At 45.0% G+C, this 72089-nt stretch overlaps 1 pseudogene across 1 annotated transcript; it reads left to right on the top strand.

Moving 5' to 3' along the window:
- Nucleotides 1-45731: 45731 nt before the first annotated feature.
- Nucleotides 45732-53909, top strand: LOC123122540 (disease resistance protein RGA2-like; annotated as a pseudogene). The gene is made up of 5 exons (XR_006460255.1): nt 45732-48167; nt 48885-48959; nt 49350-49720; nt 50440-53297; nt 53457-53909. The product of XR_006460255.1 is annotated as a disease resistance protein RGA2-like (transcript).
- The last annotated feature ends 18180 nt before the right edge of the window (nt 53910-72089 follow it).

Raw genomic sequence — 72089 nt, 5'->3', positions numbered from 1 at the left:
GCGTTATTCAATGACACGCAGGTCATGCAAAATAATAAAGACAACTCCTATGGCTCCTGCCGGTTGTCATACTCATCGACATGCAAGTCGTGATTCCTATTACAAGAATATGATCAATCTCATACATCACATATATCATTCATCACATCTTCTGGCCATATCACATCACATAACACATGCTGCAAAAACAAGTTAGACGTCCTCTAATTGTTGTTGCAAGTTTTTACGTGGTTTGTAGGTTTCTAGCAAGAACGTTTCTTACCTACGTATGACCACAACGTGATTTGCCAATTTCTATTTACCCTTCATAAGGACCCTTTTCATCGAATCCGTTCCGACTAAAGTAGGAGAGACAGACACCCGCTAGCCACCTTATGCAACTAGTGCATGTCAGTCGGTGGAACCTGTCTCACGTAAGCGTACGTGTAAGGTCGGTCCGGGCCGCTTCATCCTACAATGCCGCCGAAACAAGAAAACGACTAGTAGCGGCAAGAAGAATTGGCAAACTCAACGCCCACAACTGCTTTGTGTTCTACTCGTGCATAGTAACTACGCATAGGCCTGGCTCATGATGCCACTGTTGGGAATCGTAGCATAATTTTAAAATTTTCCTACGCTCACCAAGATGCATCTATGGAGTATACTAGCAACGAGGGGAAAGGAGTGCATCTACATACCCTTGTAGATCGCGAGCGGAAGCGTTCCAATGAACGTGGATGACGGAGTCGTACTCGCCGTGATCCAAATCACCGATGACCGAGTGCCGAACGGACGGCACCTCCGCGTTCAACACACGTACGGTGCAGCGACGTCTCCTCCTTCTTGATCCAGCAAGGGGAAGGAGAGGTTGATGGAGATCCAGCAGCACGACGGCGTGGTGGTGGACGTAGCGGGTCTCGGCAGGGCTTCGCCGAGCTTCTGCGAGAGGAGAGGTGTAGCAGGGGAGGAGGGAGGCGCCCAAGGCTGAGATGTTGCTGCCCTCCCTCCCCCCCCTTTATATAGGCCCCCTGGGGGGGCGCCGGCCCTGGAGATGGATCTCAAGGGGGGCGGCGGCCAAAGGGGGGAAGGGGTGGCTTGCCCCCAAGCCAAAGGGGGGCGCCCCCACCCTAGGGTTCCCAACCCTAGGCGCAGGGGGAGGCCCAAGGGGGCGCCCCAGCCCACTAAGGGCTGGTTCCCTTCCACTTTCAGCCCATGGGGCCCTCCGGGATAGGTGGCCCCACCCGGTGGACCCCCGGGACCCTTCCGGTGGTCCCGGTACAATACCGGTAACCCCCGAAACTTTCCCGGTGGCCGAAACTGGACTTCCTATATATAATTCTTCACCTCCGGACCATTCCGGAACTCCTCGTGACGTCCGGGATCTCATCCGGGACTCCGAACAACTTTCGGGTTTCCGCATACATATATCTCTACAACCCTAGCGTCACCGAACCTTAAGTGTGTAGACCCTACGGGTTCGGGAGACATGCAGACATGACCGAGACGCCTCTCCGGTCAATAACCAACAGCGGGATCTGGATACCCATGTTGGCTCCCACATGTTCCACGATGATCTCATCGGATGAACCACGATGTCGAGGATTCAATCAATCCCGTATGCAATTCCCTTTGTCAATCGGTATGTTACTTGCCCGAGATTCGATCGTCGGTATCCCAATACCTTGTTCAATCTCGTTACCGGCAAGTCTCTTTACTCGTACCGCAATGCATGATCCCGTGACTAACGCCTTAGTCACATTGAGCTCATTATGATGATGCATTACCGAGTGGGCCCAGAGATACCTCTCCGTCACACGGAGTGACAAATCCCAGTCTCGATCCGTGCCAACCCAACAGACACTTTCGGAGATACCCGTAGTGCACCTTTATAGTCACCCAGTTACGTTGTGACGTTTGGCACACCCAAAGCACTCCTACGGTATCCGGGAGTTGCACGATCTCATGGTCTAAGGAAAAGATACTTGACATTGGAAAAGCTCTAGCAAACGAAACTACACGATCTTTTATGCTATGCTTAGGATTGGGTCTTGTCCATCACATCATTCTCCTAATGATGTGATCCCGTTATCAATGACATCCAATGTCCATAGTCAGGAAACCATGACTATCTGTTGATCAACGAGCTAGTCAACTAGAGGCTTACTAGGGACACGTTGTGGTCTATGTATTCACACATGTATTACGATTTCCGGACAATACAATTATAGCATGAACAATAGACGATTATCATGAACAAAGAAATATAATAATAACCATTTATTATTGCCTCTAGGGCATATTTCCAACAGTCTCCCACTTGCACTAGAGTCAATAATCTAGTTACATTGTGATGAATCGAACACCCATTGCGTCCTGGTGTTGATCATGTTTTGCCCTAGGGAGAGGTTTAGTCAACGGATCTGCTACATTCAGGTCCGTATGTACTTTACAAATATCTATGTCTCCATTTTGAACACTTTCACGAATGGAGTTGAAGCGACGCTTGATATGCCTGGTCTTCCTGTGAAACCTGGGCTCCTTCGCAAGGGCAATAGCTCCAGTGTTGTCACAGAAGAGAGTCATCGGGCCCGACGCATTGGGAATCACCCCTAGGTCGGTAATGAACTCCTTCATCCAGACTGCTTCCTGTGCTGCCTCCGAGGCTGCCATGTACTCCGCTTCACATGTAGATCCCGCCACGACGCTTTGCTTGCAACTGCACCAGCTTACTGCTCCTCCATTCAAAATATACACGTATCCGGTTTGTGACTTCGAGTCATCCAGATCTGTGTCGAAGCTAGCGTCGACGTAACCCTTTACGACGAGCTCTTCGTCACCTCCATAAACGAGAAACATATCCTTAGTCCTTTTCAGGTACTTCAGGATATTCTTGACCGCTGTCCAGTGTTCCATGCCGGGATTACTTTGGTACCTTCCTACCAAACTTACGGCAAGGTTTACATCAGGTCTGGTACACAGCATGGCATACATAATAGACCCTATGGCCGAGGCATAGGGGATGACACTCATCTTTTCTATATCTTCTGCCGTGGTCGGGCATTGAGCCGTGCTCAATTGCACACCTTGCAATACAGGCAAGAACCCCTTCTTGGACTGATCCATATTGAACTTCTTCAATATCTTGTCAAGGTATGTACTCTGTGAAAGACCAATGAGGCGTCTTGATCTATCTATAGATCTTGATGCCTAATATATAAGCAGCTTCTCCAAGGTCCTTCATTGAAAAACACTTATTCAAATAGGCCTTTATACTTTCCAAGAATTCTATATCATTTCCCATCAATAATATGTCATCCACATATAATATGAGAAATGCTACAGAGCTCCCACTCACTTTCTTGTAAACACAGGCTTCTCCATAAGTCTGTGTAAACCCAAACGCTTTGATCATCTCATCAAAGCGAATGTTCCAACTCCGAGATGCTTGCACCAGCCCATAGATTGAGCGCTGGAGCTTGCATACTTTGTTAGCATTCTTAGGATCGACAAAACCTTCCGGCTGCATCATATACAACTCTTCCTTAAGGAAGCCATTAAGGAATGCCGTTTTGACGTCCATCTGCCATATCTCATAATCATAGTATGCGGCAATTGCTAACATGATTCGGACGGACTTCAGCTTCGCTACGGGTGAGAAAGTCTCATCGTAGTCAACCCCTTGAACTTGTCGATAACCCTTAGCGACAAGTCGAGCTTTGTAGATGGTCACATTACCATCCGCGTCCGTCTTCTTCTTAAAGATCCATTTGTTTTCTATGGCTCGCCGCTCATCGGGCAAGTCAGTCAAAGTCCATACTTTGTTTTCATACATGGATTCTATCTCGGATTTCATGGCTTCTAGCCATTTGTCGGAATCCGGGCCCGCCATCGCTTCTTCATAGTTCGAAGGTTCACCGTTGTCTAACAACATGATTTCCAGGACAGGGTTGCCGTACCACTCTGGTGCGGAACGTGTCCTTGTGGACCTACGAAGTTCAGTAACTTGATCCGAAGCTTCATGATCATCATCATTAACTTCCTCCCCAGTCGGTGTAGGCACCACAGGAACATTTTCCCGCGCTGCGCTACTTTCCGGTTCGGAAGGGGTGACTATCACCTCATCAAGTTCCACTTTCCTCCCACTCAATTCTTTCGAGAGAAACTCCTTCTCCAGAAAGGACCCGTTCTTGGCAACGAAGATCTTGCCTTCGGATCTGAGGTAGAAGGTATACCCAATAGTTTCCTTAGGGTATCCTATGAAGACGCATTTTTCCGACTTGGGTTCGAGCTTTTCAGGTTGAAGTTTCTTGACATAAGCATCGCATCCCCAAACTTTTAGAAACGACAGCTTAGGTTTCTTCCCAAACCATAATTCATACGGTGTCGTCTCAACGGATTTCGACGGAGCCCTATTTAAAGTGAATGCGGCAGTCTCTAAAGCATAGCCCCAAAATGAGAGCGGTAAATCGGTAAGAGACATCATAGATCGCACCATATCCAATAGAGTGCGATTACGACGTTCGGACACACCATTTCTCTGAGGTGTTCCAGGCGGCGTGAGTTGTGAAACTATTCCACATTTCCTTAAGTGTGCACCAAACTCGTGACTTAAATATTCTCCACCACGATCTGATCGTAAGAATTTTATTCTCCTGTCACGTTGATTCTCAACCTCACTCTGAAATTCCTTGAACTTTTCAAAGGTTTCAGACTTGTGTTTCATTAGGTAGACATACCCATATCTACTTAAATCATCAGTGAGAGTGAGAACATAACGATATCCTCCGCGAGCCTCAACACTCATTGGACCGCACACATCGGTATGTATGATTTCCAATAAGTTGGTTGCTCGCTCCATTGTTCCGGAGAACGGAGTCTTGGTCATCTTACCCATGAGGCATGGTTCGCACGTGTCAAATGATTCGTAATCAAGAGACTCCAAAAGTCCATCTGCATGGAGCTTCTTCATGCGCTTGACACCAATGTGACCAAGGCGGCAGTGCCACAAGTATGTGGGACTATCGTTATCAACTTTACATCTTTTGGTATTCACACTATGAACATGTGTAACATCACGTTCGAGATTCATCAAAAATAAACCATTGACCAGCGGGGCATGACCATAAAACATATCTCTCAAATAAATAGAACAACCATTATTCTCGGATTTAAATGAGTAGCCATCTCGAATTAAACGAGATCCAGATACAATGTTCATGCTCAAAGCTGGTACTAAATAACAATTATTGAGGTTTAAAACTAATCCCGTGGGTAGATGCAGAGGTAGCGTGCCGACGGCGATCACATCGACCATGGAACCATTCCCGACGCGCATCGTCACCTCGTCCTTTGCCAGTCTCCGTCTATTCCGTAGTTCCTGTTTTGAGTTACAAATATGAGCAACCGCACCGGTATCAAATACCCAGGAGCTACTACGAGTACTGGTAAGGTACACATCAATTACATGTATATCACATATACCTTTGGTGTTGCCGGCCTTCTTCTTGTCCGCTAAGTATTTGGGGCAGTTCCGCTTCCAGTGACCACTTCCCTTGCAATAAAAGCACTCAGTTTCAGGCTTGGGTCCATTCTTCGACTTCTTCCCAGCAACTGGCTTAGCGGGCGCGGCAACTCCCTTGCCGTCCTTCTTGAAGTTCTTCTTACCCTTGCCCTTCTTGAACTTAGTGGTTTTATTCACCATCAACACTTGATGTTCTTTTCTGATCTCTACCTCAGCTGATTTCAGCATTGAATATACCTCAGGAATGGTCTTTTCCATCCCCTGCATATTGAAGTTCATCACAAAGCTCTTGTAGCTTGGTGGAAGCGACTGGAGGATTCTGTCAATGACCGCGTCATCCGGGAGATTGACTCCCAGCTGAGACAAGCGGTTATGCAACCCAGACATTCTGAGTATGTGCTCACTAACAGAACTGTTCTCCTCCATTTTACAGCTGAAGAACTTGTCAGAGACATCATATCTCTTGACCCGGGCATGAGCTTGGAAAACCAATTTCAGCTCCTCGAACATCTCATATGCTCCATGTTTCTCAAAACGCTTTTGGAGACCCGGTTCTAGGCTGTAAAGCATGCCGCACTGAACGAGGGAGTAATCATCAGCACGCTGCTGCCAAGCGTTCATAACGTCTTGGTTTTGTGGGATTGGTGCTTCACCTAGCGGTGCTTCTAGGACATAATCTTTCTTGGCTACTATGAGGATGATCCTCAGGTTCCGGACCCAGTCCGTATAGTTGCTGCCATCATCTTTCAGCTTGGTTTTCTCTAGGAACGCGTTGAAATTGAGGACAACGTTGGCCATTTGATCTACAAGACATAGTGTAAAGATTTTAGACTAAGTTCATGATAATTAAGTTCATCTAATCAAATTATTTAATGAACTCCCACTCAGATAGACATCCCTCTAGTCATCTAAGTGAAACATGATCCGAGTTAACTAGGCCGTGTCCGATCATCACGTGAGACGGACTAGTCAAGATCGGTGAACATCTCCATGTTGATCGTATCTTCTATACGACTCATGCTCGACCTTTCGGTCCTCCGTGTTCCGAGGCCATGTCTGTACATGCTAGGCTCTTCAAGTCAACCTAAGTGTATTGCGTATGTTCCGAGGCCATGTCTGTACATGCTAGGCTCGTCAACACCCGTTGTATTCGAACGTTAGAATCTATCACACCCGATCATCACATGGTGCTTCGAAACAACGAACCTTCGCAACGGTGCACAGTTAGGGTGAACACTTTCTTGAAATTATTATAAGGGATCATCTTACTTACTACCGTCGTTCTAAGCAAATAAGATGCAAAAACATGATAAACATCACATGCAATCAAAAAGTGACATGATATGGCCAATATCATTATGCTCCTTTGATCTCCATCTTCGGGGCACCATGATCATCTTCGTCACCGGCATGACACCATGATCTCCATCATCATGATCTCCATCATTGTGTCTTCATGAAGTCGTCACGCCAACGATTACTTCTACTTCTATGGCTAACGCGTTTAGCAACAAAGTAAAGTAATTTACATGGCGTTATTCAATGACACGCAGGTCATGCAAAATAATAAAGACAACTCCTATGGCTCCTGCCGGTTGTCATACTCATCGACATGCAAGTCGTGATTCCTATTACAAGAATATGATCAATCTCATACATCACATATATCATTCATCACATCTTCTGGCCATATCACATCACATAACACATGCTGCAAAAACAAGTTAGACGTCCTCTAATTGTCGTTGCAAGTTTTTACGTGGTTTGTAGGTTTCTAGCAAGAACGTTTCTTACCTACGTATGACCACAACGTGATTTGCCAATTTCTATTTACCCTTCATAAGGACCCTTTTCATCGAATCCGTTCCGACTAAAGTAGGAGAGACAGACACCCGCTAGCCACCTTATGCAACTAGTGCATGTCAATCGGTGGAACCTGTCTCACGTAAGCGTACGTGTAAGGTCGGTCCGGGCCGCTTCATCCTACAATGCCGCCGAAACAAGAAAACACTAGTAGCGGCAAGAAGAATTGGCAAACTCAACGCCCACAACTGCTTTGTGTTCTACTCGTGCATAGTAACTACGCATAGGCCTGGCTCATGATGCCACTGTTGGGAATCGTAGCATAATTTTAAAATTTTCCTACGCTCACCAAGATGCATCTATGGAGTATACTAGCAACGAGTGGAAAGGAGTGCATCTACATACCCTTGTAGATCGCGAGCGGAAGCGTTCCAATGAACGTGGATGACGGAGTCGTACTCGCCGTGATCCAAATCACCGATGACCGAGTGCCGAACGGACGGCACCTCCGCGTTCAACACACGTACGGTGCAGCGACGTCTCCTCCTTCTTGATCCAGCAAGGGGAAGGAGAGGTTGATGGAGATCCAGCAGCACGACGGCGTGGTGGTGGACGTAGCGGGTCTCGGCAGGGCTTCGCCGAGCTTCTGCGAGAGGGAGAGGTGTAGCAGGGGAGGAGGGAGGCGCCCAAGGCTGAGATGTTGCTGCCCTCCCTCCCCCCCCCTTTATATAGGCCCCCTGGGGGAGCGCCGGCCCTGGAGATGGGATCTCAGGGGGGCGGCGGCCAAAGGGGGGAAGGGGGTGGCTTGCCCCACAAGCCAAAGGGGGGCGCCCCCCAACCCTAGGGTTCCCAACCCTAGGCGCAGGGGGAGGCCCAAGGGGGCCGCCCCAGCCCACTAAGGGCTGGTTCCCTTCCACTTTCAGCCATGGGGCCCTCCGGGATAGGTGGCCCCACCCGGTGGACCCCCGGGACCCTTCCGGTGGTCCCGGTACAATACCGGTAACCCCCGAAACTTTCCCGGTGGCCGAAACTGGACTTCCCATATATAATTCTTCACCTCCGGACCATTCCGGAACTCCTCGTGACGTCCGGGATCTCATCCGGGACTCCGAACAACTTTCGGGTTTCCGCATACATATATCTCTACAACCCTAGCGTCACCGAACCTTAAGTGTGTAGAGCCTATGGGTTCGGGAGACATGCAGACATGACCGAGACGCCTCTCCGGTCAATAACCAACAGCGGGATCTGGATACCCATGTTGGCTCCCACATGTTCCACGATGATCTCATCGGATGAACCACGATGTCGAGGATTCAGTCAATCCCATATGCAATTCCCTTTGTCAATCGGTATGTTACTTGCCCGAGATTCGATCGTCGGTATCCCAATACCTTGTTCAATCTCGTTACCGGCAAGTCTCTTTACTCGTACCGCAATGCATGATCCCGTGACTAACGCCTTAGTCACATTGAGCTCATTATGATGATGCATTACCGAGTGGGCCCAGAGATACCTCTCCGTCACACGGAGTGACAAATCCCAGTCTCGATCCGTGCCAACCCAACAGACACTTTCGGAGATACCCGTAGTGCACCTTTATAGTCACCCAGTTACGTTGTGACGTTTGGCACACCCAAAGCACTCCTACGGTATCCGGGAGTTGCACGATCTCATGGTCTAAGGAAAAGATACTTGACACTGGAAAAGCTCTAGCAAATGAAACTACACGATCTTTTATGCTATGCTTAGGATTGGGTCTTGTCCATCACATCATTCTCCTAATGATGTGATCCCGTTATCAATGACATGCAATGTCCATAGTCAGGAAACCATGACTATCTGTTGATCAACGAGCTAGTCAACTAGAGGCTTACTAGGGACACGTTGTAGTCTATGTATTCACACATGTATTACGATTTCCGGACAATACAATTATAGCATGAACAATAGACGATCATCATGAACAAAGAAATATAATAATAACCATTTATTATTGCCTCTAGGGCATATTTCCAACAGATACATGGTTAGGGGAGACGCCACTAGCCATACAATACCCCACCCTATATAATATTGTGCAATCATAAGGAGGATTACGTGGGCACAGTTTTTCAATCGATACCCTTGAATATTCAGTACAGGCGATCGTTGGTTGGGGAGCGTTGGAATTCCTGAATGCTCTTGGTACGGAGATTGATAGATGTTAAGTTATCCGACCAACCTGATTCGTTGCAATGGAAGTTGGCGAGAAACAGAGTGTTTACGGTAAAGTCTTTTTATATGGATCTAATTAATTCTGGCCCAATCCCGAGATCGATACATATTTGGAGGGTTAAGGTTCGCTTGCGAATTGAAAAATTTATGTGGTTTGTCCACAAGCAAGTGATCCTCACCAAATATAATTTACTAAAGCAACAGTGGGTAGGCAGTACAGGATGTTCTTTTGTGATTATGATGAAACAATACAACACCTATTCATAAATTGCCCTCTCACGAAATTACTTTGACGCACGATTCATATAGCCCTTAACATTACTCCTCCAGTTAGCATTGAATCGTTATTTGGGACGTGGTTAACTGGAGTTGATCATACTACTGCGTCTAGCATTCGGATTGGGATATGTGCGCTTATTTGGGCTATATGAAAAAAATAGAAAAAGAGGAAGACCCCCGGCCTCTGCATCTGGGGGATACATGCAGCACTTTATTAATTATTCACAAAAGACCGTACAAATAAATACAACAGTAAGTATGAAGCCACCATCTAGGCAATATCTGTCGCTGCTCCTATCCAATTTATGAAGGGAAGCTGATAGTCCGGGCCTAATACCACAAACCTCGTAGCCAAGCCTAACATCTAAGACCTAAGGCCCCAACCAAGCCACTTGCCAGGTATGGGGCACATATCGATTCGGCGCGCTCTCAAAGTTTGTTGCCGCCAACTGCCACCACTCCATCTTCAGAGTTGTACTGACGCATCATCATTGTCCGGTCTAGCTCCGTTGACACCACCACGGCGCCCAACGTCACCACCTCCCTACGCACGAACTGCTTAGCACGTTGCGGTCGCCGCCGATACACCTTAGCACCATGCCGCCAAGTACCATCAGCCGACACAGCTAGAAGTCTCTGGAAGATCTGTCGTGCGTAACACCTGCCGACCAGGCATGACAAAGCGTAGCACCTGTCGGGCAGGCATGATTTGACATCTCCACCGAAGGTCCGTGCAAGACGAAGCCGCTCCACCTCCTACCTCTGACTTGGATCGCTGCTCCACAAACGATGCTCCCAAGAGAGAAATGACACCGCAGTGTCATCATCGTCTGATCTGGAAAACCAGATCATAGGGTTTCCCCCGGAGCTGCACGAGTGGGTCGACAGTATTTACAGAATGACGCCTTCATCAAGGTAACGACGTAGAACGCCGCCATCGTCTGCCATCGGCTCGTTTTTCACCGGCAACTATATCTCACCGACTCGCAGCCGGGACTAGATTACAAATCTTGAGATCCGATCATCCAGCCTCAGGTCGACCACCTCCGACGTAGGAGATGACCACCACCGTCATAATCCTCATGATGCGATGCAGACCCGGAGTGCTTCAGCGAGCCGTCGCCCAGTCCGATGAGATGCAGCAGTTTGAGGACATAACGGCAGCCGCCCGCCTAGACCCGAAGGTCCTAGATCAAGCCGGGACGCACCCCGGCCGCCGTTGCCACTATCTTGTACGACTCCCGTCGGCTGCAGCCAAGGCCCTCGCAGCGCCCCGGCCGCCGCTGCCCGCCATCCTCATCGGAGGGAGGTCCAAATCGCGCCGCCGCCGCCTTAGATCTCGGAACACCAGAGGAGGTCCGCCGCCGCGCCATGGGGCCTTCGCCCAGCGACGTTGCCGGCGGCGGCGGAGGGAGGGGGATGCACGAGAAGTCGAGAGGAGGTCTGGAGGTGGCCGCCCGGTGCGGCCCAGCAGCGGTCGCACGGGTTCAGGAGGAGGGGTCCAAAGGGCTATATGGAATTGCAGGAACGATATGATTTTTAACAGACAACATATTTTAACATTCTTGCAGGTCATTTTCAGAGCTATAGCATGGATCCATACGTGGTCCTTACTCACTCCTACGGACTCCAGGGAGCCATTGGTTACTGGGTGCAACCAGTGGGAGATGGTAGCACGTGCTATATTTAACCGGTTTGGATGGCGGTCGCATAACAGGATAGGAGTCTACGGAGTTTGTCCTTTGTTGTTATACCGGTTGTGATATTGAGCCTCTTTATATTTCTCTTTGCTCCGCTTGTGAGTTGTAATAATTTTATAACTTTATGATACTTTGAGACTTTTTAATAAGATGAATGCATGCATCCTTCAGATGCAGAGGCCAGGGGCAAACCTCCTTTTCAAAAAAAAAATGTCTCGGATGTACACAGTTACTAGAGTGAGAATTAGGGCTTGTAGATACAGACAAGTACATGCGAGTTGGGTGTTTGGTGAAATCCCCAAAAGCTTTGCGTAGTTCAAAAATTTATAGTTTGCTTTTTCTGTGACAGATCAGCATATGAAGAGTGATTAGTTTGATGGATCTATTGCTTAGTGACTTCACATTTTAAGTGTGCAAATAGATGATTGATTAGAACGATCTCCTGCTGGATTTATCATTTTTTAATTAATTTTGGAGGTTGATGGCATGATTAAAAGGGCCACGGTTGCCAATGAGATCAGTCCATGTTGTAAAATCTGAGTCATTTTTTTTGGAAAAGGAGGATCACCCCGGCTTCTGCATCAGAACGATGCATACAACCATATATTATCAATAAAACAAAATCGAGTGGCCGAACAACCTCGACCCGAAATAAAGAGGAAAACATACCTTGGGGTCGTATACCTCGCGACAGTAACTCCCCCAGATAGCCACTAACCCTATGTTACAAGACACATCAGAAACGAAAAATACACAACTCATAGGCTACACCTTCAAGAAGGAATCGCCGCATCGTACGCCGATGATGGCGAGTCCACCACAAGATTGGACTCCAGATTCTCATCCCCAAAGCCAAGCTTCAATCCAGCACCTTCAGCAAGGACACGATGTAGGCGCGCATCAACATAGCCCGATCAGAGATCATGAGTGCATCCCTTATCCGTCTACCAACGCCTCGATAGCTAGAAACCCTTGAAAAAGACAACGAAAGACAAAGACGTCCATACCGCCTGCCTCCCACTACTGTCGCACCACCTTCGATCCAACAGTAAGAAGCTAAACATGACACCTCCACCAGAGCCACCGTGCATCACCTGCCGGTAGCAAGAATGGCTTGACGTCTCCGTATAAGACGTTGTGTGTAGCATCCACTGGTAGTGCATCCATCGGTGCCTTCACCTGCCGGGGACAGGCACTGCTCAACAACTCCGAAAGAGGCGCATGTGTCACCTGCCGAGCCACATCGAACTCGATCTGTTGATGGAGGGGACATCCCATACAACCAGCATCCTCAGAAAGGCCGTTGCCACCTCGAGATCTAGACTCTGAGTCACCCACACAACCCTGGAGTCCGCCGCCGTCGATGAAGAAGGGTTGCCGTGCCGATTCCGGGCACTACAGGGAGCACCCACCATCGCGACAGCCGCTATCATGGCGCATACAATGACAACAGCCGCCGCGATCCGGCATCCAGCGTCTTCGGCGCTGCAGGAAGCTCCGGCCGCCCCGCGCGTCCTGCAACATCTCGGGAGCGGGATCCCAAGATCCGCCGGCACCGACACCGCCACAAGAACCCACCACCTGTCCCGTCATCCCCGGCGGAGGAGATGCCGGCACCGCCACGATCGAAGCCGCAACTGCGGGGATCCATCACCGTCGATTGGCCACATCCACTACCGACGCGCCCTCCCTATGAAGCCACCTGAGCAGCACCAAACCGCCGGGAAAGACGAAGTCCATATTAGATCTCGCGTCATCAATCCCTCCAGACCGTGGGGCTGTAGCCTAGATCCCTGCCCGTCCCCATCACCGGCGCTCGCCTCTGGGGACGACGAGGTGGAAGAGAGGGGGGAGGTGGCGGCGGCCGGGGGGCTCCCCCCCCCCCCCCCCCCCCGATCGCCCTGGAGGGAGCGAGCGAGGGGGTAAGGGAGCTGCGTCAAGTCCGAGTCAGATGAAACGGTACTTGTAAAACTGCAATAAAGTGAAATGCTAATTACTAGTATAATTTGTGGCATTAAAGCTCAGTTAGAGTCAACAGTGCTCTGCATTTTGTATTAGAAATAGCAGATTCCCTTTTTGTGTAGATTTGGATGAGATGGTGTATTGGTATGCTTGAGCAAATAAGGGCCATAGTTTTGTTGCATTGGGTTAACTAGTTGTGTTTAATAAAACCACTATTGCATTTTGTTTAGAAAATAATTATAGAAAGGGTTTGCAATGGGTGAATTCTCCCATTTTTTTATGAATGAGAACTAGCTTATCGGATGGACTAGACCTGGAATCATATCTGGACTAACCTGTATCTGATGAAACATAGTTTGTGGAATCAAGTCAATCAACAATTATGCTTTGTCGTGATTAGCTATAAGTGAGATGTCTCTAAAGTCTAATATGCAATGGAATTGCTTTTTATTTTCACGTCTAAAGTCTGATACTTCTGACATGTAACTACTAGGCTAAATTAGGATATTTTTTCCTAAATAGGAATAACAAATGCTTGCCGCCAACATGTAGGTAAACGATTGTTTTGTGAGGTCGGACACAATCAACAGTTCTATTTCATCACACCCTAAAAGACGCGAAGAAGGTCGGAAAAGGGCCGCCAGGTGAAACTGAGGTAACCATCACGCTAGTGATGGGTACCGAGGGGGGTGGCACTCCGGCGCGGTGGAATGGGGTGGCATCGGGGTGCGGACACTGGAGAAGAATTGGGGTGGCAAACGACAGCGCCAGGAGAAGTGGAGAGCAAGCCTAGCTCGAATCGATACCGAACAAAAAAGGTTTTATATTTTGAATGGACAAATTTTCTCATGGGGGGCGATATTCTCGGTTACCAATGTTACCGAGAAATACCGAACATATTTCAGACGAAATTTAAAATTTAATTTTGAAATCAAATTCTTTTAAACTCGACATAGAAAAGACTTAATTCTTGCCGGCTGATTTTTAACTAATTGGGGAGCTGCTCGATTAATTAATAATTAACTAATTGGGGAACTGGCCGGAGTGGCTTGAACGGGATTTTGGTGGGAACTCTCGGCCGGCTATGCGAACAAGAAAACGCTCGGCTGGCCAACCGCTCAGGCTGGTCCGCCCTCCGCCGGCTGGGTATATACAAATAATTTCCCGATTTTTCTTAGGTGAGCGCGTGAGACGCCTATACCGCAGCAGGTCACTTTCCTGGGCCTCTCCGCAAAAGCGCCGGCAGGCAATGTCGTGGTCGCCTCCTTCCCTAATCCACCTGCTACCTTCCACATATCCAATCATCCCAGGCAAACCCGTCGCCAATCGAATCGTTGACTTCTAATTGCCTTCGCTAGATCTAGAGGCCACACCGCGGCTAACCCTCCAGGCGCGCGCTGGAGCTCCTTCTTTCAGCGGCCAAACACGGCATCGCCTTACAGCGGAGAAGCCGATCGAGGTTGTCTTGTTGCCAGCGGTGCGGAGACTGGAGAGAGGTATGTCTTCTGCTGCTACTGATGCATGTCATGTGTTCTTCAGGAATGACCCGCTTGTTCTAACGCTTGTAGTCGGTCAGTCAGTTAGTTACTGGCTGGCGTTGGCATCCTCTCTTCTCTCTTTGGATAGCTATATGGCCTGGCTTCGGTTCAACCTATTAGATCTAACGTATTGGAGGTTTGTAGCAGCTCCTGCTCTGACAGTGTGACAAACGAGCTGTATTGGTGCTTTGTAAAAAAAAAGGAATAAATAGTGGAAAGAGGATGTTTGTCTTGGCCCCTCAGGGCATCTCCAACAGCTGTAAGATAGGTATTGGTAAATTTGCCACCTAGGACATAGTGATGATGTGGCATGTAATAAATATGGAGAGAGAGCAAAGTTGTATGTAGAATAACTAACAACGTATGCACAAGCTCCAAGGTGAAATAAAGAGCAATCACATTTATTTTCTCGTCATCCATTGGATAGCTTAGATACAACTCATTGGAGTAGTTGTATGATAGCTTATTGGTTGATGACATGAACATTTTACCAACAAAACTACCATACTATTTATTGGAGATGCCCTCATAGGTACAGGAATCTCCAATCGTTGTGCATCAAATCGCACACTAAATATGCTAAATATGCATGAACACGTCCGGACGTGTCTGCGAAAAACAGATAGGAAGGCCACCATCTAACACGGTTAATCAAGTGTCCACTTCTTGTCTAATGAAGAGAGGAGAGAGGTGAGCGGCAGAGAAAAAGTTGGTTTGTGGCGAGGTCCAAGGCTTGTGCATAGTGTGCTCGGACTACACCAAACCTTATTCATGTTTGCCTTCGGTTTTCGCAACGTTCAAACAATCGGACTGCTGCACATATGTTTGATGTACCACATTAGATAGCAAGAAGTCTTGGACCACGAGGACGAGACATTAGAAAAGCACGCCGATATCCACCACACGCGTGGCATAATAGGCATTAATCCATACACCGTGTGGCATAAGCGGGGGGCAGCCCACACGGGTTGTGTGTGGACGAATAGTAGAATTGCCCACACGTGTGGGCGTAGCTACTTCGTGCCACACGCCCAACAAGTACTATTCATCCCCACCCCGCTGGTGTTGCACGAAGAAAATATGCCCACACGTCCTGGCGCAGCTACAATAGGTATCCGCGGCATGACGATTTAGTTGCCATCCGGGATGGCAGATGTAGTTACCCAGGATGGCAAATATGATTGTAAAAGCATGACAACTCTCTCTGTTTTGGTTAACTATAGTTACCATGTCTAATTTATGGTAGTTGCCGCGTGTAATTAAACCATAGTTGTCATGTGTGATTAACTACTTGCCACGTATGGTCAAACAATAGTTGCCATGTGTGTTTACCTACTTGCCACATGTGGTTAATCACAGTTGCCATGTATGTTTACCTGATTGCCACGTACGCGCAACTGCAGTTGCCGTCTAGCAAACGAATCATAGTTGCCATGTGTGTTTACCTAGTTGCCATGTACACGCAACTGCAGTTGCCATCCAACAACGTATGGCTATCATGTGGGCGAAAAGCAGTTCACCACTCGCGCGTGGACTAGGTGGTGGCTGTGTGGGCAAAAGCTAGTTCGCCCACACAGCGCATCTGGCAACTGCGTGCTGTGGGGCATGTGGGCGACCTCTCCGACGCCCACACACCGGCCTTGTCCTACTTGGCACGCGAAAACTGCATCTGTGTGTCAAGATTCGTGCAAATTTAACTAGACGGTGATTCAGGCGTGTGGGCGAGTTGCAATGTTGCCACACGTGTGGGCGTTAGTTTTTCCGTTAAAAAACGCTCCGAGAGTAGCAAAATATTGTACTACCATATTTTTGGTTACCTTGGACTGATGCGGCCGCCGCTTAATACCCGTGTCCATGCCGCGGCCGCCGTGGAGTACGCCGAGGCTAGCTTTTTTCTTTTCTTTTTTGAGAATAGTGTGCCCCCCTAGCTGCCCGCTCCTCCGCAATCCTGTGGCACCCCGGGCTCAGCAGATGCGTCCTGCATATTAGCCCAAAGATCTATATCTTCTTGTATATAGTGCAGATTTGGCATCAAACACAACTTCAATATATTACAACACATAGGGTACATAAGTCCAAGGTTTTGCATTATGAATGAACAAATTTTCTTGTGGGGAGGTGAGATTCTCGGTCACTGCAGTTACCAAGAAATACCGAACAAATTTCAGGCGAAATTTGTAATTCAATTTTGAATTCAATTTTTTAACTAGATATAGAGAAGACTTCAAGAACTATTGACCAGGAAAGTGCTGCTAGCTAAGTGGTACGTTGTGTCTTGGTGTGCTAAGTTATATATGGCCATGAGTTTGACTTTTGTTGGTTCCTTGTTTTTTTCATCGACGTATTCTGAAAATATATATATCTATACCTATATTAATTATAATCTTTATCTTTATCATTATCTAAGTATAAAGTACGGAGTGCTTCTGCCCGTTCACCGTCATCTAAATTACCCTCGAAGTTGGCATGAATTACCCCACCAATGCCAACCCATAAGTGGCAAAACAATTCACTTTCTCTTTGATTTCAGGTTGGCGTAAGATAGAACTGCCTCGCGCAAATTCCATCTTAGTATATGGACTGCACATTGTTGCAATTTCTGTCCGGGTATTTTCTTTTTAACCTTCTTTTTTTGGCAGCTTCAGTTACTTTTCAAAATATTTATATCTTTCAAACCTTAACTCTAAATTTAGAATTATATATACGCAAATAGATCAGAAAAATGTGTAGATTCCAAATATAATATTATCTTTCATGTTAATCATGTCTAAAATTATGTTTATGTTGCACCCTCAATTAATTATTTCCTTTATATGAGGTATTTTAAAAATGTATATTTCCTTAGGCATGTACTTAATGATTGATTGTTTTCGTTGGAGATATCTAATATGTTTGCAACCAAATTAAGTCTTGATTTGAATTACAGTTGCAAACACATATATCAACAAGGTAGAAATAATACCACGTGACACATGTGGTAAGCAATTTAAACTAATCAAAAAAACAAGGCAGAAATAGTGCTCTTATGCACATGTTATCATTGAGTACTAAAGCGTACTTTACTATTTTCAGTCTAATGCACTATTTGTTGGGTATGACTGAGGAGGAACACAGCAAAGACATGAATTGATACCGATACCGCCAACCAGGTAGATATTTTTGTTGTCTAACAAACTGGACACAACTGCAGTACACTTCAAAAATCGTCTCACTTTTATGTTTATTCACAACATCACTTATCATGTTGTTTCTGGTATGGCACCATGAAAGATTTCAAATAATTTGTTGGTGTAGTCGGGTGTGTCTATGAGGAGCGATTTTTTCTCCTGTTGCAACGCACGGGCATGTTTGCTAGTAATAATAAAGCAAGGAGTGCTTCTAGCGGTCAGTCACACAATTTTGCCGAAAACCCCCTGCATTTTCTGTGAGTTAGCCCGCAGTACACACTTAAGTCACAACCGAACCGTTATATTGCATTTTTTCAGAACCACCCTGACTTTTGTGACGCCCCCGTTTCAATCGTACACTAATCATACACACAAACATGTACGAACAAGATCAGATACTCATGGGAAGATATCACAACACAACTCTAAAAACAAATTAAGTCATACAAGCTTCATATTACAAGCCAGGGGCCTCGAGAGCTCGAATGCAAATGCTCGATCATAAATGAGTCAGCGGAAGCAACAATATCTAAGTACAGACATAAGTTAAACAAGGTGTCATAAGATGGCTAGCACAAACATAGATACAGATCGAAGAGGCACAGACCTCCTGCTTGGGATCCTCCTAAACTACTCATGGCCGTCGGCAGCCTGCACGTAGTAGTAGGCACCCTCGGGGTAGAAGAAGTCGTCGGCGGTAGCATCTGGCTCCTGCACTCCACCATCTGATCGCAGCAACCGGGTATAGGGGGAAGAGGGAGCAAAGCAATCGTGAGTACTCATCCAAAGTACTCGCAAGATTGACATCAGATGTATACTTCATATGCATTGGTATCAATGAAAGGGGTAGTATCTGTGGACTAAACTGCAGATGCCAGAATAAGAGGGGGAAAGCTAGTCCTAGCGAAGACTATGCTTCTGGCAGCCTCCACCTTGAAGCATATAGAAGAGTGTAGCTGGTGTATCAACAAGTCACAATGTATAACATAATCCTAACCGACGATCCTCTCCTCGTCACCCTGTGAGAGAGAGATCACCGGGTTGTCTCTGGACCTTATCAGGGTGTGTTTTATTAAGTATCCGATTCTAGTTGTTAGAGGTCGGAATACAACTCCAAGCGTCCTGTTACCGTGGACACGGCTATTCGAATAGATAAACTTCCCTGCAGGGATACACCACATTGCCCAACAAGCTCGATTACTCTTGCCGGACACACTTTCCTAGGTCATGCCCAGCCTCAGAAGATCAAGACGTCGCAGCCCTACGTAGGCTCAACAAAGAAGCCAGCTGTTGGGGAACGTAGTAATTTCAAAAAAAATCCTACGCACACGCAAGAGCATGGTGATGCATAGCAACAAGAGGCGAGAGTGTGTCCACGTACCCTCGTAGACCGAAAGCGGAAGCGTTAGCACAACGCGGTTGATGTAGTCGTACGTCTTCACTATCCGACAGATCCAAGTACCGAACGTACGGCACCTCCGAGTTCAGCACACGTTCAGCTCGATCCGATCCAGCAGAGCTTCACGGGAGAGTTCCGTCAGCACGACGGCGTGATGATGGTGATGATGTTGCTACCGACGCAGGGTTTCGCCTAAGCACCGCTACGATATGATCGAGGTGGAATATGGTGGAGGGGGGCACCGCACACGGCTGGGAGAGATCAACAGATCAACTTCTGTTTCTTGGGGTGCCCCCTGCCCCCGTATATAAAGGAGCAAGGGAGGAGGAGGCCGGCCCTAGGAGGGGCGCGCCAAGGGAGTAGGATTCCTACTCCTAGTAGGAGTAGGTTTCCTTCTTTCCTAGTCGAACTAGGGGAAGGGGAAAGGAGGGGAGGGGATAAGGAAGGGAGAGGGGGGCCGCGCCCCAAACCCCTTGTCCAATTCGGACTGGGCTTGGGAGGGGCGCGCGCCACCTCCTGGCTGCTGCCTCTCCTTCCCACTAAGGCTCATTAAGGCCTAATACTTCTTCCCCGTATTCCTGTAACTTCCCGGTACTCCGAAAAATACCCGAATCACTCGGAACCTTTCCGATGTCTGAATATAGTCGTTCAATATATCGATCTTTACGTCTCGACCATTTCGAGACTCCTCGTCATGTCCCCGATCTCATCCGGGACTCCGAACTACCTTCGGTACATCAATACACATAAACTCATAATACAAATCGTCACCGAACGTTAAGCGTGCAGACCCTACGGGTTCGAGAACTATGTAGACATGACCGAGACACGTCTCCGGTCAATAACCAATAGCGGAACCTGGATGCTCATATTGGCTCCTACATATTCTACGAAGATCTTTATCGGTCAAACCGCATAACAACATACGTTGTTCCCTTTGTCATTGGTATGTTACTTGCCCGAGATTTGATCGTCGGTATCTCAATACCTAGTTCAATCTCGTTACTGGCAAGTCTCTTTACTCGTTCCGTAATACCTCATCTCGCAACTAACTCATTAGTTACAATGCTTGCAAGGCTTATAGTGATCTGCATTACCGAGAGGGCCCAAAGATACCTCTCCGACAATCGGAGTGACAAATCCTAATCTCGAAATACGCCAACTCAACAAGTACCTTTGGAGACACCTGTAGAGCACCTTTATAATCACCCAGTTACGTTGTGACGTTTGGTAGCACACAAAGTGTTCCTCCGGTAAACGGGAGTTGCATAATCTCATAGTCACAGGAACGTGTATAAGTCATGAAGAAAGCAATAGCAACATACTAAACGATCAAGTGCTAAGCTAACGGAATGGGTCAAGGCAATCACATCATTCTCCTAATGATGTGATCCCGTTAATCAAATGGCAACTCATGTCTATGGTTAGGAAACTCAACCATCTTTGATTAACGAGCTAGTCAAGTAGAGGCATACTAGTGACACTATGTTTGTCAATGTATTCACACATGTATTATGTTTCCGGTTAATACAATTCTAGCATGAATAATAAACATTTATCATGAAATAAGGAAATAAATAATAACTTTATTATTTCCTCTAGGGCATATTTCCTTCAGTCTCCCACTTGCACTAGAGTCAATAATCTAGTTCACATCGCCATGAGATTTAACACCAATAGTTCACATCACCATGTGATTAACACCCATAGTCATGTGACCAAGACTCAAAAGATTTACTAGAGTCAGTAATCTAGTTCACATTGCCATGTGATTAACACCCAAAGAGTACTAAGGTGTGATCATGTTTTGCTTGTGAGAGAAATATAGTCAACGGGTCTGCCATATTCAGATCCGTATGTATTATGCAAATTTCTATGTCAACAATGCTCTGCACGGAGCTACTCTAGCTAATTGCTCCCACTTTCAATATGTATCTAAATCGAGACTTAGAGTCATCCAGATCTGTGTCAAAGCTTGCATTGATGTAACTCTTTACGACAAACCTTTTGTCACCTCCATAATCGAGAAACATATCCTTATTCCACTAAGGATAATTTTGACCGCTGTCCAATGATCTACTCCTAGATCACTATTGTACTCCCTTGTCAAACTCAGTGTAGGGTATACAATACATCTGGTACACAGCATGGCATACTTTATAGAACCTATGGCTGAGGCATAGGGAATGACTTTCATTCTCTTTTTATCTTCTGTTGTGGTCGGGCTTTGAGTCTTACTCAACTTCACACCTTTGCAACACAGGCAAAAACTCTTTCTTTGACTGCTCCATTTTGAACTACTTCGAAAAAATTGTCAAGGTATGTACTCATTGAAAAAACTTATCAAGCGTCTTGATCTATCTATAGATCTTGATGCTCAATATGTAAGCAGCCTCACCGAGGTCTTTCATTGAAAAACTCCTTTCAAATACTCCTTTATGCTTTCCAGAAAATTCTACATTATTTCCAATAAATAACATGTCATTCACATATACTTATTAGAAATGTTGTAGTGCTCTCACTCACTTTCTTGTAAATACAGGCTTCACCGCAAGTCTGTATAAAACTATATGCTTTGATCAACTTTATCAAAACGTATATTCCAACTCCGAGATGCTTGCACCAGTCCATAGATGGAGCGCTGGAGCTTGCATATTTTGTTAGCACCTTTAGGATCGACAAAACCTTATGGTTGCATCATATACAACTCTTCTTTAAGAAATTCATTAAGGAATATAGTTTTGACATCCATTTGCCAGATTTCATAAAATGTGGCAATTTGCTAACATGATTCGGACAGACTTAAGCATCGTTACGAGTGACAAAATCTCATGGTAGTCAACACTTTGAACTTTGTCAAAACCATTTTCGACAAGTCTAGCTTTGTAGATAGTAACACTACTATCAACGTCCGTCTTCCTCTTGAAGATCCATTTATTTTCTATGGCTTGCCGGTCATCGGGCAAGTCAACCAAAGTCCACACTTTGTTCACATACATGGATCCTATCTCAGATTTCATGGCCTCAAACCATCTCGCGGAATCTGGGCTCATCATCGCTTCCTCATAGTTCGTAGGTTCATCATGGTCAAGTAACATACCTCTAGAACAGAATTAGCGTACCACTCTGGTGCGGATCTCACTCTGGTTTACCTACGAGGTTCGGTAGTAACTTGATCTTTACATGATCATCATTAGCTTCCTCACTAATTGGTGTAGAAGTCACAGGAACATATTTCTGTGATGAACTAGTTTCCAATAAGGGAGCAGGTACAGTTACCTCATCAAGTTCTACTTTCCTCCCACTCACTTCTTCGAGAGAAACTCCTTCTCTAGAAAGGATCCATTCTTAGCAACAAATATTTTGCCTTCGGATCTGTGATAGAAGGTGTACCCAATTTTCTTCTTTGGGTATCCTATGAAGACACATTTCTCCGATTTGGGTTTGAGCTTATCAGTATGAAACTTTTTCACATAAGCATCGCAACCCCAATTTTTAAGAAACGACAGCTTTGGTTTCTTGCCAAACCATAGTTCATACGGTGTCGCCTCAACGGATTTAGATGGTGCCCTATTTAACGTGAATGCAGCTGTCTCTAATGCATAATCCCAAAACGATAGTGGTAAATCGGTAAGAGACATCATAGATTGCACCATACCTAATAAAGTATGATTACGATGTTCGGACACACCATTACGTTGTGGTGTTCCAGGTGGCGTGAGTTGCGAAACTATTCCGCAATGTTTCAAATGAAGACCAAACTCGTAACTCAAATATTCTCCTCTACGATCAGATCGTAGAAACTTTATTTTCTTGTTACGACGATTTTCCACTTCACTATGAAATTCTTTGAACTTTTCAAATGTTTCAGACTTATGTTTCATCAAGTAGATATACCCATATCTGCGCAAATCATCTGTGAAGGTCAGAAAACAATGATACCCGCCGTGAGCCTCAACACTCATTGAACCGCATACATCGGTATGTATTATTTCCAACAAGTCAGTGGCTCGCTCCATTGTTCCGGAGAACGGAGTCTTAGTCATCTTGCCCATGAGGCATGGTACGCAAGCATCAAGTGATTCATAATCAAGTGATTCCAATAGTCCATCAGCATGGAGTTTCTTCATGAGCTTTACACCAATATGACCTCAACACTAGTGCCACAAATAAGTTGCACTATCATTATTAACTTTGCATCTTTTGGCTTCAATATTATGAATATGTTTATCACTACAATCAAGATCCAACAAACCATTTTCATTGGGTGTATGACCATAGAAAGTTTTATTCATGTAAACAGAATAACAATTATTCTCTAATTTAAATGAATAACCGTATTGCAATAAACATGATCAAATCATATTCATGCTCAACGCAAACACCAAATAACATTTATTTAGGTTCAACACTAATCCCAAAAGTATAGGGAGTGTGCGATGATGATCATATCAATCTTGGAACTGCTTCCAACACACATCGTCACTTCATCCTTAACTAGTTTATGTTCATTCTGCAACTCCCGTTTCGAGTTACTACTCTTAGCAACTGAACTAGTATCAAATACCGCGGGGTTGCTATAAACACTAGTAAAGTACACATCAATAACATGTATATCAAATATACCTTTGTTCACTTTGCCATCCTTCTTATCCGCCAAATACTTGGGGCAGTTCCGCTTCCAGTGACTAGTCCCTTTGTAGTAGAAGCACTTAGTCTCAGGATTAGGTCCAGACTTGGGCTTCTTCACTTGAGCAGCAACTTGCTTGCCGTTCTTCTTGAAGTTCCCCTTCTTCCCTTTGCCCTTTTCTTGAAACTAGTGGTCTTGTTAACCATCAACACTTGATGCTTTTCTTGATTTCTACCTTCGTCGATTTCAGCATCACGAAGAGCTTGGGAATCGTTTCCGTTATCCCTTGCATACTATAGTTCATCACGAAGTTCTAGTAACTTGGTGATGGTGACTAGAGAATTCTGTCAATCACTATTTTATCTGGAAGATTAACTCCCACTTGATTCAAGCGATTGTAGTACCCAGACAATCTGAGCACATGCTCACTGCTTGAGCTATTCTCCTCCATCTATTAACTATAGAACTTGTTGGAGACTTCATATCTCTCAACTCGGGTATTTGCTTGAAATATTAACTTTAACTCCTGGAACATCTCATATGGTCCATGACGTTCAAAACGTCTTTGAAGTCCCGATTCTAAGCCGTTAAGTATGGTGCACTAAACTATCAAGTAGTCATCATATTGCGCTAGCCAAACGTTCATAACGTCTGCATCTGCTCCTGTAATAGGTCTGTCACCTAGCGGTGCATCAAGGACATAATTCTTCTGTGCAGCAATGAGGAAAATCCTCAGATCATGGAGCTAGTCCGCATCTTTGCTACTAACATATTTCAACTTATTTTTCTCTAGGAACATATCAAAATAAAACAGGGGAGCTAAACGCGAGCCATTGATCTACAACATAGATATGCTAATACTACCAGGACTAAGTTCATGATAAATTAAAGTTCAATTAATCATATTACTTAAGAACTCCCACTTAGATAGACATCCCTCTAATCATCTAAGTGATCACGTGATCCAAATCAACTAAACCATGTTCGATCATCACGTGAGATGGAGTAGTTTTCAATGGTGAACATCACTATGTTGATCATATCTACTATATGATTCACGTTCGACCTTTCGGTCTCAGTGTTTCGAGGCCATATCTGCATATGCTAGGCTCGTCAAGTTTAACCTGAGTATTCCGCCTATGCAACTGTTTTGCACCCATTGTATTTGAATGTAGAGCTTATCACACCCGATCATCACGTGGTGTCTCAGCACGAAGAACTTTCGCAATGGTGCATACTCAGGGAGAACACTTATACCTTGAAATTTAGTGAGAGATCATCTTATAATGCTACCGTTGATCTAAGCAAAATAAGATGCATAAAAGATAAACATCACATGCAATCAATATAAGTGATATGATATGGCATCATCATCTTGTGCTTGTGATCTCCATCTCCGAAGCACCGTCATGATCACCATCGTCACCGGCGCGACACCTTGATCTCCATCGTAGCATCGTTGTTGTCTCGCCAACTATTGCTTCTACGACTATCGCTACCGCTTAGTGATAAAGTAAAGCAATTACAGGGCGATTGCATTGCATACAATAAAGCGAGAACCATATGGCTCCTGCCAGTTGCCGATAACTCGGTTACAAAACATGATCATCTCATACAATAAAATATAGCATCATGCCTTGACCATATCACATCACAACATGCCCTGCAAAAACAAGTTAGACGTCCTCTACTATGTTGTTGCAAGTTTTATGTGGCTGCTACGGGCTGAGCAAGAACCTATCTTACTTACGCATCAAAACCACAACGATAGTTCGTCAAGTTAGTGTTGTTTTAACCTTCTCAAGGACCGGGCGTAGCCACACTCGGTTCAACTATAGTTGGAGAAACTGACACCCGCCAGCCATCTATGTGCAAAGCACGTCGGTAGAACCAGTCTCGCGTAAGCGTACGCGTAATGTCGGTCTGGGCCGCTTCATCCAACAATACCGCTGAACCAAAGTATGACATGCTGGTAAGCAGTATGACTTGTATCGCCCACAACTCACTTGTGTTCTACTCGTGCATATAACATCTACGCATAAAACCAGGCTCGGATGCCACTGTTGGGGAACGTAGTAATTTCAAAAAAATTCCTACACACATGCAAGATCATGGTGATGCATAGCAACGAGAGGGGAGAGTGTGTCCACGTACGCTTGTAGACCGAAAGCGGAAGCGTTAGCACAACGCTGTTGATGTAGTCGTACGTCTTCACGATCCGACCGATCCAAGTAACGAACGTACGGCACCTCCGAGTTCAGCACACGTTCAGCTCGATGACGTCCCGCGAACTCCGATCCAGCAAAGCTTCACGGGAGAGTTCCGTCAGCACGACGGCGTGATGACGGTGATGATGTTGCTACCGACGCAGGGCTTCGCCTAAGCACCGCTACGATATGATCGAGGTGGAATATGGTGGAGGGGGGCACAGCACATGGCCGAGAGAGATTAACAGATCAACTTCTGTTTCTTGGGGTGCCCCCTGCCCCCGTATATAAAGGAGCAAGGGAGGAGGAGGCCGGCCCTAGGAGGGGCGCGCCAAGGGAGTAGGATTCCTGCTCCTAGTAGGAGTAGGTTTCCTCCTTTCCTAGTCCAACTAGGAGAAGGGGGGAAAGGAGGGGAGGGGAGAAGGAAGGGAGAGGGGGGCCGCGCCCCAAACCGCTTGTCCCATTCGGACTGGGCTTGGGAGGGGCGTGCGCCACCTCCTGGCTGCTGCCTCTCCTTCGCACTAAGGCCCATTAAGGCCCAATACTTCTTCCCCGTATTCCCGTAACTCCCAGGTACTCCGAAAAATACCCGAATCATTCGGAACCTTTCCGATGTCCGAATATAGTCGTACAATATATCAATCTTTACGTCTCGACCATTTCGAGACTCCTCGTCATGTCCCCGATCTCATCCGGGACTCCGAACTACCTTCGGTACATCAATACACATAAACTCATAATACAAATCGTCACCGAACGTTAAGCGTGCGGACCCTACGGGTTCGAGAACTATGTAGACATGACCGAGACACGTCTCCGGTCAATAACCAATAGCGGAACTTGGATGCTCATATTGGCTCCTACATATTCTACGAAGATCTTTATCGGTCAAACCGCATAACAACATACGTTGTTCCCTTTGTCATCGGTATGCTACTTGCCCAAGATTTGATCGTCGGTATCTCAATACCTAGTTCAGTCTAGTTACTGGCAAGTCTCTTTACCCGTTCCGTAATACATCATCTCGCAACTAACTCATTAGTTACAATGATTGCAAGGCTCAGAGATACCTCGCCGACAATCGGAGTGACAAATCCTAATCTCGAAATACGCCAACTCAACAAGTACCTTCGGAGACACCTGTAGAGCACCTTTATAATCACCCAGTTACGTTGTGACGTTTGGTAGCACACAAAGTGTTCCTCCGGTAAACGGGAGTTGCATAATCTCATAGTCATAGGAACATGTATAAGTCATGAAGAAAGCAATAGCAACATACTAAACGATCAAGTGCTAAGCTAACGGAATGGGTCAAGGCATCCCGTTAATCAAATGAAAACTCATGTCTATGGTTAGGAAACTCAACCATCTTTGATTAACGAGCTAGTCAAGTAGAGGCATACTAGTGACACTATGTTTGTCTATGTATTCACACATGTATTATGTTTCCGGTTAATACAATTCTAGGATGAATAATAAACATTTATCATGAAATAAGAAAATAAATAATAACTTTATTATTGCCTCTAGGGCATATTTCCTTCACCATCATGCCGGTCTAAATCCTAAGCGCGTAGGGGTCTTGGCCCATCACCCGTTGCACTCCTGCACGTTGAGAGGGCGGCCGGGATCGGTCCTGGCAACTAACACTACAAGGCAGTTGCTTTATGCTGACCACCCGGGCGCGCGCCGCTCAGTCGCTAATGTCTGAAGAGCTTCGGTTGATACGACACCGTCGAGTGCCCATAATTGTCTCCGCGTTGTTGGTTAGTGCGTATAGGCCAAAAGACCAACTCGGATCAAATATCCAAACTCGTTAGGCGTGTTATTATGAAATAACCGCGGACAACGCACAGGGACCAGGCCCACCTCTCTCCTGGGTGGTCTCAACCTTTCATGTCGCTCCGCCACAAAGTATCACTCAGGGAGGGGGCGTCGGTAACCCAGGTCCACCACTACCTGGATGGAACCACATGTCCCTTCAGCCACCACATTCGTGAATCACTCGCAGGTACTCTACGAGCCAACCCGACTTTAGTCACATCATGTATCAAGTACTCCCTCCGTCCCAAAATTCTTGTCTTAAATTTATCTAGATACGAATGTACCAAACCCTAAGATGTGACTAGATACATCCATATGTAGACAAATCTAAGACAAGAATTTTGGGACGGAGGGAGTATAATATGTATGTATATATATACCCGTGATCAACACCTGACGTGATCACGGCCCGATAGTATAGCATGGCAGACGGACAAGAATGTAGGGCCACTCATGGAATACTAGCATCCTATAGTAAGCATTTAGGATTGCGGGTAAAGTATCAACAGTAGTAGAAAAGACCGGCTATGTAGCAGTATAGGATCATCCGAAAAGCAGTAACAGCTACACTACTCTAATGCAAGTAGTAGAGAGAAGGAATAGGCGATACCGGGATGATCAAGGAAGTTTTGCTTGCCCGGTTGCTCTGCAGTCAAAAGGAATCTTCAGAAGTCTAGCCGTAGTCGAACACTGAAGCATCAACGGTCTGGGGTCTACCGGAGAGGAAGGAGGGGGAGAAACAATAAATAAGAGGCATACAAAGCAACAGAAAGCATGACATGGCCGTAAGCAGTGCTAGGGGTGTTCTAACGAGGTATTACATGTTGCATACAAAGAGGGAAAACACCCGGAGGGGTTTTCCCAACGTTTGGTCTTTTTCGGACAGATGAAAGACAGGGGACGATTCCAAGTTTGCAGTGTTAGAGTCTTGTGACAGGTATGTGGATAGCGTACTCGGATTCGTCATATTTTTCTGATCATTTTTCATATATAAAACTTTTTCATCCAAGTTACGATTTATTCTCTATTAATTTTCAAAAATTTATTAATATTTTGGATTTTCCTGATCTAAATTTATTCGAAAATTCAAACACCTAAACTGCTACGGGTACACAGAGAAGTGTACCCCAACAGTGTGCAAAGAGGGCTGTCAGGTGGGGTCAGTCAACGTGGCTGGTGAACACTGACTGGTCAAACTGGATAGGGGACCCACTGTCATTGTCTGGCTGTTATTTACTTTAACTAATTTGATTAATTAAGTCGCGGGACCAACATGTAATGGACTAGATATTTTAACTAAAACTAAGTATAGTTTAACCTAATCCTAAACCTATCCATAACCGTGCTTTCCCGGTAGCTGGGCACGCCCGCACGCACGCGAGCGCGCAGCACTCGGCGGCGGCCGAGCCAGAGCAACAGCGGGCTCCGGCGGCGGGAGCGGGCGCGGTAGTGGTGGTGGAGGCGGGCCCGGTGGTGAGCGGCGGGTGGGGGCGGCAGCAGCAGAAGTGCACAGCAGCAGCAGGCAGGCAGGGGAGCGGGCTAGGCGAGCAGCGGGCACGGGGCGAGGCGTTGGGAGGCAGCAGGGCGAGGGGGCAGCAGCCAGCGGGAGGGGCCGACGAGGCGCGACGCGACCGCTAGCGGCGCGAGGCGCGGCGGGGTAGCCATGCTGCGACCAAGGGCGCTAGCGGGGCGGGCGGAGCGCGGCGGCAATAGACGCGGGGCACGGGCGGTAGGCGACGCTGGGGGGCGACTGCAGTGGGGTAGGGGAGCGGGGGCAGCGGAGGCCACCAGTAGCAGCTGCTGCAGCCGCGTGCGCGTGAGGGGCGCAGCGGCTAGAGGGCGGCCAGGGCACGAGAAAGGGAAGCCCGAGGCACAGCCGGCGCGTGACGAGCGCGAGGTCAACGTCGGCGGCTTACGTCAACCGCGACGTTGACAGGATGGGGGAAAGGCCCGAAATAGGTGGGGGCTCACCACGAGTGCGACAGCGAGGTCGGAGTGGCCGGGGACGGGCCGAAGCAGTGTGAATCGACGAGGAGGCTGGGGCGACCGTGGCGGAGAAGATGAAGCGGACCACGTCGATGCGGCTCCTTGGCGTGGCCCCTATGATGCAGATGAAGCAGCGGCACACGGCGGTCTCGTGAGACAGCAGCTTGGGTCGCAGGGTGGCTCCGGTGAACGACGACGATGCGGCCATGGATGCGCCCTCTGTGTCCGGGGGGGGGTAAGGAGGGCTCGGTCGGTCTCTCCGGCCTAAGGCCCAGGGGGCAATAACATGAACACTTGCTTATTTATTTGAAGAAGTTTTATTTTACTCACTATTTAAATTAATGTGGGCTGGGTCGGTCTCTCTGGCCTAAGGCCCGGGGGCAATAACATGAACACTTTTGTTTATTTATTTGAAGAAGTTTTATTTTGGATTTTGGATCTTAATGACTAATAGCTAGTTAATGATGATGATTTGGCATTATTAGAGGAAGGTCACTGTAGCTTGATTACTGGGGTGCTACAACTTTTTAGGTAACTCGCCCGTGGATTATATTTAAGCTAGTCACACAAATGCTTTTCTAAACTATTCATATCTTTTAGACCGTAACTTCGATTTTAACATTTTATATATGAATTTTGATTAGAAAAATATGTAAAATCTGAATATGATGTTATTTTTAACTGATAAAAAATTTCGAAATATTATTTTCGAAGCAAACTTATAATCTATAGCACACAGTATATTTTTCTTTCGAACCGGTGACGATCCGGGTTGCAAATAAGCACCCACTAAAACCATATAGAGACGAAAGTAAATATCGATAACCACACATGACACCTCTCAAAAACCTCGAAAGGGAAAAACAATAGATTTCTCATTGCGAGAGCACATGGTCCATTTTTCTTTCGTACCGGCGGCTATTCGGATTACGAATAAACAGCCACTAAAACCATATAGAGACGAAAGAAAATATCGATGACTACCGATGCACACCTTAAAAAAACCTTGCAAGGAAAAAACAAATAGAATTCTGATCGCGTGAGAGAGAGAGAGAGACGCCTTAGAATTAACCACGTTCAAACACGTTTTGGTTTATGTGAACACTGAGCCCACCGCCGACGAGGCTGAGAAGGATAAGTGGCAACACAAATGTGATGACCCGTTAAAATAAAGGGTGGACCTATGATCGTCTTGAGTGATGGTTATTAGGTGAAGAGCATGTGTTATGGTCTTGAGTGATGGTTATTGGGTGAAGAGCATGTGTTATTTTTATTCTCCCGTTTGCAGTGCATGGGCTTTTTTGCTAGTAAACATAAAAGAGAAGTTGCAACGAAAAAGAAGCGAACCAGCTACCCCTCGAGGTGGCGAGTAGATGCTTACCACCACGCCACATTCATGTATGGTCACATTATTGAGATGCTACAATATTTAGTATACCTTCAAAAAGTTCAAAGCTTTCAGAATCTTTTGCTCGGCATACTTCTTTCTCATGTGGCGGCGAGAAACACAGATACCATCTGGTATCCGAATTTTCTCGGTGGTACCCAAAACCTTGCATAAGTCTGATATTACAACACTTGCGAGGCGAAGCCAACCCAACTCATGCAGCGGCAATATGTACATTATTTTTCTGACAAGGCCTGGGGGTCTAGCAGAAGAATACACAACGGAACAACAACAACGATGATGGCTCCATCCCAAAGGGACCCTGATGACATGCACAAACAATTTAGGTTAATGTCCCTTGTTTTAGTTCAGGATTAATGACCATCTGATACTTTTGCGTGAAAACCGGCAAACAATCTGGTAGCAATACTGGAACTTCCTATTTTTCCGAGTACTGGAAACACTCAGTGAAAGTTGTTTCAGACTTGGTATGGTGTTTGCCGAGTATTTTTCTCGGCCTAGGGTACTCGGCCCGAAACCTGCCAGCAAAGTTGACTTTGTCGAGAACCTGACCACTGGGACTCGGCAAAGTCTTTGCCGAGCACTAAACAGGGGACTCGGCAAAAAAAAGGGACTTGACGGGCCGGATGGAGATAACGGCTGCCATGTGGCAGACCAGTATTCGGAGAACTGTAAGTAAGCACTTGGAGAAACTGAAAGCCCAGGAGCGACGCACATCGCCTCAAATATTTGCCGGGTTTTGCTCGTCAAATCTCGGCAAACCCTCTCTTTCCCGAGTTCTGTTTTTGCCGACTGGGCCCACTCGGTGATCCCGTGCCCAGGCAAGCCCCCGGTGCGAATGTTTGCCGAGATCCCAGTCCTTAAACTCGACAAAGTTCGGTCGACGCTGCCAGAGCTTTCTTCTCGGCATTTACGTTTTACGGGTGTGCTCGGCAAAGATGAAGTCATATGTTCTGTTTTTTTTGTTTTTGCATCAGCCCCGCAGCAAAAGACATACAAACAACAAACAATTGTCCATAGACAGTACCACATCATTGCCAATGCACAACCATCATAAAAAGTTCAATATTCTTCATCAAATTATCTAAAGCACCATAACAAGTTCCAAGTGTTCCTCAAACTAATCAAAGCATCATAACATGTCTAAGGTTCTTCATCCAACTAACTAAAGCATCATTACAAGTTTCAAATAGTCACTAAAACCTCAATGTGGCCCATTTGTGTCACATGGACCACACAAGCGTCAAACTAAGAAAGATCACAAGTAGAACAAACAGGTTCTTCATCCACCCCCACCCGATCTGATTTCTCCCTACATGAAGCAAATACATGGAGTAAATATGATCTCCCTCCTCTCTAGTACCATACCCTTTATAGCAATTGTCTTTGTAACGATTGACTTGTTCATGTCATGCTTTCCATGAATCATGGAGTTCTGGCTCTGTCTACCTGTGTACACCACATACCACCCTATCTACACAAGGGACAAGAACAAAATTTGAGCACATAACAAAAGCCTTAGAAAAACACATGTATGGAGACATAAGCAATATAAGGCTTCATGATTCACCAAAAGCACCAGAAGTTGTCACCCGATTCCACATCATCATCGAGGTAAATACATCCCTACACCATTGTCACGCAACCAAACAGACTACTACAAGAATGAAGCTCTACTCCGAGGCGTAGTCAGTTAAGCCAATGATCATGGAGTCAGAGGAGGTGGCGATATCTCCCATAGTGGAGTAGCAAACATCGTCGGGAATGGTGCTGAGCGGAGTCGATGGCACCTGGTCCGAGATCTCCTTACATGGTGGGCCCTCACCCTCCTTAGTAGGCAGATTCTTCTTGGACAGATCCTAAAAATGCTTTAGTACAATGAGTTGGGGTGTGCCTTAAGGAGTGCGTTGAAAGGCTCCCCACTGGCGTGCTCCTCCTTGAGTCAGACCTACCAGAAGTTGAGTCATCACAGGAAGCCATAACCGCGAGATCGATTGTGGTATCACCTTTCAACACATGATGAACAAAATAATATAAGAATCAAACATCAAAGAGTACTTCTATTCTATTCATTGTGCGTTATCAAGGTATCACGAGATGAACTCACCTAGATTAGCTGTCAACGTCGAAAGTCGATCACAACTCTCATGTCTTAGGTGGATGTATATATGGTGGACACTCTCTCACTATTATTACGACTTTCTGTGATGGTCGAGCTAGGTGAGCTCATCGCACTTTACCAAGATATCACAGGATGAACTCGCCCATAGCGACCGTCAACGTCAAAAGTCGATCACAACCCTCATCTCATAGGTCGTTGTATATCTGGTGGATACTCTCTCACAACTATTCGATTTTCCGTGATGGTCAGGTGTGGCGAGCTCATCATGCATTACCAAGGTATCACATGACGAACTCGCCTAGATTGACCATCAACGTCAAAAGTTGATTTCTTTCCTTCGGGAACATGGCTGGACCAAAAGCTCGCAGCTCGCGAGCTTAATGAGCGCTTGATAGTTCGGCTCGTTAAGCTCCTAGCTCGCTTCTTCATAAACAGAGCTAATCATTGATTTTAGCTCGTTAAGCTTAACGAGCTTAACGACTGAGCTAACGAGTTTCACGACTAGCTTGTTAAGCTCATTAGTAACAACACAACACATATTTTCATCTTACGTGACAAACTTTTTGTAGCACCTCAACTCATCTACTTAATCTAATCGACATATTAGGCAACAAACTACTGCATTTCTTTTTGTAGTCACCATAGTTTATTTTGAAAACCCTACCTACACATTCATCATGTATATCATAACACAATATAATCTGTTAACGAGCGCTCGCGAGCGCTGACGAGCTTCAAATGAGCCAAGCCGAACAGGGTTTTCTCCTCGTTAATCCACCCCTATCTCTTACAACTCTCAATGCTATTTCAACTTTCGGTGATGTTCGAGCTGGGCAAGCTCATGGTGCGTTACCAAGGTGTCATAAAAGAAGAGAGTCATCAAGTGATGAATTGTTATCTTCTTTCATCCCTGATATGTGAATACCTGAACTTCCAATTCTTGTTCTTTCCAGATAGCTAGAGTGTGATACTTCTATCTTCACATGGAAAGTGATTGAGAGCATAATACTTGCGTATTACCCAATTTAAAATGGACAATGTAATTATGATACTGTTAAGCTAGTTATATATGATAGTTGAAGCACTAGACAATCAAGAAGTCACTGACTTCTTAACTCCTTATTGCTTCAGATATCAGATATAACTAGCTTAACAGTATCACCATCACAGTGTCGAATTTTCAATTAGGGAATACCCAAGGATTATGCTCTCAAACACGTCCCATGTGAAAAATACAAGTATCACACTCCAACTGCCTAGCAAGAACAAGAATTGGAAGTGAAATTACATATCGGGCCATCCTTGAACTCTAACAATCAGCATATTTTCCACAAAGGGGGTTGCTCGGATGAAAGAAGAGAGCCATGCATAACTTCATTGCTTTTGAGTTCTTTAATAAAGATTCCGAAAGTTGTTGAGCTATGAATTCTTATCTTCTTCCATCACTGACATGCGAATACCAGAACTTGCAATTCTTGTTCTTCCGAGGTAGCTGGAGTGATACTTGTATCTTTCACATGGAAAGTGATTGAGAGCATAATCGTACCCAAGGATTATGCTCTCAATCACTTCCCATGTGAAAATACAACTATCACACTCCAACTGCCTAGGAAGAACAAGAACTAGAACTGCAAATGTCATATCAGGCCATCGTGAAGTCAAGCATTCTACATTCTTGTCACACTTGGTTTGCCGAAGATGGAAGAAAAGACCGCCATTTCGAACATAGTGTCTTTCGAGTTCCTTACTTTCCTACTCTCGAATTAGGGAGTAGGATAGTAACGAACTCGAAAGCCATTATTTTGTGAATGATTCTCTTCTTGCATCATAGCAAAACTGCTTTGTGTTAGGAATAAAGCATGATTGACTTCAACATTAAGCTCACAATCAACATATGTTAATAAAGGTCAAACCATAGATGAAACAAAAGATCCGATGCATGGACACATTGGCTCTTTGCCGACTCCAGCAAGGGTTCATCGGTACACCGCCACGGCACGGGTGGCTATCAAGGTATCTACGGCTACACGAGCTCCTAAAATAACATGAAGTCAATCCTAAAAGACTAGTTTATTTGGCATGTGGGTTGATGCTACTTGTGATAGGCGTTGGAATTTCCCCGAAGAGGAAGGGTGATCCAGTATAGTAGCAGGTAGTATTTCACACTGTTAGGAACCAAGGTTTATCCAACCAATAGGAGATTCATGCAAACAACGATCAATAGTACCTGCAAACACACAAACAAATACTTGCACCCAATGCAGGCAAGAGGGTTGTCAATCCCCTTGTACTCGTTAATTGTAAGGATTAATTATGATATTGATAGATAGATAAATTATAAAGCTAAATAAAAATAAATAAATTGCAGCAAGGTTTCTAGGGCTTTAGTAATATGAGGTGAATGGACCGGGGGGCATACTTTCACTACTGGCATCTCTCTCAAGAACATAGCAAACAGTGGGTACACAAATTACTGTAAAGGGTCTGTGAAAACTTTAAAAACAGGAAGGACGCCATGAACAACTGCATCTAGTCCTGAACACCACTCAGAACCATGTCCATGTCTGGACGCTATTGCCAAGAGCGTCCAGTTATGTGGTTCGGCCAATGCTCTAGTTGAATTGACTGACTCCTTTCCCATTGGTATATGGAATATATGGAAGTTCCATGAGCTGCAAAACCTAGTTCGCATGCAATCATCGCTCCTCGACCTTTCCCTTGCAGTAAGAAACCTCGGCCCAAATTACAAACCCAGCCACTACTCTATCAAACACAAGGGATTACTGCTCTCTCTCTCTCTCACTCAAGTATCAGGTCTAATTACAGAGGGGAAATATACGAGAGAGGAGAGATTATCGAGGAAGAGAGCTAACCCTTATCGGGGTCCTTCAGTTTGTTTCTTGATCCCTTCGAATGAGCTATAGGAATAAGATGACACTACTTATAGCCACATCAACAACATAGTTCACTTACAACATCTCCAATGCTGCCCCATAATGGACATGCGTATCCGTTCGTGAAGTCGTTCGGACAGTCCGCGGAGAGTGAAGCGGGATCATGTAATCCAACCATGGCTGCATCCATTTCAAAAATAAAAAAAACCACACAAATTTCGTCTAACATGACAAAACTCAGTAAAGTTCAGACATAATTTACATTAAACATACGATATTTTGTCCATTTAACTAAAAACTTAAAAAGAACTAGGAAGTTAACCTGTATGGAGCGGCGACCTCGTATGCGTGGTCGGTCATGCCACCATCATCGTCGGAGTAGTCCTTCAAGCAGCGGAAGGTCGCTAGGTGTGACAGCATTGCTCGGCCCCACCTGGTCCTCCTCGTCATTCTGCGCAATCCGCCCTCGTGCGTTACCAAGGTTTACCAAGGTCTCAGAGGAGCAGATGGAGCGAAACGATCCCCTACGAAAACAGTTGGTATTAGTCCTCGTAGAACATCTCTTGAGTGTTTGTATATATGGGGACACATTCTCTATATCTGGTTGTTCGGTTGTCGATAATGTTCATTTCAACACATCTCCTTCTGCATTACAAGGTCTTCGAGAAGGAGATAAGGAGGAACGACCTCCAGGGACAATAGTGGGGATCCTTCCTTCGAGAAACATATCTCATATCTCATGTGGGAGCTACATCAGATTGAAAGTCAACACACAAAGCTGATAACTAGCCTTTAAGTTCATCGACAAACATCCAAAGTCTACAACAACAATAATCATTACTTTGACACCAGTACTACAGAGATCATCACTACTACATCGTTCATCACTAATACATAGATCATCAATACTACATAGTTCATCAGTTCAACATATAGTTCAACACCACTACTACATATATATAACAACATAACTAATCGTCATCTGAGTCGCTGATCAACGCATTCCTGCTGGAAGAGCCTGCCTCCTCCTCATCATTGGAGGTGTTGAACATGTCATTCCTCGCCATCTTCTCAAAATCCCTATCAACTTGCTTGGAAATTATAAGATCTATCTCCTCATCCTTCTTCTTCCTCTGTGCCTTCTCCTTATTACCGTAGAAGTGAGTCTCCTCGGCGTATGGATGGGGATTGGCCGGGGCGCAAGCCGCCATGGCCGCCTCATCCATCGCCCGTATCCAATGAGACTTCTCATCCGTACGGGAATAAATCGGGTAACAGGGGGTTACTGTCCTGGACTAGGGTGTACTAACCTAGTCGGCCCATAGTCCCTAGGCTGGGCTGGTGGGTCCTCATTCTCATTTAGGGAGACTCCAGAAGCTACACGCCTAGATGTAATCAAGACTGCGCCAGCCGAAGACATAATGTATGCTCAAAAAATTCTCCTACCACCTCCATGTGGTCTCCCTGGATACCGACCATGTCACCCTAGATACCCTACCTAGCGTGTATATAAGCCGAAGGGTTTAGCCCATAGAGGGGACTGAATCACAATTACATTCACCTAGCCCTAGGGTTAGAACATAACTTATGATCTCGAGGTAGATCAACTCTGTACTTGATACATCTTCATCAATATAAAAAAGAGCAGAATATAGGGTTTTACGTCCATCAAGAGAGCCCGAACCTGGGAAAACACTGTCTCCCTTGTTCCTATTATCACCGATCCAAGATCCACTGCTCGTGACCCCCCTACCCCGAGGTCTACCGTATTTCACACCGACACTGGTACTTTCATTAAGAGCCCTCCTATGCGATCAACAGAGGGATCGATGGCTCATCTGTAGATCAACTGCGGCACCGACTATGGGAATGTGTATGTCCCAGGCCAACTTTTCGTGTTCGGTAGCATGACATTTTGCGCCGACTCGGCGGGCCATCTGGCATCCATTGAGAACTATGCCCCAGATCAAACTTTCGGAGGCTTAGAATACACTACGGATTCCTGCGGCAAGCTCGCTCTGTCGGGATGGACTCCTGGCTGTATTGAGGGTTTGTCGGATATCGGAGGATCGACTCCGGAACCGATCTGCTTCGAGGATGTCGGACCAGGCTCCCCGGCACCGTAAGAACAACCGAGCATGTCAACCTTGGGTGATCCATCTCGGCATCATGCCCTGGCGCCGGTCCGGCCCCCATAACAGAAACTATGTCGGATTTAGAACCAACCCCTAAGTCGGATCTGGAGTTGGCTTCGGATCCTCACCATGCTGAAGTCATGTTGGGCTATACGCTGGGCATACTTCGAGTTAGCCCCGCCTATAGCCAGGCCATGAACCCCGAGGAATTATCTCAGCTGCATGATCTTGGACGACAAGACCTTGGTTTATGACAAAATCGGTCCACACTCGAGGTCGGAGCCACTAGACTTCGACTTGATGCCGAAGATCTTCAGCCATAGGCCGAAATGCGGCTTGACGTGGAGGAAGGACTTGCATACCGTGATGTAGCAGTGGAGGTGGAGGATGGAGTTTGGTGCCAGATGGTAAAAATCCAGCCCATAATAGAACAAGACCGCGCGCACGAAGGTGTGCAGCCGGAACCCTAGGCCCCTAACGAAGTTGGGGACGAAGACTACCCTCTCCCCGGGATTGGGAGCGGGCACCTGTTGGTTGGCATCTGGCACGCGGGTGGCGATCGCTGTGGGGATGTACGCCGCGCTGCGCAGCTCCAGGATGGTACCCTCTGTAACAGATGAACCAGGCAAATGCCCTTTGAGAGTGACATCGTCCATTGTTGGCAATGGGGGCTAGGATGCGCTGCGAAGGAGGAGGGCGAGATTGGATCTGGGAGCTGGAGCTCGAAAGGCAGCAGGCAAGGGGAATGAGGGTGTACTTCTTTCCGTTGCTATCTTTTTTACTCTTATAGGCTGGTGAAAGGCCAACTGTCCCTCTGTCGCGCCGGTGAAATCGCGTCTCCCCAAAAAGATGCCATTGTGCGTATGGGAAGAAACAAAATCTTAATGGTATCCCTGATAAAACAGGCACGATCTCCACTTCGATGGGACGCGCCAGTAGAAAGATTGCCCCGGGCTGCTATTTTGGTGAGCAGTAACTTCTTGACCAGTCATGGGTAGTGCCGCTTAGATAAAATTGTCAGACTAGAAAGCACTATTCACACCTATATGGCCGGCCTTCGAGGCTATGTATTTCCGCGTCTTCGGGTACCGGGCGAGTGCGGCTAAGCCATGATTAGAGAACGCCACTCCATTAAGGAAGTGGTTCATAGTATCCTTTAAAGGGAAGGAATCTTAAATTACTAGAAATGGGGAACTCGTCTGTCAAGCCAAAGACTTCGGATCCGAGGTTATTCAGATCAAGCAGGACGTCCTTGGCTGGCCAGTAGGGAGCCCAGCCCGACGGTGTCGACGGAATGCAATGCGGAGGCAGTGGCCGGCTAATCAGATTTGGGGGAACACGACCGGCGGTTAGGGTCGACAACAAGAAACTAGGGAGTAGTGCCAACAGCAAGAAACTTCAACAGCTACCCAAGACGGTTGCTACAGAGTAGCACTTACTACATGGAACCTAGGAGCAGTGTTGAAAAGATAAACTCGATAGCTGCCCAAGACGGTTAGCTAACTTACTATATGGAACATGGGAGTAGTGTCGTGGAAAAACAAAATGGACATACTGAACAGAACATAGGAGCAGTGCAAACATAAGAAAAGCGAGTGAAGGTTCATCCGAATCATGCCAAATTTATTAATGTTGCTCTACAACTACTCCACAGAAGTAAAAATTGATTAAAGTACATACTGCACTCTAGCAACATATCATCACATCACTTTCGATCATGACCAGTGGGTCATTTCAACTTGCCTCTCGATCACATTCATGATCACTTCCCATCCTTCGTATATTCATGACCAAGCTCTTTCACCTGTTGATCACACTTGTGATCATCACAAATTCTCAAATCTTTAACTTGGGTTATTAGTTCATCAGTAGCATTGACCATAGGTGTGACCTAGTATGAATTGTGCCAAATAACACGGACTCGGCTATTCGAATAGATGTGTACACTCTGTAGAGGTTGTGCACATACCAACACTATGCAACTCTTCACCCCGTACCTCAGTACACTTCCCCCTTGGGTGGACTAGTGCTGGTCCAACAAGACCGTCTACCATAAGTTTCTCTTACCTTGTCACCAACATACCCCACGGCACGATGCCATGGATGAGAGACTCTGCCCCCCTGTGTCCCCATGACACCTCCAACTCTAACACTACCACCACTGTGGTCAAAACTATACCTCCACAGGACCAATCATTTATCAAAGCTCAATCATACAGACCTAGTTTCTCGGGGTTAGACGCTGCCTATCGATTCAAGGTAGCGCACCCGTCTCAGCCTTTCCTTATTATGGTGACACCAATAAGAAACGTCTGAATGCACGAAGTCAGGGCTTTCCCACAAAGGCAAATGTGGTCGCACCTGCGAGCTTGATTCGGCCAAGCCAATGAAGGATTTATTAACCAAGTTCATTTTATCAACTTCATTCTTATTACATGTCTACTAATTCAGTCATGTTCAAATATTGTTCGCAAAATCACATCGAGTTAGCAATTAATATAGCAACAATATTCATATCACCATACATGTTTATGTGGGCATTTTAATTAGGTTCATTAATGTGATCAAACAAGTATGCTATTGCCTAAGCAATGTATGAACACTACATAACCGAAGCATATGAGGATCTACCTGGCACAATAAAGCAATGATAATGGCCTTAAATAATCACGTAGCAACACACAAAAATAGCATATATAAACCATAGCTTCATCAAGTCAGAAATCCAAGGAGGTTGTGTCTTGCCTTGAGCTCTAAGCTTCTCTGGAAACAGGTGCGATCATCTCGCAGAAAGGGTCAACAGAAAGTGACTTCTCCAAAAGCCTATATGAAGAAGAATGGCAAAAATGCTATTTTTTAATATGTCCAAACATCATGAAAGGGACAACATGGGAACAATCTCTTCAAATGGAGAACGTGGCCTTTGGAATCACCTCGACCAAACTTATGGATAAAAAGTTATAGAGGTTTTACTGTGAGGTGCTAATCTATAATTAAAATAATTACATATGGGTCATCAACATAAAATCAATTGGTAAAAAGAGAAGTGCGCTATGAACTTTGGGCCATTTTGGCTGATTTCCTCTGGAGTGGGCCGAACTGGGCCGCACCGCTGCTCAGTGGATGGTGTCTTCAACCGGAATACGCTTTTCGCGAAGGAAGGCACAGTCCAGTGAATGTGTGTCCACTTAAACCTATAGCAGGCCTGGGTAAACTAGTCTTCTGGATGACGGGTGGGCCAAGGAAGCTATGGGTCCCACTGATCAGGTCCTTCTTCCTCTTCCCCTTCTACCTCGTGCGGGAGTCATCCGACGAATAGAGGCAACATCAGCAACGGCAACTGATTCCATCGGACACCTTTCCTAGCATTTAGCACACCGAGTGCCGCGTCGGGTGATACAAGCTGCACATGCAGGAGTGGGCCGAGGCGAGTTGTATGTGTTTGACATTCACTCTTTAGTCTAGGGATACCTAGCAGCACATCAATTTCATGCGCCTACTACTAGATATACTTGACATAATGACATGTGAAGGTGTAACATCCGGGATGACAAATTAGCTAGATGTTAAATGAGGGATCTTTGTACCATTTAACATCCATAGAAATAGAAGCAATATCAATTACAATTTCAAATAGTATGGCTCCTTCACGAAGTTCCTTTCAAGCTGGTTTTGACTCCAATGTCCAGGTTAGAATTCCTGGTCGTATTTTCATTCGTTTTGTAACGTCTGGACGCCGAGCTCCATCTCTATCCAAGCAGCAAACTTCACCTCTACCCCCGAAATATTACAACTAGTAATTAATTTACAGGACATCATAGGTTGACAATAAGGTCATTATACATTACAATGACATCACTTTGGCTCTAGCTGGCTCACGAAACCATGATTCAGAGGTCATGTAAATTATACACATGTGTCACATGCACGTGAGACATAATATTCACGTCAAACCTGCAAAACTGGATTAAGCATATCACATTCTATCGGTTTGAGTTAACTTACGAAATCTACGACGCTACGACATGTAGCCACAATTTCGAAAATCACAAATCAAGTTTGTATTCCAATCATGTCAATTTTTCCGATCCAATCAATCACATTGATCATCACAAATCGAGTCGTATTTACATTCCAAGATCTACCCCGATGGAGGGAACTGACTGGTAAGGGTTTGTTGTGTTACGATCTCGTCGGTTTTGACTCTAAAAAACCCACCATGATCCCTGAGTGCGGCCGATCTCATCGAGTCAACACAGAACTGATCTATCACATAGATCAACGACAAAGAATGACATTAGTTCACATATACCGCCTCCTGCATATCTCATATGCATGTAAACCCGAAAAAACCAACAGCAGATGCTCTGATACCACTATCGGCATACGTACGTGATGTGCAACCATTGCATGTTAAATTTTTAATCCAACGCCCAAATCATGGAGAACCGCAGTCCTTGTAGTTCTCGCAGCAGATGAGAGTCGAATTAGCATGTGATCCCTTATGAACCTATTTAATTGGTTTTAGTATCGGATTTACGTGCAATGATGCATGAGCGATCACCAAATTGTACCCCCCACTTGTTAGATGTCCATGTTCAGCCCAAAGTCTACCCGACCCATCCATGTTCAAGTCGGATCAAATCCAACCTGTAAGTCGTATGCAACCTCGTAGTACCTTCCATCCAGTGCGACCCCTTAGTTTCACGTCCACTTGGTTGCAGGCTAAATCTCATCCAGCTTGCATACTAGGTAGCGGCCACTAGCAAAACTTGTCAGCCACCAAGTGTACGATGAAGCCGATTTGGCTAACATGTACAACATGCCCCACTTTTGTTCCTTATGCCAACGCCATTGTCCCGCCATCCATCTCTTTCTCCGAAGAAGGCACCCTACCCTCTCATCCTGGATCATAGGACGTCGAGCCGTTGACAGGCAGAACAACTCAACCCTGAGCCCATATGGACTGGAGCAACATGTTACCAGGGGGAGGATGACAGGCATGACGACATCACCTCGCAAAGAAAATCCCTACATCGCCACCGCCTCTGGCCAAGATAAAAAAGCCCACCGTAAGATGCCGAGCAGGAACATCATTGAAGAGCCACCAGCAGACTACCATCCTACAATCCAAATGTGGTGTCTTTAGGAAGAAAATGATGTTGTGGCGCCCTTTCACCGTCGCGGCCCAATCCACGAGATTTCTGGCCTTCACCCTAAACCAGGAGGTGGAGGGTGTGGGATGGAATTTGATGTCGCCTTCAATAAGTAGAGCGATGACTGGAGCACCGCCGACATTGTGACCGCCTCTGCCGATCGACGGTTTCAACCGATCTAGACCCCCTAACCCCAACACCCCGAACAACAACCAGATCCGTCCACACGGAGGTTGCCGACATCTTGGGACGGACTGGAAGGCGGAAGGACGCGGAAGGGCATCATCTTCAGATCGGCACCACAGGCTTATGTGTAGGTTACTAGCTTATGTTCCTGCCCATTGTGACCAGCCTAACAGGGTGGCCTAGGTCCGAGATCCACACTCGCCGCTGTATCGCCACCTGCGCGACCAAGAATGGCACCTTACAACATCAGCTCCATCTCCCGCATCACCGAAAATGAGGAGCCATCACCGAAAGTGGCCTCCACCACTACTGCACCGCTGCACGCGCGAACCACCACAAGGCATCGCTGCGCGCGTTACGAGTGGCTAGATAGGATTTAGATCGGACACCTCGTCTTAGCCCCCGCCGGTGCAGCCGCCTCCCAGCCCATAATCAACCGGATCCGCGCGCTCCCGCCGCCTCCTAGCCCATCAGCAATCGGATCCGCGCATCCCTGCCTCTGAGGAGCCTACCGGACCCGCACCCCCACGAGAAGCTGACCCATGCCATCTAGATCTCGATCAGGGGAGGGAGGATGAGGCCCCACCGTGCCAACGTCCCAGGGCCTTCGCTTGGCCAACGCCCTTCGGCGGCGGCGAGGAGTGGCCGAGAGGAAGCCTGGCGCCGACGGCGGAGTAAGGGCTCCCTATGCGCGCACCGGCCCGTCACCGGTGTGGCTGGCAGTTTATTGGGAGTGGTCGAACGCCAAGTTCTAGGGCAACATGTTCCTCATTAAGGAGTAATAGCCGAATTGTCATTGATTTTTTGGCAAAATTTCAAATACGAGGCTATAGCTTTACTGTAGTGTCGCTATTATTTTTGGATAGCCTACTCGCTGAAGCTAAGCACTTCGGACACTAAGCTGAAAAATACACTAATTGCTCACTAATTACAGTGACAGCGTTTAATTTCGACTCATTTAGCACCGCTAAGCCACTGCAGCCAGAGAGGGGCACAAGTGTACTGTATTCCACAAAGCCACCCATCTGCCTTATTCTTCCTTATTGTTTTTAATCTATATGATGCAGTGCCGCGAAGCTTGCTTATTGAATTAATATGTCTGATCGGTGTTTTTTTAATGTCTGGACATGTGCATGTCAAGTATACGTGATATATCATACTATGATGTCTAATTGTATGTTTATTTTTTTTCAAACATGACTTAGAAAAACGCTAAATGGTGTTTAGCATCGTCATAGCTTTTCACAACTTCTGGCATAGCCCGCTATTTAAAATATTATTTTCTTCCCATATAGTTTACATGCACGCTTACTAGTTCAGACGTGATGAGTTTGCCCTTAAAGACAATGTAATTGCAGAACTACAGCAGAAGGCATGTGAGATCAGCAGCACCGTATCATCTGTGCCTTTCTTCAGTCATGATTTCACTCACTGATCAACCACTCTGAAGTTTGAGCAAGAAGCATCTCTCCACCAACAGGCCATCAAATCAGCAAATATAGAAGGTAGTTACATCCTCATCCCGGAGTCTGTCCATTCTAAATGGTTGCCTTTTTCCGATATCGTACTCTTCGAACTAAGATTTATGTAGAGCATATGATTTCAACAGCGCACAACTATGGCCATGGCTTTGGCAATATTCAATGAATATGCGGGGGTGCTTTCCAACGTCAATGCATGTCGCGAATTCTTCAGCTGGACTGCATCAGTTATAACGGCCACTCGTTCTTCACGGAACACCTCAGAGTTGCCAGGTGAAGACAAGACAGCTGCCCAACAACAGACTGAAGAGGAAATTGAGCGGCTGAAGGATGATCTTTGGAAGCTGGAGACAACAATGCCCAAGATGCTTGACCTCATTGATCGGGTCGAATACCAAAGCCATAAGAAACAAGCGGCTGATCTCCTCCCGCATATCAAGGATGCAGTCTTCGAAGCGGAGGACCTGCTTGACGAGCTTGATTATGATGCACTCAAGTGGAAAGTTGAGTGCAGCAAGAATTTGGGGCTAGACCAATTGCGTGATACTTGTCTGGAATTCTACGGCAGTGTCAGATCTAATGATTACATCAGAAAAGTCAACAGAATTCAAAAAAATCTAGATCATGTCCATAAGCAGTCCATGGAAATGGGCTTGCACCAAGCACCTCTAAAGTTTGATAAATCAGTTAGGCCAGAAACAACTTCCTACTTTAACTGTGAAGAAAAAATGATTGGCCGTGAAAAAGAAATGAAGGAGTTTGTGGGAAAACTAGGAGTTCATTCACGGAAGAGAGGAAGGACTGAAAGCAAAGCAAGAATGACCCAGTTGCATGTGTTTTCCATTGTTGGGATGGGAGGGGTTGGAAAGACAACTATGGCCCAACACATTTGCAAGGATACAAATGTGAAGAATCACTTTGGCGCCAAAAATATAATTTGGACATGTGTTTCAGATGACTTTGACATAAAACGGTTAACGAAAGACATTGTAGAGCGCCTGGGAGGAGATGCTTCATCTAATAGTCTGGAAGTTCTTATGGGTAAATTAGAAGGCTGTGTCAAGTCCAAAAAGTTCTTACTTGTCCTTGATGACATGTGGGATGATATCTTGAAGGATGATGGGGTGGAATGGAAGAGGTTTTGTGCGCCTTTGAAAAATGGCGTTAAAGGAAGTAGGATTTTGGTCACCACTAGATCGCCCGAGGTTGCTAAGCTAGTTGGCCCTATGAATAATTATGAGTTAAAGGGCTTAAAAGACGGGGTATTCTTGGAGTTCTTCAAATTCTGTGCATTTGGATCCAGGACTTTGTGCAACAACATGGAGTCGTTGGAGCGCATTGGTGAAATAATTGTTCCAAAGTTGAAGGGTTCCCCATTGGCTGCCAAGACTATTGGACGCTTGCTGAGAATGGATCTAAGTACAACACATTGGGGAAATATAATGGAAAGTGAACTGTGGCGATTAGAACAAACAGAGACTGACATTCTGCCAGCGCTTCGACTGAGTTATATGTACCTCCCGCAGAAATTGAAGAGATGCTTCTCAATCTGTGCAATGTTTCCCAAGGATTACAAATTTGCGAAGGATTTTCTAGCTGACATTTGGATTGCACTAGGATATGTCGAGTCAGCCCAAGAAGCATCAATGTGCTTTGATGCCCTTGCAAATCGTTCGTTCTTTCAGAAAGCGTCACCACATAGTGTTAAGTATGTAATTCATGATCTGATGCATGATACAGCACAACTAGTCTCAAAGAATGAGTGCTTCATTATAAAGCATGCTAGTGACCTAGATAAAGTTCCTTCAAACGTCCGTCATCTGTCAATATTCACGAATGGAGATGTTCAGTGTTCTGAATTGAAGAGCATATGTAACAAGAAAAATCTGAGGTCCCTGGTGTGCGATGAATCATACAGCAAAGCAAAAGATTTTGAGTCTACGATGGACTGTTGGTTCAAGGAACTATTGAAAATCCGCGTATTTAGTTGTAAACTCTCCAAAGTAAGACAGCTACCTGAGAGCATGGGCAATTCAAAGCATATGCGTCACCTTTGTTTACTTGGAAGTTCTAATTTCAGCACATTTCCTTCATCAGTTTATCGTCTGCATCATCTCGAAGTTATAGACCGTGGCAGTTCTGTTATTGAAATGTTTCCCCCAGACTTCAGCGATGCCATCAGCTTGCGGAAAATCAAGTCAAAGAATTTTGCTTATAACAAGGGCCACTCTGGCAAACTCTCGCTAGAATGGTGTCCGCAAAGTCCAGAGACGGCGAAGATGATGGAAGTATTGCCTCATTGGAATCTCCATCATTTGCATGTAGAGAATTATAGAGGTGAATCTTGTCCTAGCTGGCTCCAGCCCAACCTCCTGCCAATGCTACGTTCCCTTGAATTTCATTGGTGTGAAGTGAAGAGCATACCATTCTTTGTCCCGTTAGATGTGTCACTTGACAGTACATCACCTTCAGATAACATTAATCGTCTTGAAGAGTTAGTCATACAGTATTGTAAGCAAATCAGTTGGGAAGGCCCGATGCTCTTGCCTACTTCTCTTAGAAAGCTAACCCTTGTGAGTTCGGGCTATTCCATGGATCGCTTCGTGAGCTGCTTCCTTGACCTCACTTCCCTCACTTATTTGGAAATAGAATACTGTGAATCATTGACATCTATTCCCCTGCATGTGTGGAGAAGCAATCTTCCAGCCCTGGAGGAACTATATATTAAAAGTTGCGACAACCTTACATCAATAGTCTCTGAAGCTAGTGGTAGTAGCAGCAGCAGTGCTGTTACAGGATTCTTATCCCTTGCTAAGTTAATGATAGAGCGGTGCAGCAAATTATTGAGCTTGGATGAATTCCTGAAGCCAGATTGTCTACCTGCTGTTAATACCATTCGGGTTTCCCATTGTAGTGAGTTGATGTCCCTCTCTGTTGATGGGCTAGACGGGTTGCAGACTCTGGAAATTTCCGACTGTCTAGGCCTCAAGTCCATAGGTGGTGCAGCAGCGGTTGATAAAATAAAGGAAGTGTACATAACGGGGTGCCTCCAGCTCAGCGAAATACAACAGCCAATCTTTCGTCGCTGGTATGTACAATGACGGGCAATTTAATTACTCTATGCACAACATTTCTTCGTTAGATTTTATCTGCGTATAGCTGCATGTTAATCTCCCTATGTCGCTCCTAAAAAAAAGGAAACAGGTTTAACATGCATTCGGTTTGTACTGTTTGGTGAAATGCTCATGCCATTTTTTTGTCCCTTCTTTGAATCAATGTGTAGGTAATAGATGAAGTACACGTACGAGTACTACAATGAGTCATCGGACGAGGAGAATTATGCAGATGAAACGGCGATGATGCAGGTGTGTCCTTGAAGTTCTCTGATTTCAGGGATCGATCAAGGGTCATCGAGTGTTGAACCGGACGAGAGCGCGGCGGCATTTGATGTTGAGGGATGACTACTTTGTCCCCGACGCATTCAAGGACAATTTTTGATGGCATGTTTGGATGTGATAAAATGTCTTCGACCGCCTCTACAACGGCGTCCGGTCCTACTATAACTATCTCATCTTGTAGAAGTATACCGTAGGAAGGATTGGATTCTCTACCTATCAGAACTGCACGACTGCATATGACACAGACCCTGAAGTATTTTATTTTAAAACTAAGTTGGATTGTTATATTTAAATTAGAACCACTGTCGCATTGGAATATTTTCAATCATCGATGATTCAATATTCTATTATTTTAAGCTCGCGGGCTTAAGAAAAAGAGTGGCAAAAAACTTAGAAGACAAAGTTGGATGGTCGGCTAAACGAAAGTTGAAGCAGTACGAGCAACCGTCGCTCCTCCTCCAAGAAAGAAAGTTAGGGTTCCTGCCTCTCGCCGGCGCGGCTGCAGGTCCACCTCGTCTCCGGTGGCCCTTGGGCCATGGAGGCGCGGTGGATCCTGGCAAGGGTGGCGGGAGGGCTCCGTTTTTAGTCATTTTTTTTTCTGTCATGTTAGGGTTTGTGTTCTGCTCAGGAAGGCGAGACGGCGGCGGCTCCCTGAAGATGGAATAAAGGTCTCCCCGCCTAGCCCTCGTTCCAGTGGTGCGTCTAGCATCGTTGGTGGGCATGTGGAGGTGTGTCTCCGGCGGATCTATCTTTGGTAGATTTGCTCGGATCTCGTCGTTATTCGTGTACGTTCGTGTGTCTTCGGGTCGAATCCTTCCAACCTACGTTATTCTTCATCGGTGGCGGTTGCTGTTCTGGTGCACTGGTCCTATGGGGCCTTAGCACGACGACTTCTCGACTGTCTACTACAAGAAGTTGTGGCCGACTCCGGCGATGGAGGGGCGATGACGACGGCGTGCCTTCGGCTCGCTTCAGTGCTTGTAGTCGTCGTTAGGTGGTCTATGGATCTGGATGTAATTTTTTTTCTGGTGTTCGTTGTACTGCCATGATTGAAGATGAATAGATTGAAAGTTTTCCAAAAAAAAAGAGAGTTGGATGGTCGGCTCCTACATCACTGTCTACGGACTAAGTCCGAAACAATTGGTAGACAAATACATTGTCCGTTTTGGGGTGGGCGTTGGAGATGGCTAATCCTATTTTGAAGTTGGGGGTATTTGTTGGAAAACTATATTTTTCTCTTTCTTTTTGAGGAAAGTACTTTTTTTCCTGGAAGAGCAGGGAAGTCCAATCCTATGCCCTTCGTGCCAAAAAAAAGATAAGCTCTGTTGTTATTCAAAAATAAAGAAAAAGAAAACGCAAGCTCTGTTACTCTGTAAAGTTCCAAATCGAAGCATCATAGCCTGCCTCCCGACGACTCCTTGAAGCGTCTCGGCATCTCTTTGGACAGATCTCGGACGACGCGGTTGATCCCAGCGGCTCGTCTATGCGGCAGCGCGCGGAGCTCGCATGCGCTGCGAGGCGGACGAGCGTGGGGCTCGTCTCCGTGGTAGCTGGCGCCTGGCGTCCTAAATCGAACGCCTGGACCAGGCTAATCACAATGCCGGAGTGTCCAATCCAGGCAGACAAAGCTTCGCTTTCTTCTTCAGGACACCAACCAAACACCTTCCAGGCAGAACCTGGGAAGCTCCGGACGAGGCGCAAGACGTCCATGACGCGAACCAATCAGGCTTCTGGGAACTTTCCTCGAAAACGTTGGCGTTGGCGGGCAAGGTCGTGGCCGTTGTCGTCTTCTTCCCCTGTCCCATCGTCCACGTATCGGGTTGGTCCTCATCCCAAAGGACTGATGAAGCTAGCGGCGAAGATTCGTGTGGCCACCCATCCATTCATTCCTCATCCTCAAGTGTTAATGGAACTACCGGTGAAAATTCATGTGGCCGCCAATCCGTTCATTGACCCCCAGTCGTCTGCACTACACCTAGAGGGGTAGAGACCAGACCACACAGCGCCTGACCCTCCTGGCGGAGCTCCTTCTTCGGGCAACCAAACGCGAGAGGGCTAGAGAAGGGAGAAGCCCGGGTTTCCCCATTGCCTCCGCTGTGGAGAGGTATGTTGTCTTGTGCTACTGAAGCATGTGCTGTGTTAAATTGTATACTTCAGGTAGGTGGTTACGAAGTAATTTAATGTCAAAAAATTGTCTTATATTATGGGAGAGTGGGAGACGGAGGAACTAATTATTAAACTGGGACCGTGTCTGGACCTAACATCCTGAAATTGTGATCGAGGGTTTCCGTCCTAGGTTTGATACTTTGATATGACCTGCTAGATCTGGTATGTCGAAGGACGCAGATTTTTAGAGCACCTGCAGCCAGGCCCTACTATCCTGGCTCTCCAATATCGCTTTAAGATCTGTGTGAGACAATCATACATGAAATTTTCTCTTTTTTGTTTCTCTCATATGACATGTCTTGCACTTCAAACTTTGCAACGCAACAAAACTTACTAATTAGAATGTGGGATAAAATATTCAGAATTTTTTGTCCAATGTAAATACTAAAAATAAGATTATTTTTTTAATTAAACAAAACTTATTTTGTATATTTATGTTGGACGAAAAAAATCAAAAAGTTTTATCCTAGATTCTAGTTAGAAAACTTTGTTGTTCTGCAAAGGTTTGAACTTGAAGACATGTTCTATATGAGAGAAACAAAAAAGAGAAATGTACTTGCACGGATCTTGATGGAGAATGGAAGGGTTGATAAGAGGGGCCTGGGTTCAGGTGCTCCAAAACTTGTTTTCGGTTTATCGGACCTAACCACTGAAAAAAATAGCGCGCTATAGCATATTGAGAATTGTCTCGCTAAATATATCGGTGTATAATGTCTCGCTAATAGCACGCTATAGCGCGATATAGCACGCTAATAGCATATTTTGAGGTCGCCGCTATTTTGCTGTAGCGCGCTATTTTTTTCATTGGACCTAACACGTCTGACTTGTTGGAGATTTGCAGCAGCTGCTGCTGCTGTGACATATGTCGACACATATGGTTGTTTGCCTTGCCCCCTTGATTGCAAACAAACATATCTCGGACAGGGCAGCAGCTAGCTACTTCCTTCAGTACATCTCACGGACGATGCATAGAGCCGCTGCCCCCCTACAAAAATTACATCCCACAGATCTACTGGACGGCAGAAACCTGGTTCCCAAACATACTATTGTGAATACTCTGTGGATGTGGTAGCTTAAAAAATTGACATTCTATTGCGGGCCATGCATTTCAAGCAAGAACGAAATCAAACATTTGATGTTCGATGCCTTTGCCAAGGGGCTTCCTAGAAGAATCACACTCACACCTCTAATCCTGGAGGGTGGATTTTCTGATATTTTATATTTCAGTATCTCCTATTTTTCTGTAGTTTTGTGATATATTTGTCATGTCATCATCTATTAGGACATGTATACAGAGTGATACCTTGTTGACCATACATATTCTAAATTTATTCTTAATTCTCCAAAAATAAAGGAGACGGGAAACTTTAAACTGACTTGGCTTATATTCTCATGAACTCTAATAATTTGTATATGCTATGTAAGCTCAATATTCCATTTAAATAAGATAGAATGTAATCATGAAGAAAATTTGCGCTACTCTGCGTTTTCATTAAGGAGTAATAGTGTTATTGCCATTGGGTTTTGCATGCATAACCTTTTGTTCATACGTGACTGCCAATCCTTGACATTTATTCCCCTGCGTGTGTGGAGAAGGAATCTTCCATCCCTGGAGGAACTATATATTCACAGATGTGGCAACCTTACATCAATAGTCTCGGAAGCAAGTAGTAGTAGCAGCGGGAGCAGCGGTGGCGTTCAAGGATTCTCATCCCTTGCTAAGATAGATATTACAGGTTGCACTCAATTATTGAGCTTTGATGAATTTCTGAAGCCAGATTGTCTACCTGCCGTGAAGATCATTGACGTTTCCAATTACCTTTGTGAAGAGTTGATGTCCCTCTCTGTTGATAGGCTCGACGGGTTGCAAGAGCTGAAAATTCAATCATGTCTTTTCAAGTTAAATATGATATTACCATCCTCTCTTAAGAAGCTCGATTTGGCTTGCTGTGACGGCATAGAATCCATCAACCTCGCCAATAGCCTGTTGGGAAGTTCTCCAGTACTTGAGGAACTTAGCATTATGTGGTGTCCAGGCCTCAAGTCCATTGGTGGTGCAGCAGCTGTTGATAAAATAAAGAAAGTGAACATAGTGGGGTGCCCCGAGCTCATGGAAATACAACAGCCTCTCTGTCGCTGGTATGTACGATGACAGGCAATTTAATTACCGTATGCACAACATTTGTTCTTCAGAATTTATCCTTAGATTGCTGTATGTTAATCTCGCTAGCTATGTCCCTCGTTAAAAAAGAAACTGATTAGGAACTTTCAGCTCATTAACCTTTTTGGTTCGTCTAGCCTGGTTGGCACTGCTGATGATGAGATCAGAACTTGGCACGGCATACACGGGGAACAGGTTCCACCGGGCATATAGCGCACAGAGGTGGACGGCGGCGTCTTCGCAGAGGAGAATGACGGCGGCTTGCGCGAGAACATGCTGTTGGAGGAGCCCGAGGATAACAAATTAAGGTCAATTTGATGTTCCAATGGCTTGCTATCCTGTATCAGTAATACTACATAGCAGCAGCACAGTTGCTTGCTATCTGTCAAGGCAGAGTAGAAGTTGAGCCTTGAGTGATGTCATTTTGTGTGTACCTGTACTTATATTTCTCCACCGAAGCATGTTTTTCGTGGAGAAATTATAATTCCTGTTCCTAGTCTTGTCCTGGTAGATCCATGAAAGACGCAGCACCTGTTCGTCCTTTGCTAATTCTTTGGTTATTTAAATGAAATGGCAAACTAAATATAGTACCCAAGTCTTGTCCTGGTAGATCTTGAAGGAGACGACCATGGAGAGGTTGAAGGGTCATCTCCTGGTCATGTCAGCGCTGTTGCAATGACCGCGGAGGAGATGCTTGCGTCAGTAAAACTGAATAGTCGGAGCTCGCCGTGACCGAACCGACCTAGAGATCTTGCGCTGCCGCATAAGAATGAAGCAGTAGAGACAGGACGGGGAGCGCTCAGTGTGGCATGTTCTCCAGCGTGCTCATTGAACCTGTTCCATTGCCGAAGCTGCTGCCCAGCGCACTAGCGTGGATATTCGGCCACGGCAGTTTCTCCTGCCACACATTCAGGCAGTCATCTGCATCAGTAAACTGAGTTTTGACTTTTCAGTCGCAACGATCTTCAACATGTGTTGAATTTCCAAAAAGGGAAAAAACACTTGTTGAAAAGTGATCTATTCTCCTGAAATTTAATTGCATGGAAGTACTAGAATTGAGTCATCACATGCGGATTAGTACCAACTTTGCTAATTTTTACATGTCAGTATTAAGACTGAGGCGCGCAGATGTTAAACGGTCTAAACGGCGTATAAACAGGTATGGACACTGAAACACACCAGTAAGATTTGAGGCCTACACATTTTTATACTCTACTTACGGATACCTGTGACGGATATAAATAAACAAAAATAAAAGAAACTAGTGCACAAGGATTTAGAAGGCTGTACACGGCGCGCGCGCTGACCACCAGGCCAGTGAATTGTTTTTTTAGGTGCGGTCAGTGAATTGCTTGACACCACAATACAGACACGTCCTGGCCTTTTACACATTTCCTTTTTACATAGGTTTTGTAATATTACGAAAGTATGCTCATCATATATTAAAAATGGTTCATTAAAATTATACTCTCACAATACAGACACGTCCTGGCGTTTTACAAATTTCTTTTTAACATAGGTTTTGTAATTATATGAAATTATCCTCATCGTATATTAAAATTGGTTCACTAAAAAATGTTCATCTTATATTATACTAAAAAAATGTGCAGTGTATCGTATATTAAAAATTGTTCATCACATTGTATATTAAAAAGTTCATCATATATTCAAAAAATATTCATCGTGTATTTAAATAAGATCATTGTATATTAAAAACTGTTCAATGTATACAAAAAAAATTCATCGTATATTATATAATAATTATCAGTGCATATTTATACAATAGTGTTCAGTGTGTATTTACAAAAAAATATCGCATACTATAAATTTCGTTGTAAATTAAAAAAAATTGAAATTATTGTGAAAATGTACAGCATTTTTACAAAACCTATATAAAAATATACGATGTAATGAACATTTTTTAATATAAGATACACTTTCGTAATATATGATTCGATGAACATTTTTTAATATACAATACGCTGAACATTTTTTGTAATATATGATGCTATGAACATTTTAAAACAGCTCGTATGCGATGAACTTTTTTAATGCACAATGAACATAATGTCATGTTATTACAAAAAATATATAAAAAGGAAATTTGCAAAAAAAATAAAAAAGCAAAACCCGAAGAATACCCAAGATATGAGAAAGGATAAAAGAAAACCGAAATAAACACATAGAAAAAGGACAGTCGACGAAGAAGGCCAAAACGTGTCTGTATTGAGGGTATAAAAATAATTAGGCCGCTATTGTTGTCGTAAGATATTCGCTTGCGTGTTGGTCGCCGCGCACGCGCAGTGTACGGCCATCTCCGGTTCGAATCCTAGCTTGACATGTTTATTTTGTTCATCTTATTTTTCTCATAGGACGTGTCTGTTTTGAGGATATAAAACAATTCAGGTCCACTAGTAGAAAACGGAACTTTATTACCGGTTGCAGAACCGGCACTAAAGGCCGACCACGTGGCGTGAGCTCGCGCCGTGGTATGTGGGATCTTTAGTACCGCAACCGGTACTAAAGGTTTTTTTAAATATCTTTTAAAAAATTTGGAAAAAAATAATTTTTTTGATTTTTAATTTTCTGAATTATTTGATGATTTAGTCTCTAATCACACCCCTTTTAACTGCTCAAGTATGGATCACTCATTCCAAATCGTCTAATTTCCCGACCGGTCATCCATCCTGAGCACGCTTAACTTCGGAGTTCTATTCCCCCTACTTTTCAAGTCTGCACTTGTTGTTTTCCTGACAAATATAAGCTGTAAATCCTATTAACCCTCAACAGTTTAGGTTGAGCATTAGGTCACACGTTTCATCGTTTGAGTTTGAAACTATTATTCTAAAAAACAGTAATTATTTAGTAACACTAATATTTCTTAAATAAGTTTGACCATAGTTTGACCATAGTTTGACCACAGTTTGACCAGATTTGACCAAAATTCAAAAAATTGAAATAATTATTTAGTAACACTAATATTCTTGAGTAATTACATAGTAACATTAATACTTCTTAAATAAGTAGTTTGACCATAGTTTGACCAGATTTAACCAAAATAAAAAAACTGAAATTTGAGCATATCTTTTTTTTCCTTTTGGAATTTGAGGATTCTAAAAAATTGCAAACAGGCCGTAGGCTTTCAAAATCGGATGCAGATTTTCGTGCTGAATTTTTGATATATTATACGTTTTTTTCCGACACCGTATGCAAAAGTTATAGCCGTTTTACATTTCCCTACACTTTTTGCAAAACATGTCCAAATTTAAGTTTTCAAATTTTTCTAACTAGTAGATGTAGTAATATAACTACCTCTCGAAGGATTTTATTTTTTTGAAGTTTTTATCATTTTCTTTTAGTCCCGGTTTGTGTCTCCAATCGGGACTATAGGTCAGACCTCTTTAGTCCCGGTTCATGGCTTTGTGCCACGAATCGGTACTAAAGGTAATCGTGGGGCCCCGGCCTGACGGCAGCCTGCCACCACCCTTTTAGTACCGGTTCGTGGCACGGACGCACGAACCGGTGCTAAAGGTTCAACACGAACCGGCATTAATGCATAGCCGTTCGAATCGGCACTAATGGTACCATTAGTACCGGGCCAAAATCAAACCGGGACTAATGTGTCTCACATTAGATCCTTTCTCTACTAGTGGCCTCTAGGTTAATGTGACCAATTCATATGCGTGTTGTCAGCTCGCCCATACTGCGGGGTACTCGACGTGGGTTTGAATCCGAGCGGACGCAATATTTTGCACGGGCTTTTTTTGTAAACAAAGGGATATTTACGTGATTTAAATATAAAGCAGGTTTTTTTTTCACAAAAGGACATGCCACGTCAGACCCTGCCAGACAGGCCCCACTGGTCAGTTACAGTGTCAATACCTGTTCATGTGCCGTTTAGACCGTTCTACAATCGCTCGCCTCAGTCTTGGTAAATACATATAAAAATTACCAAAGTTGATACTACCAATCTGCATGTAATGCTCAAATTGTGATACTTCCGTGCATGGATGTGTGGAGAAGCAATCTTCCATCCCTGGAGGAACTATATATTGATCATTGCAGCAACCTTACATCAATAGGCTCTGAAGCAAAGTAGCAGCAGATCCCTTACATCAATAGGCTCTGAAGCAAAGTAGCAGCACAAGCGGTGTTAAAGGATTCTCATCCTTCGCTAAGATATGTGTCAAGGCAGAGTAGAAATTGAGCGTTGAGCAATGTCAGTTTGTGTGTATGTGTATCTCTTTTTCCCCACTGGAGCATGTTCCGGTGGAGAAATTATATTTGCTGTCCCTAGCCATATTTATCTTCAAGAACCTAGCAATTTGGTATGGTAAAATTACGTGCGACCCAGAGCATGACAATACCACCTTTGGTACTTACTTGTAATATGTACAGTATTGAAGTACTGTGTTACTATTAAGGCGCAGCGCCGCAGCACTTTGTTGCTCTTTTGGTAATCATTATTGAAATGCGGTGGCGAACTAAAATTTAGCTGCGGAGAAATGGTAGTACCCAAGTCTTGAGGGCAGACGAAGGAAAGCAAGAGGAGAGGAGTCTTCAAAGTTGGGCTTCGCTTCAAAAACGTTCTTATATTATGGGACGGAGAGAGTAATTCTTATAGAAACAGGATTTGATCCCTGCACGCTAACTTCAAAGCTTAGGCAATAACCACTAGGTCTGTTAAAAAAACCACTACCTAGAAGCCTCTTCATTGTCCAACACTAGGAAAATACTCTATTTGACCCTTTAGTACAAGATCAGACAGTAGGAGTAATATATACCTAGTTTGTTATGTGCATTATTTCTTTGCTATAAATTAAAAAAATGAAAAAGAATTCACAATAAAAAAAGGTGAACTTGAAGAAAGTTCATAATTTTGAAAAGGTTTTTACAAATTCAAAAAAGTTCGTGAAATTGTGAAAAGTTCATGAATTTGAACAAAATTATCGAATTTGATAAAAGTTCATGAGCATAGAAAAAATTCATCAATTTTGAAAAAAATCATCGAATTTGAAAAATGATGAACCATTTTGTCAACAACATAACGAAATTTGAACTTTTGTATCGAATTTGGAAAACATTTATCAATTTATAAAAAAATCATCGATTTTTTAAAAAGCTCATTGATTTATGGAAAAAGTTCAATGTTTTGTATCGAAAAAGTTCCTGAATTTAAAAAATATTCATAGATTTTGATGAAAAAGTTCATGAATTTGAAAAAGGTTCAATGCTTTTGAGAAAAAAATAACTAATTTAAAAGAATTCACACATTTAAAGAAAAAAAATAATAAAGAAAAAGAAAAGGTGAGAAGGTAAGAATGAAAGAAAAAAGAAAAAAGAAAGAGGTCACAACAAACTGAAGAAAAATGTTAAAAGGAAGTTAGAAAGCACAAGCGTGTGCACATGTCCTAGTGTTGTTTCCTGTGAGTCGAGAGGTCCCATCACTAGTAGAAAAAGGGCCATTTGTCCCGGTATTTAAGGGCCATTTGTCCCGGTTGTTGAACCGGGACTAAAGTGTCATTACTAATGCCCTAGGCCTTTAGTCCCGGTTCTTACATGAACCGGGACAGATGGGCCTCCACGTGGCCGGTGCGGCGAGCCCGGGCAGGAGGCCCTTTTGTCCCGGTTGGTGGCACCAATCGGGACCGATAGGCGTCCACGCGTCAGCAACTGGCAGGAGCTGAGGTTTTTTTTAAAGGGGTGGTTTAGGAGTTTTGGGGAGTTAATTTAGGTGTTTCATATATTGTGTTAGCTAGCTAATTAATAGGGAGAAGTGTCCTCTCTTATCTCCGTGCTTGGTCGACGTACGCTGCGTATTATACGTATAGAGAGGACTCGACACGCTAGCTAGTAAGCAAATGAAGGAAACAGAAGATCGTCATGAACATATGCATACAGAGAGAAGTGATATTGACCACCTCTCCTTCTCCGAGAGATTGGTCGAACAACAAGTTCTCGTATATCTATCCGATGCTACTGGCTACATATATACAATATAATTATCTCTTACAATATAATCTCCTAATTATATATGAACTAAGGGTCCACATGGTATTCTTCGTGTTTATCGATCATGTGGTCAAGAAAGAATGCCGCCAATTCCTCTTGAATTGCTCGCATATGATCTGGTGGTAGAGTTCATCCCGCATCCGAAACATCTAATTTGAAAAAGGGGGTCAATACATATATATATGAATAAATGAAACTCAACACAAATGATGGTAATAAAATAAAAATGTGAATATTATTATTTACACACTTCATATTGTTTGTCAAAGTAGCCCCGCTCACAGGTCGTGTGGCGGATGGACTCGCAAACGTAGTATCCACAGTAATTATTCCCGGCTTCCTGCCACAACCACTTCACAAAAAATAGAGGTCAATCAAACTGATAAGCAAGCATGCTATAAATGGTGCTGATGAAACTAGCGCTTGAATCTCTAGGAGATGCACGGAACATGCTAGTAGTACTTACTTTTAGGTGTCTAAATTGCAGCTTCTTCGGCAGTCCCGGAGCTTTTGAGGTGAATTTTGTCCAAACCCTGCCAGACAAAGAAAACAATTACTTGATATCAGGAAATGAACAAAGTTGCCGATATGGTGCGATAATGATCGATTTAACTTACTTCTCGAGCATTTCAGTCATGTCCGCATACTCTTGGGGATTTTTTCGTCTCGAGTCTAAGACGGTTACTAGTCCCTGCTCAAGTTTAATCTCTAGGAGAATATAGTGGAACCTGCGCACGCATGCATAACTTATCAATTACATTACTATAACCTGGACTAATAAGGGAAACCGAATATGCACAAGACAATAACACTCACCTGAAGTTCTAAGGAAAGAGTATTATATCTTTGTTTTCATTTGTTACCAATGATCGTAGCAAGTTGGCCTCGGTCTCTCTGGCCTTAAATTCAACCGTATATGCATCTATGAGATTTATGTTAATGAACCCAATATTACCGATTTGTCTTTTTTTCAATTCGGCGATCTTCAATCTGCATAATATAGTGAGGATAATTATAAATACATGCAATGAAAGAGCTGACCTATATATAGAGACTTAATGACAGAAGTAGTACTTACAGACAGTAGTAAGTGACCGTTAATTTATCGAGGGCATGTTGATTGAAAAACTGGAAGAACTCGTCAAATGGAACATTCAACAGTTCAATTCCAACGAGGTCATGCTCCTCTTTAACTCTCAGCGTCAAAATATTCCTCCCCCCAGACTCTCTGCAGGTTTTCATGTACCAATCATGGAATCTTCGCATCATCGTTGTTAGAGATCTTTCATCTTTGACGAGAGGCTTCCCGTACTCGTATCTGTGTTCGTCCACCTCCAAGAAATCATAATGTACATCGTCGAACAGGTAATCTCCAAGATTGGTATAACCGGGCACCATCCTCGGATCATTAGCGACGATATCGCTAGACAGCTTGAGCGGGGGGCACGATTGGTTCGCTTGTTCTCCGAGCTGGGCAATTCTTTTCCCAGCTCGTCGTTCTTTTAACCTTTGATCACTGATAGTACTTCCCGACCGCCCCGCTTCGATAAATGACCTTTCAATAATGCGCTCATAGTTGCCTTTCGGCGGAGACTTTGGTGGTTTCGTCAGGGCAGCCAGAGTGCGCTTCGCTTTCACCGGATCTACCTTCTCCTCCGGAGGTGGATGTTTCTTTGCTTTCACCCCTTCAAAGAAGTTCGTCACTTCGGCTCGCACGATATTCGCGTTTTCCTCCTGGCTCCTCTCATATGGTAACTTCTTTGGAGTCTTCAGAGAAGGACCGAATCTGTATTGCCTCCCACCTCTGGCTGTACTGCTAGACGCCGAAGCAGACGGATCGGCTGCGGCTGTCTTCTTTCCTTTCTTACGAGGCGGAGGAGAAGGACTACGACGCGCCGGAGCGGCGGCGGGTCTCTTCCGCCCTTGCTGACGAGGCGGAGAAGGAGGAGGCTGGCTGCTCGGGCGCGCCGGCGCAGGCGGAGAAGGAGGCGGAGTGCCGCCACGCACCGGAGAAGGAGGCTGAGTGCCCTGATCACTCGGCGGAGGAGGAGGCGGAGTGCCCTGACTTGCCGGAGGAGGAGGAGGAGGAAGCGGAGGCGTCCAGTTCAGAAGGTTGATGAGCTCCTTTCTGTGTTCAAAATGCACCATTCAAAGCCACATCATCAATTTTCAACCCTTTCTGACTTCATTTGTTATTTTTCATGCATTTACTGATTATTTCGAGCTATAAGACCCTAAAATTGAAAAGCATTTCAAATAAACTCTGAAAAGGTTGAAAATTGGCATGGTATCATCATTTCATCCACATACCATGTGCAAGAAAATAGAGAGGGTTCCGGCAAAAAATGGATGCACTTCGTGTACAAAACGGACAATCTCTTTCGAAGTATCAGGGTTTCATACGGAAACTCGTCTGTTACAAAGGGATTTTATTTTTTTGAACTTATTTGAACTCCAGACTTTTTCTGTGTTAAAAATGCACCATTCAAAGCCACATCATCATTTTTTAACCCCTTCTGACTTCATTTGTTATTTTTCATGCATTTACTGATTATTTTGAGCTATAAGAACCTGAAATTGAAGGCAACATATAGCTCTCATGAATAGATAAGTGACCAAATTAATAGAAATTCATCATCACATTAAAACCAAAGTACATACATAGTTCTCATTGAACAACATATAGCTCTTCAGAGCATCTAATTAAACTATACATTGAAATTATGTAAAACATTTCAATGCAACAACAAATGCGATCATAATCGCAACCGAGGTAACAATTGATCCAACTGCATAATGATACCAAGCCTCGGTATGAATGGCATATTTTCTAATCTTTCTAATCTTCAATTACATTGCATCCATCTTGATCTTGTGATCATCGACGACATCCGCAACATGCAACTTCAATATCATCTTCTCCTCCTCAATTTTTTTTATTTTTTCCTTCAAGTAATTGTTTTCTTCTTCAACTAAATTTAACCTCTCGACAATAGGGTCGGTTGGAATTTCCGGTTCAACCACCTCCTAGATAAATAAAATTTATGTCACGTTGGTCGGCATAACTGTCATAAACAATAAATGAACCAAATAGTTATAAAAAGATAATATATACCACATCCGAATCATAGATAGAACGAGGGCCGACGGGGGCGGATATCAAAACCATCGCACTATATAATAACAAGGAATAATAAAAGTAAGAAATTAGACAAATATCTATCTGAAGTAAGAATTTTTTTTTCCAGAAAGAAGATAAGAACAAGAGGCTCACCACGGTGGTGCCGGTGACGAGATCGGCGCGGGCGATCGACGGCGGTGAAGACGGGGACGGGACGCGACGGACCGCTAAACCTAGACAAATCTCGGGGAAAATGGAGCTCGGAGGTCGAGTTTCGAGAGGAGAAAGATTAACTAGTATGGCTCAGACATTTCATCGAACACCTCATGTGCATAGGAGTTGAGCTAGAGCACCCAAATGCCCTCCCCTCGCCGGCCAGAAAAAACAGAGCACTGTGGAGTGCTCTGCCGTGGCGATGGGGTATATATAGGCAACTCATTTGTCCCGGTTCGTGGCTGGAACCGAGACTAAAGCCCAGCCTTCTGTCCTGGTTCAAGCCAAGAACCGGGACCAATGGTTGTGGGCCAGGAGCGAGGCCCATTGGTCCCGGTTCGTGCCTCGAACCGGGACAAATGGGTCCATAGGAACCCGGACCAATGCCCACGAGGCCCCGGCCGGCCCCCTGGGCTCACGAACCGGGACGAATGCCCCGATGGGTCCCGGTTCGTGACTAAACCGGGACTAATAGGCTTGCCATGCCCGAACCAAAGCCTTGTTTTCTACTAGTGCATGTTTAAATTATTTTGTTGTACCTTTTTTGGAGTTTGACCAGTTCGGAGCTGGGGTGTGCACGGGATGGCAAAAACGCCTTAAACGGGCACCTTCAGCACCAAATAGGGTTTGCCCTCGTGCGTGCTATGCATATGACAAGAGAACCTGAGGCTAAACGCTGGGTTTTCTCACTGATGGAGTCTTTTTCACACTCCGAGCTCACACGAGTGCTAGTTACCATCAATGGCGGAGCTTGAAGCCCAACTTTGGGCGGGTTAGGCGGGCCAAAATGGAAGAAATAGCCTGTGGGTTGGTGTTCTACGGTCCGACAGTAAAAATAATTGCGTACAAAATTCCAAATATTGGACAGGCCATGGCCAATCCGGCCTTGCTATAGCTCCGCCATTGGTTACCATGTAGTCTATTTGGCATGCTTGACGGAAAGCTATACACAAACAAATATTTCAAAGCCCCAATGCAACATATGAATTCGTTGAAAGGTTCCTTGGGGAAACCAATGCCTACAAAAGTGCACCGACAGGAAAACATCCCACTGCTGCCCAACAAGCTGGTCCTAGTTGGACTGCTCGTCCTGCGGGTTCTGTCAAATTGAAGGTCGATGATGCAGTTAGCAATTCACTAAAATTCAGCTTAGTGAGTGCTATAGCCTATATGCAGAGACCCCGATGGGAATTACTTGGGATCATCGGCCCTTTCTTTCGCAGGTGTTACCGACCCGGCTACTCTGGAGGCCATAGCACGTCGTGAATCCATGTCGCTATCAATGGACCTGATGAGAACTCGTATGGTTGTATCTTTAGACCGTAAGGATGTGGTAACAAAAATTTTGGAGGGCAACGAAGGAATGTATGGAAACACCATCGGAGAAATCAAGATCATGTCTTCGGAGTTTCTAGATTGCTCTTCAGTATTTGAAGGAAGGGCCTCGAATATAGATGCACATAGCCTGGCTAAAGACGTGCTTCGTTTATCTGTAGGCCGCCATATTTTGCTCTTACAACCCCCCATAAATTGTATTTCTCTGAACATTACTGAGCAATAAAGTGGAGCGTGTGCTGAGTTAAAAAAAAACAAAGTCCTTGGCTGTGGTGCTTTGTAGATTGCACACACACGGCGGCCTCGACCATCGGTTCCATCCCCACGGTGGACTATAACATGCTCAAAGGGAACATGCCACTCCCAAACACCACTCCTTCCATGAACACATCCACCAGAAAGTCCGTCTGTGTGGACAACCTGAGCTCCATGACCACTGCGTGCTCGCCCTCACCGCCGAGGGCATCTTTGCCCTGCTCGACAAGCTGCAGTGCACCACCGTCCGTTTGCTCAACCAATTCACCGGCCACCTCACGGAGCTCCTGCCTCTCAACACGCTACTCCCTATGGTGCACAACATGATGATGACAATTTGAAAAGGAGGTTGACAATGTGGGGCTCGAGCATTACCAACGATGATTCGAGAGTGGCGCTCTCACTCATTGGGCAATACATGATTGGCATTGCCAATCCTTGCGACGACGATTGTAAGTTGTTGAGGCTCAGAGACAACTTACTGGGTAAAGCATCCTTAATGTTTGCAGACCGCTTCTATTCCGTTACTACACATGCATGGTGTCATGGTGCTGGAAAGGGGTGCATATTAGCAACCACCACTTAAGGTATCTGCCAAGCTGACTATAATTATCTTCATGTGTGGATTGCATGCACCTCATGGACAATTGTGGGGAGCAAATACTAGTGCACTGTCAAAAAAGCTATGTGGAACATTTGTTACCTAGAAATAATATCAATATGTGGAGGTGGAGGTTCAACATGCATGTATCGAGTGGATTTGGACATCGTGACGCTATTTCACGTTCAAGAGGTTTGGTGGTGCAGGTCATGTGTTGTCAATGGTCATGCATTGCTCTCTGTCTATGCCTCTAGAGAGTTTCCTCGCCATTTCTATTAATGTTGAAACTGTCTACTTGAGCTTTGACTTTAGGTGACCGAGTATTCAAACGTTGGAGCATATCATCTCACATCTATGCCTTGGATGCATCAGCTGATGTTGGGTAGGTGCCATTGCCGCATACTCTTATTGATTGTCTATCCTTCCCCAATACTCTTGAGTATAGAAGCTATCCCATTTCCATGAAGTTTACATTCATGGATACCCAACGTGTACTCTTTTATCCCTTTTGATTAGCTACAATTCTATACGGATCAGTAGTCATGTTTTGCAGACGTTGTTACTGTATTTCGTTTAAACGTGGATAAACACGAATTTGTATGCACATGTCTAGTCTAGAAAAGAAGTGTGTGTGCCACAATCTCGCTCAGTACTTCCAACTTTTTGGCTAATCAATATGTGGCTTTGTCTATAAGAAAACTAAGCTACTTATTCCATTCGACTGAAATCTCTATTAAATGCTAATCATGTCTACTTCCATGGTAGAAGGTTGTTTTGGGATGCGGTGACATAGTGAGATTTTGGGAACAAACTTAGCTAAAAGATAAATTATCCTTTTGTACTTAGCTAAAAGAGAATAAGACAAAGGGAGGCTATCTTCGGGGTGGTTTTGTAGCTGCATGGGTGTCTCTAAGCAGCCCCATATGTGACACAAGCACTGTCTAATATATCCTTCCATCTGGTGTGCACCTTCTAGACGGCTACAAGAAGATGACAATTTTGGAGATAGAATAAACCAGGTAATTAGGAAACTTAGAATGATTCAGTTGTGTATCCATATCTAACATTCCATTACGCCTAGCAAGAGGCCGCAAGGAAAAATGAGATGATGACCTAGGCTGCATAGCCCTTGATTAATAGCGAAGAATACATATCCTTTTTTTTATTCCGTTTGCATGTTCTACCAAGATGGTGCCAGATGCCACTCGACCTTTTTCCCGGCCAGGCCTACACGTTTACGTGTAGATACATAACATATGGGTCTATAAAATTCTATTCAATACACGTATTTCAATATGTGGTACATACACTCTTTTCTTGTGGGGAATATGTGGTACGTACACAAAAAGGTTAAATATGTGGATGTCAAAATAGCATACTATGATATTTCAAATACACAATGTGTGCTTCTTGTATAGCTCATATGGTGAAGTGTTATTTAGTTAAGAAACATTACACGTTACATAGAATACACCGGCGCACATGTAGAATTGTTTCAGGAAATTTTGAGTACTTCTAAATACAAAATTTCCGAACGACTAGAACCATGGAGTCGAGTAACAGGGCTATTACCACACATCATGTGTGCTAAGCACCTTCTGAATTGAAATTAAGTTATGATGATTTAAGTCAGAGAGAGAAAATCCAGCAAAAAGCATAGACCTATGGTCGTTCCGTTGGCTATTTGGGGAGGAGAGCAGCAACAGATCTCTTCCATATGAAAAGCGCACATACATCGGTATTCAAAGCCACATATGACGAAGGCTGGTGCAGTCGTGTTGGATGCATATGCGTGTCCTTATCTTTTCGGCACGGGACACTAGTAGGAAAAAGGGCTTTTACCCCGGTTTGTAAGGGCCTTTTGTCCCGGTTTTCGAACCGGGACTAAAGGATCGTTACTAAAGCCCTAACCCTTTAGTCCCGGTTCTTACACGAACCAGGACAGAAGGTCCTCCACGTGGCCGCTGCTGCCAGCCCAGGCAGGGGGGCCTTTGGTCCCGGTTGGTGCCACCAACCGGGACCAATAGGCATCCACGTGTCAGCATTTCAGGGGCTGGGGTTTTTGTTTTTTTTTGAAAGGGAGGGGGGGTTGGGGGGTTAATTTAGGTGTTTCATATATTGTGTTAGCTAGCTAATTAATAGAGAGAAGTGTCCTCTCTTATCTCCGTGCTTGGTCGACGCTATGTACTATATACGTATGGAGAGGACTAGACACGCTAGCTAGTAATCAAATGAAGGAAACAGAAGATCGTCATGAACATATGCATACAGAGAGAAGTGATATCGACCACCTCTCCTTCTCCGAGAGATTGGTCGAACAACAAGTTCTCGTATATCGATCCGACACTACCGGCTACATATATACAATAATTATCTGTTACAATACAATCTCCTAATTAAATTGTAAGAACACAGGGTCCACATAGTATTCTCCGTTTTCAGCGATCACGTGGTCAAGGAAGAATGCCGCCAATTCCTCTTGAATTGCTCGCATACGATCTGGTGCCAGGAGTTCATCCCGCTTCCGAAATATCTAATTTGAAGAAGGGGGTCAATACATATATATATGAATAAATGAAACTCAACACAAATGATGGTAATAAAATAAAATTGTGAATATTATTGCTTACGCACTTCATATTGTTCGTCAGAGTAGCCCCGCTCACAGGTCGTGTAGCGGATGGACTCGCAAACGTAGTATCCACAGTAATTATTCCCGAGTTCCTGCCACAAACCACTTTACAAGAAATAGAGGTCAATCAAACTGATAAGCAAGCATGCTAAATGGTATTGATGAAACTAGCACTTGAATCACTAGGAGATGCGCGGAACATGCTACTATAGTACTGACTTTCGGCTGTTTAAATTGCAGCTTCTTCGGCAGTCCCGGAGCTTTTGTGGTGAATTTTCTCCAAACCCTGCCAGACAAAGAAAACAATTACTTGATATCAGGAAATGAACAAAGTTGCTGATATGGTGGATAATGATCGATTTAACTTACTTCTCGAGCATTTGAGTCATGTTCGCATAGTCCTGGGGATCTTTTCGTCTCGAGTCTAAGACGGTTACTACTCCCTGCTCAAGCTTAATCTCTAGGAGAATAAAGTGGAAGCTGTGCATGCATGCATAAGTCATCAATTACATTACCATAACCTGGACTAATAAGGGAAACCGAATATGCACAAGACAGTAACACTCACTTGAAGTTGTAAGGAAAGAGTACTATATCTTTGTTTTGATTTAATACCAACGATCGTAGCAAGTTGGCCTCGGCTTCTTTGGGATGTTTTTCAACCGTATATGCATCTATGAGATTTGTGTTAATGAACCCAATATCACCGATTTGTCTTTTCTTCAATTCGGCGATCTTCAATCTGCATAATATAGTGAGGATAATTATAAATACATGCAATGAAAGAGCTGACCTATATAGAGAGACTTAATGACAGAAGTAGTACTACTTACAAACAGTAGCAAGTGATCGTTGTTTTATCGAGGGCCTTTTGATTGTAAAACTGGACGAAATCCTCAAATGGAACATTCAGCAGTTCAATTCCAACGAGGTCATGCTCCGGTTTAACTCTCAGCGTCAAAGTACTCATCCCATCAGACTCTCTGCAGGTTTTCATGTACCAATCATGTAATCTTTGCATCATCGTTGTTAGAGATCTTTCATCTTTGACGAGAGGCTTCCCGTAATGGTATTTGTGTTCGTCCACCTCCATGATTTCATAATGTACATCGTCGGGCAGGTAATCTCCAAGATTGCTATAACCGGGCACCATCCTCGGATCATTAGCGACGATGTCTTTTGACACCTTGAGCGGGGGGCACGATTGGTTCGCTTGTTCGCCAAGCTGGGCAATTTTTTTCCCAGCTCGTCGTTCTTTTAACCTTTGATCACTGACAGTACTTCCCGACCGCTCCGCTTCGGCATATGTCTTTGCAAGAATGCGCTCATAGTTGCCTCTCGGCGGAGACTTCGGTGGTTTTGTCAGGGCAGCCAGAGTGCGCTTTGCTTTCACCGGATCTACCTTCTCCTCCGGAGGTGGATGTTTCTTTGCTTTCACCCCTCCAAAGAAGTTTGTCACTTCGGCTCGCACGATCTTCCTGGTTTCCTCCTCGGTCCTCTCGTATGGTAACTTCTCTGGAGTCTTCAGAGAAGGACCGAATCTGTATTGCCTCCCGCCTCTGGCAGCTGTACTGCTAGACGCCGGCAGAGCAGACGGAGCGGCTGCTGCTGTCTTCTTTCCTTGCTTACGAGGCGGAGGAGAAGGACTACGACGCGCCGGAGTAGCCACAGCGACGGCGGGTCTCTTCCGCCCTTGCTGACGAGGTGGAGAAGGAGGAGGTTGGCTGCTCTGGCGCGCCGGCGCAGGCAGAGAATGAGGGGAGTGCCGCCACGCGCCGGAGAAGGAGGCTGAGTGCCCTGATCACTCGCCGGAGGAGGAGGTGGAGGAGGAGGCGGACTGCCCTTACTCGCCGGAGTCGTCCAGTTCGGAAGGTTGATGAGCTCCTTCCGCCATAGGCACGGAGTCTTCAGAGCTAAACCCAGCCGAGTCTCCCCTTCACCGGTAGGGTGGTCAAGCTGGAGGTCCTCAAATTCCTCCGTTATTTCATCCACCATCACCCTAGCATATCCTTCTGGAATCGGCCGGCAGTGGTAGGTTGCGCTGGGTTCAGGAGGTAAAACAGAGCCAACAGCCGCCTTGACTTTGAAGTTCTGCCATTGCGCCATAAGGTGGCAATGTTGAGACTCCGTGATAGCATCCACGGGGTAGCTAGCAGGAGCCGTCAAGACATGCTCCAGCTGAAGCAGCTCGGTGGAAGCCACGCTGCTTCTCCGCTGAGATGGCGGGGTAGTTTCGGCATGTCGATTGCTGTCTCATTCCTCTAGCGCTTGAACCCTTTCGTGCCGCTTCTGAATTTGGGTCTGCTCCATTTTTTTCCTCCTCTCCTGGCTTTTGTAACCGCCTGCGTTCGGAAAACCAGCCATCCACGGAACGGAGCCTGGCATGCCTCGTGTCCGTCCAGGGTGCTCAGGATTCCCGAGGGCCATTGTGAGCTCGTCGTTCTCTCTGTCTGGAACGAACGTCCCTTCCTGTGCTGCATCGATATATTGCTGAATCTTCTTGACTGGTATTCTCAAAAGCTCGTTCTTCCAAACGCACCTCCCTGATACAGGGTCCAAGGTTCCGCCAGCTCCGAAGAACCAAGTCCGGCAACGGTCTGTCCAGTTCATTGTCTGTGGTTCGATCCCTTTTTCAAGCAGATCATTCTCAGCCTTGGCCCACTTAGGCCGGGCTTTGAGGTAGCCACCTGACCCCGTGCGATGGTGAAGCTTCTTCTTCGCAGCATTCTTCTTGTTTGTCGCTGACATCTTCTTACTCTTTTCCGATGTCTTGTGGGCCACAAATGCGGGCCAGTGATCTTTGATCTTCTCATACCGGCCGATGAATTCTGGTGTCTCTTCTTTGCCGACAAACGTTTTCAGCTCATTCTTCCACCTCCTGAATAGGTCTGCCATCTTCTTAAGAGCATGAGACTTGATTAATTGCTCTTTAACTGGCTTCTCCGGATCCTCCTCTGGCGGTAGGGTGAAATTTGCCTTCAGCTTGGTCCAAAGATCATCTTTCTGCATATCATTGACATAAGACACCTCAGGGTCTTCCTTCTTAGGCTTATACCATTGGTGGATGCTGATCGGGATCTTGTCCCTAACTAGAACCCCGCACTGAGCAGCAAATACATCCTTTGTCCGGATGGGTTCAATTGGTTGGCCGTCGCGCACGATTGTTGTGATCTCAAACCTTTCATCCGAGCGCAACTTTCTCTTTGGGCCTCGTCTCTTTACCGAAGTTGTGCTCGATCCGGAGGGCTAGAAAAAAGAAGAAAGACGAGTGTTAATTAATATGTGTACATACCAAAACAATGGATGCATCAATTAGCTAGTCAGCACAGGCTTAACTAATATATTTACCTGGCCGGACTCTGTTCGGTCACCAGAGCCGTCACCACGGGCTCCTTGCACCAACATTGGGTCACCGGAGCCATCATAATCATGTCTTTCCTCCTCCACTCTTCGATCACCGTAGCCTGCTTCTTCACCCTGTTCTTCCAGACCATCATTGTCGTTAAGATACGACAAGATATCACCTCCGGCTAAGATTATGTCCCCCAACACCTCTTCTGCTTGCTCGTCTCGTCCGTGCTCCATTATTTCTGCAAATATTACAACATGGCAATTATTACACAAACATGACAGCAGGTGGTTAGTGCAAACGTAGACCTAGCTTATTCCGGGTTTGGGGTGGCCTCGGCAACGCTTCAAGGGTAGGGGCGCGGCGGGAGGGGGTAGGAGACCGACGTCGTTTATTTCTAGGGTTTGGGTGTCCTCGAGAGTTTTGGTCGAGCGAGAGGGCCGGGGGGTGCTCCCGTGGTATAAGTTATCACGGTCGAGAAGGGGTATGAATATCGACCGTCCATCATGTCGAAGTTATCTGGGAGGGAGTTATATATATCGACAACGACGACATACATACATGGGAAAATAATGTTACCGGGGAGGGGATATATCGACCCCCCCCCACGTGTTGAAGTTATCAGGAGGGGGTTATATCGACAACGACGACATACGTACATGGGAAAATAATATTATCGGGGAGGGGGTATATCGACCCCCCCCCCTCGTGTTGAAATTATCGGGAGAGGGGTATATCGACGACAGACCCGATAAAACATAAGAAAACGAAGAAGAAACAAAAAGAGGAGAAGAAGAAAGGAATAGAGGAGAAGATCGAATTAAAAAAAAGAAAAAAAAAGAGGAGAAGAAGAAAAAAATAGATTTTTTTTCTATTTTTTATTCTTCTCTTCTATTCCTTTCTTCTTCTCCTCTTCTTTTTCTTCTTTTTTCCTCTTCTTATTTATTTCAACTCTTCTTCCTCTCCTCTTCTTCTCCTTTCTTCTTCTTCTTATTTTCCTTTTTCCTCTCATTCGTAAAAAAATGTTCAAATAGAAAATTTCGAAAAAAGTAAAGGTTTTGCCTAATGCATTGTTCATATGAATATACAAACATTTGCATATTCTACAATAATTAATATCACCAAAAAAATCTATGAACAGAAAAAATCCTAACTTTTCTAAAAATCTATCTTTTGCATATATACATGAACATATATATACACAGAGAACATATATACATACATATATACATTTTTATAAAAATGAAAAAAA

The sequence above is a fragment of the Triticum aestivum genome, chromosome 5D, assembly GCF_018294505.1.
Source record: "Triticum aestivum cultivar Chinese Spring chromosome 5D, IWGSC CS RefSeq v2.1, whole genome shotgun sequence".
NCBI lineage: Eukaryota > Viridiplantae > Streptophyta > Magnoliopsida > Poales > Poaceae > Triticum > Triticum aestivum.
Note: the sequence above shows the minus strand (reverse complement) of the source record. Positions and strands in the feature narration are given on the sequence as shown.